The 70,856-nt window shown below is 39.4% G+C and overlaps 5 protein-coding genes across 6 annotated transcripts; all 5 read right to left on the reverse strand.

The window, feature by feature from the left end:
- Window positions 1-640: 640 nt before the first annotated feature.
- Window positions 641-4,759, reverse strand: LOC121957689 (26S proteasome non-ATPase regulatory subunit 4). Its single transcript, XM_042506426.1, has 10 exons — window positions 4,693-4,759; window positions 3,938-4,078; window positions 3,702-3,816; window positions 3,468-3,554; window positions 3,273-3,341; window positions 2,910-3,125; window positions 2,505-2,613; window positions 2,282-2,413; window positions 2,135-2,187; window positions 641-869 (listed from the first exon to the last, which is right to left on the reverse strand). The coding sequence occupies exons 1-10, from the start codon at window positions 4,716-4,718 to the stop codon at window positions 699-701; spliced, it is 1,119 nt and encodes a 372-aa protein (XP_042362360.1). The 5' UTR covers window positions 4,719-4,759; the 3' UTR covers window positions 641-698.
- Window positions 4,760-9,915: 5,156 nt separating this feature from the next.
- LOC121957587 (phosphatidylinositol 4-phosphate 5-kinase type-1 alpha-like) lies at window positions 9,916-20,510 on the reverse strand. Of its 2 annotated transcripts, XM_042506232.1 has the most exons (16): window positions 20,381-20,510; window positions 19,909-20,029; window positions 17,763-17,797; window positions 17,458-17,544; window positions 16,171-16,301; window positions 15,884-16,001; window positions 15,452-15,604; window positions 14,149-14,448; window positions 13,794-14,002; window positions 13,611-13,694; window positions 13,411-13,459; window positions 13,238-13,322; window positions 11,976-12,146; window positions 11,599-11,821; window positions 10,660-10,738; window positions 9,916-10,569 (listed from the first exon to the last, which is right to left on the reverse strand). In XM_042506232.1, the coding sequence occupies exons 2-16, from the start codon at window positions 19,955-19,957 to the stop codon at window positions 10,564-10,566; spliced, it is 1,779 nt and encodes a 592-aa protein (XP_042362166.1). In that variant the 5' UTR covers window positions 19,958-20,029; window positions 20,381-20,510; the 3' UTR covers window positions 9,916-10,563. The 2 variants fall into 2 exon arrangements, with proteins under 2 accessions (XP_042362166.1, XP_042362165.1); XM_042506231.1 differs by lacking the exon at window positions 9,916-10,569 and having other exon boundaries at window positions 10,651-10,738.
- Window positions 20,511-21,740: 1,230 nt separating this feature from the next.
- LOC121958313 (extracellular matrix protein 1-like) lies at window positions 21,741-25,062 on the reverse strand. Its single transcript, XM_042507213.1, has 3 exons — window positions 24,946-25,062; window positions 24,595-24,851; window positions 21,741-22,326 (listed from the first exon to the last, which is right to left on the reverse strand). Exons 1-3 carry the CDS (start codon window positions 25,016-25,018, stop codon window positions 22,123-22,125), a joined length of 534 nt encoding a protein of 177 aa, XP_042363147.1. The 5' UTR covers window positions 25,019-25,062; the 3' UTR covers window positions 21,741-22,122.
- Window positions 25,063-39,328: 14,266 nt separating this feature from the next.
- LOC121958004 (snake venom 5'-nucleotidase-like) lies at window positions 39,329-50,300 on the reverse strand. Its single transcript, XM_042506843.1, has 10 exons — window positions 50,133-50,300; window positions 49,429-50,005; window positions 47,381-47,603; window positions 46,015-46,203; window positions 44,374-44,571; window positions 43,996-44,150; window positions 41,541-41,649; window positions 40,628-40,777; window positions 40,193-40,393; window positions 39,329-40,109 (listed from the first exon to the last, which is right to left on the reverse strand). The coding sequence occupies exons 2-10, from the start codon at window positions 49,777-49,779 to the stop codon at window positions 39,850-39,852; spliced, it is 1,836 nt and encodes a 611-aa protein (XP_042362777.1). The 5' UTR covers window positions 49,780-50,005; window positions 50,133-50,300; the 3' UTR covers window positions 39,329-39,849.
- A 1,879-nt stretch (window positions 50,301-52,179) lies between these two features.
- LOC121957897 (snake venom 5'-nucleotidase-like) lies at window positions 52,180-60,468 on the reverse strand. The gene is made up of 9 exons (XM_042506697.1): window positions 59,932-60,468; window positions 59,612-59,834; window positions 58,894-59,082; window positions 57,781-57,978; window positions 57,401-57,555; window positions 56,340-56,448; window positions 54,991-55,140; window positions 53,560-53,760; window positions 52,180-53,474 (listed from the first exon to the last, which is right to left on the reverse strand). The coding sequence occupies exons 1-9, from the start codon at window positions 60,283-60,285 to the stop codon at window positions 53,245-53,247; spliced, it is 1,809 nt and encodes a 602-aa protein (XP_042362631.1). The 5' UTR covers window positions 60,286-60,468; the 3' UTR covers window positions 52,180-53,244.
- Window positions 60,469-70,856: the final 10,388 nt, after the last annotated feature.

Genomic DNA, 70,856 nt, shown 5'->3' on the forward strand with positions numbered 1-70,856 from the left:
ACATCATATCATTCATGATAATACTGGTTAAAATTTTAATATGATTTATATTATAAAGGCAATATTTAAATTGTTGACATAATGACGTCAAACTATTACGCACATTAACAAGAGGCATGGCTAAATGTGAAACTGCCTCTGCAAAGGTACATTTTAGGTATATTTTAACCTCTTAAAGATATTTTTTATTTTAGGTGCGACTTTTTTTAGGTGGCAGCACTCCTGCTGCCTCTACATACAGGGGGCATGTCGACTGACATCTACTGTAGGCAACACACTGACCATGGATAAGCCCCTCATAAAAATCTGAACTACCCCTTTAAGAGCCTGTCATGACAAAATCTCTCTTCTGATAGGTCAATTATCAGTAATTATACCATGTGGACAAAACGTGGGGTAAAGAGCATACAAGGCAATTTGAGATGGCCCAAATTGTGTTTAGGAATATATCAATTTATGTCACAGGGCAGTCCGATTATGCACGAGTCATTCAGTAATTTATCACTGTTATGTTGGTGCTTTTGAGTGTCTGACAGACAACAATGGTATTAAATGTCAGGTCTCATGCTGGGCTATCAGTCCGACGATGCATCACCAATATTTTTGTATAGTAACGTAATCCTGCATTAGTCTGCAACTGTTGATTTTTAATTTTTTTCTAGTCAACATCTGTAGACTGTGTCCATGTCTTTTGTTCCTCACTTCTTCTTCTCTTCATCCTTTTTGCCTTCTGGCTTGTTTCCTGTCTGGGAGGCCAGGGAGCCCATGGCGTTGCGGATGGCCTCGTTGTTGGGGTCGACACCAGGCAGGTTCTCTAGGACGCTCTGAAGGAACTCTTGGTCTTGCATCACATCATAGTCATCTTCCTCCTATTCAATAACAGTAGCGAATACAAATAATTAGGATTGCAGAAAATACAGAAAATTAGGTTTAGGTGCCAAAATGCTGAATCCCCCACTTGCCCAATGATGTCTCACTGGACCGAAAGCCCATTCCTCTGTCTGCCCTTTATCCCAAAAACAGATGCCCGTTGCTCCGAAGTCCCATTTCTCGGAAAATACACACCACCCGCATTTAGTTTCAGTTTCCCTACAGCATTTGAGACACTGAACTTGTCTTACCCCAGTCTGATCCAAGGCAGCCTTTTTGGGCCCAAGCCCAATTAAAAACAAGAATCTGAATGTAAAAAATAGTCCCACAATATATTACATATTTTATATTATAAAGTGATGCAGCACACAGATGCTGATCACCGCTCTCTAATGCATGTTATTTACATCTCTTACACAGCTGGGGAGGAAGAGGCAGAAACTGCCAAGAAATTTGCATTCCAGCCCCTCTTTCTCCCTCTCTTGTGTCCATCCCTCTCTCGCTTGCACTCTCTCTCTCTCTCCCCCGGTTCTCCACATTTTCCATCACTTTCTCTCTCTCTACCCTCTTTCTCACTTTCTGTCTTGATTCAATCCATTAAGACTTCAAAGTGCCATTTAAGCATGAGACAGTTCAGAACAGTTTCACAATTTTAATAAATAAACAAATGTTAATTTGGCGAGAACCTGACCCAATTCAAGCCCGAAGGAATAGTGAGAAATTACAGGCTGAACCTGGCAGGTCAGGTCGGGCCCAATCAGGTTCTGTCAGAGAACCAAAGCTTTAACATAAAGGGAGTGTTTAATTTTCAGAGAAGTGGGACCTCGTAGAAATGGGTGTTTATTTTTGGGTCAACGGTCTGTCCAGGAAATGGGCTTTCAGTCCAATGGGATAGAGACTCAGGGGACTTTGAAATTTTGGGCAGTGTCCTTCTACTACGCATAATCTTTAGCTCACACTTACCATTTGCAGCACACACAACATGATTCAACTTTCCATGATAAGATGCTCCTACTGACTCCACCTTGGGAGTCATACACAGTTCTATGCGCACAAGCCTGACTTCTGCTTTTAATAAAAGAAACAGATATCTTCTGATGAGATCGCACATTTGTAAATACTGATTCACATTTCCTTCAAGGACTGTGGATACCAGGAATAACCTCTCCACCTTTGCAACTCTATTGAAAATACACAAGGCCCAGGAGAGCCCTGCTAAACAACTACTTTACAGTTTCATTTAAAACATCATATAACGACTCACCTTGGCTGATTCTGCAGTGTCCATGGGGGCTTCTGTATCCATTTCTCCATACTCTGTTCACAGAACAAATAAAAAGACGTTATCACACACCAGCAACTGTAACTGACAGCAAGAGCCTACATTTGCATGATAATTGAATGGAACTACCTCCTCCAGCGAGAGACATCTGCATGGCGTAGGCTATCTGTTCCTCCTCTGTCATGCTGCTGAAGTCAGGAAGCACTGCCGTGCCGCTCTCAGGCTGAGATACTGACATCTTCAATAAAGCCTCCTCTGACTCTGTGAGAAAATCAATCAAAATTAAGTATCATTCTATCAAGTCAGCACTGTGTCATAAGTAAAAGTAACTGTCTGTCAATTCTCCAATTACCATCTGCGCTGGGTGTGGGCATGCCTGCCTCAGCTGCAGAAGCAACAGCGGCTCTGCGGGCCTCTTCCTCCTGCCTCTGTCGCTGCTCCTCCATGGACACACGCAGGGCCTAAATGAATGCACAGAGACAGCAAAGTGAGAAATAAAGATAAAGGGAACATCATCTCACTCTATTTTTTAAAAAAATATTCCAACAAAGCCTCTGAGCATGTAAGATCTTCAGTTTTTTTGCATTCTTGGCCCTCTATCAAGGATGCTAGTAGCCTGTCATTGTCTTCATTAAGCCCTCTCTACTGAAATGAGATTTTAGTTGAGAAAAGCCATGCATTTATTTAATTTTGCTAATTCTAATACTATGAAGTCAAGATTAGAAATAAACACCAACCACATCTATATATTGCTTACCAGGGCAAGCTCTGGATCAGCACTGGGATCTACACCAAACTCAAAGTCGCTGGCACCAAGACCCATCATAGAGCCTCCTTCACCGGCCAGGATGGGAGAGGAGAGCAGCGCATCAGCCAGACTGGGTCCTGGAGGGACTGTGACCAGGTGGGAGCCTGTCCCCTCCTTCCCATTCAAAGTGTTTATAAAAGCAGTCAGTTTCTCTGTGTTCAGCTCCTGAATTAACAGTTGGACACAGATGACAAGGCAAGTTAAACACTTATTTTTATGAATTATAAGAAATGTCTTGTATGGATCCAAGGAAATGTAATATTTATGTTGCCTTATAGTAGTACAATGGAAGATAAACCAAGAATTCCTCACCTCTTCTCCAAAGTTGATAATATCCACATTCACTTTCTCTTTTTTCAAGCGCTTTGCCAACTTGACCAGCTGCAGAATGAGCAGGTTGAGATTTAAATAGACATACAGTGAGAGAATGAGTTAAACCCATGGTGTATTTTTGATAGAAAAACATTACTCTGTGGGATTAGGCAAAAAATGTGACACAAGACTCACATCTTTTTCATTATCCTCCACGGGACTCCCAACAAAGGCAATGATCCTCATCTTGTGGTTTTTTCCTTGTCTGTGTTTTAGGGCCAGCTACACAGGAGACACAAAATGACAACATTGCTCACACAAAAACACCTATTAGCCCTTTGTTTGTTTATTTAAAATTATTACCATATATATGCATTCTTCTAAATTTGAAAAACAAAGATAAAAGTCAGAAACATCCAAGTTACACACATGAGCCACTCTTATGCCGGTGCAGAAGCAGATCTTTCCTTTGGGCTGGACAGCGTGGAGTTTGGACAGGATGCGTCCAGAGTCTGGTGTCAGTGTGGTCAGGACCTCACAGTTACTTGCAAAAAACAATTCAAACATCCACAATCAGCCAAAATGTATAGAACTTCTAATTGTGCAATTAATTGCTGTTCAAGTGATATAAGGATTTTTAGATCCTCTTTTAGAGAGGAGCTTACTTTGCCATAGTGATGAGGCCCACATTGTTTTCTGGATTGCTTCGTGTTTTGGAGTGGCAAACGATGTTGACAGCATCCTGTTGAGCCTGTAGCCTCGTTGGTAGAAAATCTCCATTTCTCATGTATTCACTGTTGTCCACACTGAGGGGAAAACAGCAGATTAACGTGGATCAGATGCATCAGCTAACGTTAACAGTTATAATAGCAGACGAGACCTAGCTAGTTAGCATAGGCCTGGCAGCTAGTTTATATTAGTAGGACAACTCAGTCACTTTAAACAATCATATTACTGTGGGAAAAGTGTGTTTTCTTTACCGGGGAAGAAACTAGTATGCGTTAAATAGAGTCAAAAAGCTACGATATAAAAACAGCATTAGCACGGTTGGCTAGCGACAGGACCACATAAGTCCCTGGTCAAAACAATCAAATTTTCGGGGATGTCAGTTGATCATTTCGACTGAAGGCACAGCACTGTATGAAATGACATTTCATTAACGTGGCTGAACATGTTACAACTAAACAAATACTTTATTAAGTCAGGAGACCTGAGCTAACGTTAGCTACAATGACTCAGCCGGTCGACCCTGCGTTAGCCCGGCTAACCGTCAACGGTCATTTATCAGCCCGGTAACCGGGACATTTTCTCCAAATTCAGGTCAAAGTACTCCAAAACAGAGTCAGTAATTATTATGTATTCGTATGAACCGCTAACAGATCGCAATTACGCACAAAATCGATATTTGTAGAGTTCTTACCAGACCATAGTACTTTCAAGCCCCATTTTGGAAACTTCTTGTTGCTTTCTGTCGTAAGCTTACAAGCTCAAAGACTATTGGACCAACGCTGAACAAAACGGAATGTGATTGGTCAGATTTTGTAGTCTGTAATTACTTGATGATGATAGAATAGAGTAGAACAGTTTGACAATAAAACTCAACTCCAGTCACCATCACTATCATTTTCTTTCCTTCAGGACTTTAAATTATATATTTTAAAGTGGTTGTTAACTGCTCAGCTGTCGAGGAAGTAGCTCATAATAAAAAGAATACAATAGAGATTTTTTTTTTTTTTTTTTAATTGAAAAGTTTTTTTTTGTAAGTGTTTTTTTGTGGGGTTTTTTTCCCATGGCATTAAAGTCAGCCTCCTGGTCTATTTTGTGTACCTTTTTCCTTTTGAATCTTATTTATAACCTTTAATGTAGGGTGCAATGAGGGCAAAAACACATTTCAGAAAAAAAACATTTTACTTAACACAACATTTTACAAAACATGGCATTTCAAATAACACATTTCAGAAAATACAATATTTAAGAAAATAAGCCACAAAAACATTTAAAAAACATTACAGACAAGACAACATTTAGCAAAACAAGATGTCGCAAAACACAACATGACATTTCACAAAACACGTTACAAAGCACATTTCAAGCAAACAACATTTCGCAAAATACGTCATTTAAAAAAAAACAAACACACAACTACCTTTCAGAAAACACAATATTGTAGAAAACGAGACATTTCAGAGAACATATTTAAAAAACAAAATTTCACAAAACATGAAATCCACAAAATTTTGTGAATATTCTGTGTGGTTTGTTTTTTTTTAATCTCTTCAGGGCCACTGTATTAATGTCTTATACTGAGCACTTTTAAATTAGCTTGTTGTTATAAGATGATCAGTTAATTGTCTAAACAAAGGATCTTTTAAGTCTAGATGCTTTCTCATAAATACTTTCTCATGAATGAGGTTAACGAAGTATCTTTCAAAATTACTTCAATATTACCCCGTCAGTTGCTACATGCAGAAATTTTAAAAAGACAAACACAAACTGCTGTTTCAGTAATAAATACTGAAAGGACAGTTTACATCAATTTTGGCACTGTGTTCTCACCTTCCTCAAGATCTTTTTCAAGAAAATTTTTTGCTAATCATGTATTGTAAGACTTAACATTATTTCTCGAAAATGTGGTGTTATGTTTCTTTAAAAATCCCATGACAAAAAAAGTATAAATTTCACATTTGATAACGGCGTTGCCATTTTGTCTTTCATAACTGTAAAAAGGTGTTGAACAATATTAAACAGGGCTGGCTGAGACATAAAAAGCTGATGTGTATAATGTGTATTAATCAAGCAAAATCAGTGTGTCTTTTTTTCTTTATTAACATCAGATACAAGTGTAAAAAACATGAAATCCCCAAATAGAGCAGGAGAGAGAACATACAAATACATTTTCTTTGAAAAGGCATGGCTGAGATTCTTGCAAACAGATGTGCACACATTTGTTGTATATAATTAAAAGGCAAGTGAGAACCAGTTCACAAAGTATACAGAAAAATTACAGGACAGTTTAACAGTTGTTATATTATAATCAAAATCATCACAAAGAACAAAGGATTTTCCTCTGTAACAGTAAAACAGCCTTACATAAAGGCTTGTTGTGCTAGAGAAAGGCACATATTTAATCCATACTCACCACTGACAAACATTTTGGACACCAGACCAATAAATACTATAATACATATTAACATGTACATGTTTGGTTCACAGGCTGCATGTGGAACTATTTTGGAGTTTTTACATTAAGACATAATTTCATTTGACATAGAGAGGCAGAGCATTGTCTGACAGTTTTAAAGAACAGACGTTAGAATAAAATAATGACCACAAACCATTTAAATGATGTATTGACATACCCAAATAATGTTTGTTCATCTTATTGAAAAACTGTCAAATCATTTCATGTGCTGCACTGCCTGTTCATTCACAAATATATATGCTGTAAACAACGAATTTTGTTGCATAGTTGAAGCATCTTTCAAATTAATTACCGATTTCTTTTATTCTGACAGATTGAAAATCAATTCTAATGCATATCTGCATTTTCAAAGATCAAACAGTTATATAAATTGAACCATGTCACACCCATACTGAGTCCAACAGCCAACTTGAATCAAACGACTAATGCTACGCCTAACCTTTAGTAGACACGTTTTTTTCTTTCGTAGTTTTTAAGCACCAGGCAGCCATCACCATGTTTTGCTAGTGAAAAAATTACAACTATACCATAGTTGGGGCCTGTCTCACCAAATCTCTCTTGAAGTTATCAGCCTCACTATACTTAAAGGTCTCGTGTATAGGATTTAGTACCATCTAGTGGTAAGGTTGCAGATTGCAACCAACTAAAACTTACACCATCTGCCAAGCGTCAAAGAGAACTACGGTGGCTGAGGCATATAGAGGCAAAAAGCAAAAGGTCCTATATACAGCCAATGTTTGATTTGCCTGAACTGGCCTACTGTAGAAGCAAGACTCCGTGGAAGAGGATCTGCTCCCTATAGACATAACTGACTCATTTTGAGGTAACAAAAACAAAGCAGTTCTCAGTTTTAGGTAAACAAATGAAAACATATTTTTTAATATTATATTCCATTTCTGCAAATATATTCCCCCAAATCCTACACTGTGGACCTCTAACACTGGAAATTAAGGATAACCTGAACTGGCTGTGTTCACACCGGATTTACTGGTCCGGCACATGTCGGCACGGTTTGTAATTACAAGCCAATCACAAGCAACTTCAACAAATCAACAGAAGTGAATTTAATAAGAGATGGGGTTAAAACAGACCTGTGGCGAAATTGCAGCAACAAAACCTATATTAACATAATCAGTTAATATAGTAATGTTTAGGAAATACTAAATGCCCCGATGGATATAGAAAGCTGAAAATGATCAAATACTAATGGCAATACATGATAAATCAGTGTGAAAATATATCAGCTTTAATATGTGGTTGACATAAGAATCTTCAAGAGTAAAGCAATAGATCACTAAAATCCGTGTTTTCTTGAATTTATATATTTTTTATTTTTTCCTAACATTTTAGCAGCAGCCTACTTCAAAGAGTGTAAAAACAAATAGAAATACTTTAAGACAATGCAATTACACCACGGTTTGTAGTTTGAAGTATTCAGCAAGGGTCAAAAAATTATTTCCCTTTCCCTACTGATTACAGCACGTATCTTTTTCTGAAATAAGGTCCAGTGGGAGACACCAGAAGGGGAGCGACTTTGCCTCTATTATGAAGTGACTGTACCACGTATGTGATAATATCATGCTTTTTAGTACATTACACTTTAAAGTGAGTGCAGTGTTTTTGTTCATCAGGCTCTTGTAAGAACGGTGACTCAATTTTTCCCCCATCACAAATGATCAGTGAGGTATTTTGTATAAAATGATCCAAAAGCCTTAAAACACACACTGCCCCTTGCAGTTTTGGTCTGGTCCATTGGTTGCTATGACAACAAAACGTATTTGGAGCTTGAGCAAACACTGAAACTGAAAAAAAGACCAAACTTACATAAACTTAGCTGACAAACTCACAAGTCTTGCTTCATGAGACAGGCCCCAGCTCACGGCTTTGTCCACAGCCATCTGAATATCAGTTCTTTGGTCACATTTGGACATAAGCCAGTCTACACACTAACACCTGAAACTGATATCAGATCCTACAGTGGTTAAGTATTTAAAAAAAAATCTCCTTTTAATAAAACCCTTTGACCTGAACATGCCAGGTGGCGTTATTGGATTCACAGTCTTTAAAGTAGCACAGGTTCATCAGAGAGAACAGCTGGTTAAATAGAAACCGCACGCTGAGGATCACCTCTTTTTCCAGCATGATTTGCATTCATGAAGACTTAAAAAACTGCAGCTTACCCAGTATGACTACAGTAATTTCTAAAAAAAACCAAAAAAAAAACCAAGTAAAACTGTGTTCCCAGTCCAAGTCACATGGTTTTGTATCAAAGGGACAGTTCACCAAAATCAGAAATACATATTTTCACTGTCCTGTAGAGCTTTCATCAATCTAAATTATTTAAGTTAGAGTTGGCAATAGATGGAGATATTAGCTGCAGAGACGTCTCCTTTTCTATCATATAAAATGGAACCAGATTGCACTTGTAATTTCATGTCAGAACTATTTTCTCTTTCCCAAACTACACCAACCAAGCTGCACAGAGACAAGCGAGCATCTATTGTTAGCTCACCCAGCACCACTAAACTCGCTAAAGGCCCAGACACACCAAACCAACATCAAAGAACAAGTGGCAATTAAGGCCGACTGCTGCGTTGCCTCACATTACCTGTATTTAGGCCAAAAAGTTGTACTTGAACACACAACAAGGACTACAGCCAAAGGTCAACTCACATGTATATTCTACACCTGTGAGAGGAAATAACTCTCTATACTTGCAGACAGTAGTAGTCTTATCGTCATTCAAACAGGGAAACTGGAAGACCGACAGGACGGACTCAAGACGGCAGTTAGCACATTAACAACTACACCCGATGTAGAAAAAAACAAATGGTATTTACTGTGCGTTAGTTAATAATACAAACAATTACATACAGTTTCTGCTTAAGAGCTCAATAGCTAAAAATATAATTCTACATAACATAACAAAGTCTGTTTTTATCTCTCTCTCTCAACTTCAGTCGTTTGTTTACTTCTTCACTTCTTTTTCTCTTCTTATGCACTGAACTGATCTGCCAATCAGAGTGATTTCATTCACCTACATCATTTCAATATGCCGATAACAGCTAAAGAGTGCCAAAGGTGCAGGACACACTGCAAAAATGGTGACCGTCAGGGCCCAAACATTACAACTCAGCCGAGGTGGACGCCATTAACGCTTACATCTCGTGCTGTCATGAGCACAAGCCTCTTGTGCTTCCATGAGTAGATACACACTTCCTTCTGCGCAGTGATTCAATTGGTGTAGTTTGGTCTAGAGAAACGAGTTCCAAATGAAAGTGCTTACAACAAAGTCTGGATTAAACACATTTTTAGACATTGCTGTTGAGTTCTTCAAATATTTTTTTGGCACTATAAGCGCTACAAGCCGAGTGCCATATAGTTCTAAGTATACTGGAGAGAAGGCCGATATCTCTACAGCCGATATCCAACACTCGGCAACTCTCACCAAAACAATCTAAACTGATAAATAGAGGTAAGAGGAAAAATAGGTCTTTCTGATTTTAGGGTGAACTTTGCCTTTAAAGCATTGAAGTCTACCATGTAGCTGAAACAATACGTTTGGCTCAGGCCTTTGGGTGATGAGACCGAAATTTATAGAGCCAAGTATGCATACATGCTACAACAACTTGGTAAAAAAAAGGACTTAATTACAAAAAAGGCAAATATTGAAAATAAAAACGCTTAAAAAAAAGATGTTCTCAAATAAGGCAAAGTCGCCATGTTGGACTCTACATTGAATGCTGGCTGAGTTGAGCACATCAGTGTCAAAAAACAACAATCTTTGGTTGTGCAGAGAAGCATTCCTATGAGATGAATAATAGTGTTCGATAAGCACAATGTTACTGTTCCCGCAATCACTAGTGTCAGAACACAACCACCCACTTACATGCTCATACCATGCTGAGAAATCAAAGTGCAAAAACAACAACAAAAAACACTGAATATCCCACTTGGTTGTGCTGAAACATCTTTTTCAATTGTGGTACCTCAAGTCACACCAAAGGGGGGTTGTAACATTTCATCCATGCCCATAAAATCCTCCAAGTTTGAGTTGAGTTTGGTTGAACTTATATCTCTTCCCCACATCTACACCTGAAAACCACAAAGCGATGAACTTCGTTAAAAACAACTAAGTTTATGTAAAAAGTGCCAAAATAAATGTGAGAAATTTTATTAACTTACAGAGCATTTGTTTGCATTAGGAACGATGTCACTGAGCGAGATCACATCCTCGGAACCGATACTTTCTTCATACTGAGCTCTGCAAGCAACAAAAGGAGCAGTGTTAGTAAATTTAACCTTTGTACAATATGAAACACTGTATTTGTGCATGTGTAAAAAAGGCCAATTCAATATACATAAAAATTTTTTTAGCTTTTAACCAAGTTTTTGTGCTTTTATTTTTTTAAAAAAGATCATTGTGATGTAGATGTTTGCCACACTGACGCAGAGCTGAAGGACCGTCTCCATGGCCACTATCCTCCCACGGAGTGGTCAAGTCATCACCTGCCCGGTTGGCGTGAGCTAACACAGCAGCTTAAACCATCTCAACAAACTCACACCAACAATAAGACGGTTTGACTCTGCTTTTAAACCCGTTCAGAAATGTTTATGTTGGTGGTCTCATGATATACAGAGAGAGGGCGATAGTAAATAATAATATAATAAAGGCTGCAAGTTCGCATATAGCAGAAAAAACTTCCCACTGGTTTAAAACAACAACGTATCTGGTCTTTGCAAACTGAAATGACCCGTGTTTAGAGTGGGAAGGTGAGATCAGAACAAAAGTGGTCACTCGAGACGCTTATGGAGCTCTATGTCTGTGTGAAGACACAGACATAGAGCTGTCCTCTTGAAATTAGATCACCTAAGACACATGATAATATCAAGTAAAAACAGGCTCTAACAATATTTTTCATTATCGACTAATCTGCTGGTAATTTTCTCAGTTGATAAACTAATAATTACATAAAATGTAAAAAAAAAAAAAAAAAAGGTCTTTCATTCACTTGTCTGTACTACATTATACATCTAATCCTTAACTATAGTCCATGAAGTACGGAACAGATTTTAATATGCACATACTGCTGAGAATCTCTCACGTGTATTTCTCCCTCTTACCTCTTGGGCGTGCTGTGCTCCTGTTCTTTGCTCATTGTGCTGTTCAACTCCACACCCACTGACTTGCTGGTGTCCTGAGACTGAGGCGGAGACTGACTTGTGGGAGCAAATCCAGGGTTTCCCAAGGAGGGGGAGGAGGAGATGGTGGTTTCAGTAGCGTTGCCAACAGCATCGCTGAGCGGTAAGGTCTTTGGGAGGAGGTCAGGACGACCTGACTGCATGGCTGAGTGAAACGGGAGGGAAAAATGTTAATACTCTGTTGTGAAAGAAGAGACTCTCATGCTGGTACAAGCTGGAGGACTTAATCTCTCCGGGTATGAGAAAACCTTGTTTTCCGCACTCCAGCTGAAACCTGAAATCTTAATTCCAGTTCCTACCAGTGTCTCCTTCGGTGTCTTCTTTGGTCTCAGTGCTGACTTGCTGTTGGAGTGAATAGTGCTGGCTGCTGGTGGTGCTGGTTTGGGTCGACAGAGGAGGCCCAGAGGCCGGTGTCTTTCTCAAAGGACCATGTGTCACTGCACGGCGCTTCTTAGACGGAGAGGTCTTTACTGAAAACAAGAGGGAAAAATCTTTATTTAGAGGCCACTAAGTGAGAATAACATTATGGGCTCAATTTTGGGGTCGGTGCACTCGCTGTGGGAAGAGAGGCGTGACAAAGGGTGTGGTGACGCAATCATGGTGCCAAGAATGAGTGCGTCTTGTTTGATCTTCCACCCATCCATGCTTAGAGCAGGTCGACAGCGAGGGGCACTAATATTCTGGCCATATAATGTGTTGAAGACTAAGCTAGTATATAGCCAACCCCTTTATTCATGTTCTGTCAACCTTCTTACCTTAACTCTCCTTTTTAATCAGCAGACATGTGATCACATATTCTATGTCCAAAATGGTTTTAATGCCAGCGACAGAATAAAGATTAACAAATTATTTCTACTACATTTATAATCCAACAGGTAGTTGCCTTAACTGACAGCTATTCCTTTACTCTGGAAACTCTCCTTATAGTCGTCTGAAGGGAGCGGATATCGGTTTCATCTGCAGTCTCTAACGAGAGTAATGTTGCACACCCAGCTGTTGCTAAATAGTTAAAGGTCTACTCCATTTGCATTCTTTTCTAGGCTTTTTGAATGAAAACAGCCACTCAGCCATTAGCACAATGCAGTGACTCAAGTTAGAGACTTTCTGTATGTTTACTTTCTGTTTATATGTAGCAATGTCATCGTGCAGAAACCTACGTCAGGTCATATGGAAAAACATTTTTAGGAGGGTTTGGGAAAAAAGCATTTTGATGCTAAAACATACGTACTTATAACCTAACCTAAAATTTAATGTTCAGATTTGAAGACACTGGGAACACTACCAAGAAGATACAGAATGATACATCCTCAAAAAAGTAAAACAAATGAAGTAAAACAATGGAACTGCCTTTTAATAAAATAATAACTGAGCTATCTTCTGTTCTTGGCAGCATATTTAAGCCTCTGTATTTATATTTTAAACTTTGCATGTCCAAGACAATTATACATTTCCTCTGAGGAAAGCTATTAACAGTTTATAAACTCTAAAAGAACCAGGAGAGGTCTGCGCCACAGGTTTCACATTATTTATACTCAAACTCATAAAAATACAATGTACTTACATGAGATCTTCTTAAAAACAACACTGCACATGAACTTCTGGAATCGCTCTGCGTAGAAACTCGGTCTGTGCACTGATACAGTATCCTACAGAAAAGGAAATATTACAGGGGTTATATAGTATACATCTTGTAATTTAAAACACAGTTAACTGAGGCCAGTGGTGATAACTTACTCCATCGTGAACCAGAGCTTTCCACGAGTGTTCAAGCTTCTTTACTAATCTGAAAAACAACACACAGAGCTTGTATTACACTCAGTACTGTGCCTGAATGCTAAAGCTGCTGATTTTGCTATGCAGGCTGTGTAGACATTATGTGAGTGTCACTGAATAAACGAGGGGTTTATAGATAGACAAATATGTGTGTCGTTTACCTGTAGGACTGCAGAATGTCAATGATACCAATATACACCAGCAGCCTCTCGCCTTTTGGGTTTCGTGCAGGGATTCCTCCAGTTCTGCAAAATAAAAATAAAAAAAGAAATATCATTCATGGCTCTATTGTTAATCTCAATAAACATGAGCTCTCTACTGGCCACTGAAACACTGTAACTTACTTGTCCTCTGTGTCATGGGATCCCATTCTCCCTGTCTCAGCTTGGATGGCCTCTATAGCAGTGCTGTACAGGGACTTTTGACCTTGTGGCCTCCTTTGGTCCGCAGCCCCGGCCACCGCCTCCTCACTGGCCTGCTCTCGACAAGCCTGATCTACATTGTGGATTCCCACCAGAAGGCTGTAGTCCATAATTTTAAAACTCTGCAAAAGCTGAATGGAAATCAAGATAGACAAGAACAGTGAGACCAGTTATAACAAGTACATTTAGAAGAATTTTTTTTTCATTCACAGAATTCTTTTCAAAACTATTTTGAAAATGTCACACTCATAGCCTCACTTTACTCTGCAGGCCTTACCAGACAGTCTCTCTGGATGGTCTTGCAAACAGCACTGTATTTGTCCCCCTCCAATAACAGCCCACCACTCATGTCCTGCATGAAATCCAGGTCCTTGTACGTGGGCACGGCCTTTTCCCTCTCCTTAGCTGATGCCCGTCGCTTGTAGGTGGAGCCCTTTAGGTCAAACTTGAGGTGCATTTGTACTGCGCTCGGGAGCAGATTGTTCATGGCTACAATACGGATGTTCTTACCCGCTGCCTGGACACAGTAGAGCCCATAAAACTTTGGTAATAAGGTCCTTTTGTTCTGGTTCAGGTTCTGAAGGAGAACAGGGTAGAAAAGGAAGAAAGTTTGACATTAAATTAAATTACAACAAGTATCAGTGCCGCAGCTGACCAGGAAGGGAAATGAGCGGTTAACTAATAAATGTTTAAAAAATGACTGGAACTATTAATTTGTTATCAAAATAGTTGCTGATTATTTCTTATATTATCTTTATATTATATTTTCCTTACATTTTGGCCTCTTAAACACACGTTAACAGAATTTTAGGTCACTAAATCAGAGATGTTTTGAAAATGCCTTCTCAGGTGTAGATTTTCAAAACTCTTGTTACTGTGTGTCCGTGTAGACGTGTATGACAGAGCACTTGAGAAACAATGATGTCGTCTCAATTCGTGCATGCCCATCATTGCTTTGTGTAATGAGCATGTGTCAGGGACAACAGCAAAAATGGGGGTCAACCAATTTGTTTACGTTTTGTTAGCACTGCTTGGTCTTAGGACCACTTTACACTCAAACTTATCATTGCTGCACCCCTTCACAGACAAACTGAATATTATGCTGCCCAACATTATTTGATCCACTAGCAAAGTCAACAGATTAAAGTCCACCAGAAACTGTAGTTTGTGATCAGGCTTGGTTATTCTTGCCAATGAGGAGTTGAAGGAAAACTTAAGCATGTCAAGAGCATCACATGTATCTCTGATTGAGCGCCTTTGTCCTTATATTGAATATTGAAGGGGAATCAAAAGTGAAGAAATCTCCAGTAGGTGGTACCTTTGTTTATGAGGAGAGACTGTGGAAGACAGTTCACGCCAACAAAGGTCTGATGTTGTTTTTGGATTCTAGTGTGGACGAAGATATTTAGGAGAAGGAAGGTTGTGTGGGCAGAATATAATTTTTAAATGGAGGGTTAAATATCTGTACTGTGTAGACAGGGCCGACGTATTCAGTTAATAGTTTTACTGTGTGGGACAGTCATTTGCACATTTACTCTGCAGATACCATCTGCTATTTGAAGCCACTCATCAGATCTTACCATGAAGTATCCTGGAAGCAGTTTCTGCAGAAACTCTGCCTCTTTATGCTGCACCGTCTTAATGATGTACTCATCATCACTGGAGAGGTAGAAGAGAGATCCACTGGCCCCGGAGTTCGACAGCTCGATCAGCGGCTCGTTACACAGAGAGTACTGTAACCAAACCGCAGCACAGTAGTTAGCATGTGATAGAAACAACACAGACTTACAGGTTAAAAACAGGTCAGCTGTGCCTTTCCACTGTCAGCAGCTCCACCCCCTGTGTGTCAACATCCCATTATTTCACACTTCTCTTGTTTCACTCTTTCTGCTTCCTCAATCACACCATTCTTCTCACAGTTGACAGCTTTTCCCCTTTCTTCAGATCTTAACTGTTCTCCGAAATCTTTGCACAACTGCTGAGCATGGCAGATGCTGAGTAAACAAGAATACCATGTAGTCATCAGGCCGGATGCCAAACATCTCCCTGAAGTAGCGGAAGGCCATTGGAGCGTACGTCTTGAACCTGAAGTCTCCATAGTGGTGAGCTGGTGTCAGGTTACTGCCCTCACTGCCAGGAAAAGACACAGGAGGCAGAGGATTAGATCACATACTAGGGAGGCGAGGTCAGAGGTAAACTTGACCAAATATTTTCCATCACTCACTTAATTTTTTCAACAATGATGGAAAAATCTGATGGTGCATTTCGAACACTTTGGTTCAAAATGTTAAAGACTCGCCTGGGAAAGAAGATGCTTTCCACCACTTCAAAGTCCTGCAGCAGCACGTCTCTCTCAGGCTTCTGGCTTAAGCTGCCCACCGTGTGCGTGATGCCTAACTGGATAGCACCTTTCAGGGCCGATGATGTTGTCTGGAACAGACAGAACAAACTGACATGTATCAGATGACAAATGCAGTTCTGTCTTTGTTAGACAACTAATGAAGTTCATATGCCACACTGGCAGGTAATTTTTGCAGATCATCAGGTGATAATTCTAAGCTCATTTTGAAATTTTCACATGCAAAGCTGACTTATACTTCTAAAGGTTGAAATAACGCTGTACCTACAGTATAGGCTCTGCATAGACGCATACCTTATGCCATAGCCTGATATGCACCGCCCAATTAATGCAACTACTTGTCGCAGCAGCGTAGACTTCCTGTTTATTTTAGTAAAGACTATTTCCCTCAGTGGACACAAAGCTATTAATTTTGTTTATTTCACAGGTAAAGGTGAAATGGTGGCATGGAATTAATTACCAGGTTTTTTAATTTCTGAAAGTAATACAATATGTTTTCACAAAAAGTTAAGATTGTATTTATTTACACAGGGAATATATATAATAGGGAATATATATATATATATATATATGATGTATACTTTTGTTGGTCTTGAAAATATGAAACAGATTTTCTTGGGATTGAATCGATACGTTTCCAGGCACTTTTTTCTCAACTACTGAAGAAATAAATCATATATGTAGAGCTACTGTATGTATTTCACAGACTTTGAGTTTGTGTTGATTGCTGTGTGTTGTATTGGTGTTGTAATGTGTTTAGTCGAACTGTGAGTGTGAACGTTATGTGTATTTATGCAAATCTAGTAAATGAAATATTGTTAATGAAAGCAATGGAGATTCCAGGAAGAGTAACAAAAACAAATGTAAGCGTGGTGTATGTGTGGGGAAAACATGTCTAGTGTAAGTCAATTGTTCTGTTGGTGAATCTTATGAGTTAAAATGGAGCTGATTTTGTACTTTTGTTTAATATTTTCGCTAGTAAGCCATGTTTTATGAGTGCTTAAGGTGTGTTTAATGAATCAAACTACTGCAGAGTGATGCAGACACACCAACACCAGGTATAAATTCGCACAATAGGGAAGACCACTGCTACTTCCTGACATTTTACAGACAAAGTGATTAGTTAAAAAAAATAATTGGCTGATGGAATAGATCATGACAATAATGGTAATTTGTAGCTCGAAGTGAATGTAAATGTGTGTCAGTCAGCGATTGATAATATCCCACCTTCTTGTACGTCGTCTCCCCAGTGGGATCAATTCCACGATGGCCGATAGTTTTTTTCATGGCTGGGGACATACTGGTGCTCGGACTCTGTCAGTGCAAACAAGTTCAAGGCAGAATAAGGAAAGGAAAATAACCCATTGCAAGACTGCAGTAACATGCAATATTCTCATGTATCAAAGAGGAAGGAGTAGAGGATGTGTCAGCTAAATATGCGTAAATTCTGTACAGATGAACACAATGTGTGTTTCCTAACTGACACAGAGCTGGATTACACATTTCCTCCAAACGAATCAGCGATATCTCACCTCGGGAGAAGCATTTTTTCGAATCCCGGTTGAATCTGGAATGCAAAGGGGAAAGATGCATACAAATTAGAAAATAATACACAAGGAGTAAAATAAATGAGTTAAACAAACAAATGCAACTCTCACACTGACTCTATGCATTCATAACAGACAGCACAGCTTGAAACGGCTTCTAACATTCCCTAATGTTGAAAACAAAGAGTGCAGGTCTGAAACACGCATGCAGACGCACCTCGTTCATTACCTCTGAGAGAAGACAGTCTCCTCCAGAACTGACTCTGCAGGTCTTTGAGTGCAGTGGGAGGAATTAGATAAGTATGCTATTACTATTAAAGTGAGTTCACACAGGGCTAATGAATAGATATGTATGTTTCTGATAGTCCAAAGTCAACATTAGACCTATTTACTTTACTTTTGCCTTTCAAGTAACACACTAGAGAAAGTGAAACGAAACAAGGTGTGACTCTGTCTACTTTTCAGTTGTCTTTTGTTAATTATTAACAGTACAAAGATTTTTACATCAAAAGACAAAATAATCCTGATGTTGTCATGGCAATGCCATAAAAAGACTAGAAGTTCAAAACAAATAGCATGTCTTACAAACTGGGAGTGCTGGGTTTTTACCAAGTAAGGAGGGTCTGATAAAAATATCTAATTGCTCATATTGTGGGAACCTTTAGAGCTTGACCTATATAAGTTACTGAAAGTCAGGATTTTTGGCTTCGGTTGCATTGAGTTTTATAATTCGTCTTTTTAATCTGTCTCTTGTGAATCCCATGACTTTATGGAAATATAATACAAAATTGCTGGAGTTCCCCCCCAAAGCCTGTTTGTTATTCAGGCCTGCTGCTAAATTCCACAAAGTTTCCAGTTTTCATCAGTTTTAGTACACCCGGCTCAAACCAATGCAGACTCTTAATATATGACTTAGTTTCCTAATTATTTTTTGTTTTTGCTTTTGGCACAATGTACAAATGGTAACTGTTGTGTCACTTCTTTGTAGTTCTTCTTTTTATGTTTATCATTATTATTTATCTGTATGGCAGGTCCACGTATGTGTGTGTGTTATGTCATATGTTTTTAAAAAAATCATATTTCTCTGTTTCTTCCTCCTGTTGCATCCTATGACATTTGCAAGAATTCACCGGCTGAGGGAAAATAACCAATCAGAGCTGAGAAATCTCTACGGCAGCTCTTAATCATGTCAATCACTGCTTGTGAATTGCGTCAAACTGTCAACTACGCAGCGCGGATCAAATATGAATCAAGATTCTTTAATGGACTTCCTGTTTCTCAACCTCAAATGTTTTCAGGAGGATATTTAAGTTTACCGTTTAGGTGTAAAATGAAAAAGTTTGTGACCCTGCAGCCATGCTGAAAACAGTCAAACCAAACCAAAGCACCATCCATCAGCTGAAGCAACTTTCTCATTTCACAGCTGAACAGTGCACTAAAATATATTTCTAAAAAACATTTTATCTGCCATTAGAAGCCCTACGAGGAGGGAGGGGAACCTGAGTATCAGATTATCTGTCTGATGGCTGTTTCAGCAAATATGACAAAAAGTAAGTCTCATAAAAGTTACCAACTACAGCTTTAGTGTAGAGCTGCACTGCATGTTTGGGTTTTTTTTTTGTACAATGTACAGGGACAATAACAACATTTTATTCTATTATTTTTCTCTGACATTTATTTATTTTAATGAGGAGACTTAATAGTAACACCTCTCATTATAACTCAACAACACTACGGATTACAGCCCTAAATATGACCTTAGGGTTTTAACAAAAACTTAAAACCAAAAAAGCTTCATAAAGGTTTTGGGCTGCTTCAGTTTCAGCTAGGTGTGCCTAATAGCTTGGCAACCAGGTATAAACAAAAAGCAAACACAATATCAAAGATCACTTATGCAATTACATTTACAAGTTTCACAGGTATTAAACTATGAAGATGGGTGTAATGTGATATTTAAGTTCATAAAAGATCTGTGTGACTGTCTGCAAAGCTGCTCGCATGCTAAGACATGTCCATCCACAAGATCCATATCCTGGGCCGAAATCTATGTATCACCTGAGGGAGCAACTCATGTCAAACACATCTGATTTACCCCTTTTAAGAAAATGTGGTGTATAATTTTAGTACTTACTACCAGAGAGGCCCTGCAGCCCTGGAGGCTCCTCAGCAGCTGTGGCCATTCAGACCAAAACCTGAAGTCAGACTTGTTGTGGTGAAACTCAGATCCTGAATCCCTCCTTTTCAGTGAGTAGCTGTGTAGACAAAAAGAAATTCATTAGGCGCAAACACCTCAGATGACTTCATGCCACAAATATTGACAGCAGCCACGTTGACTGGCTCTGCTGATTTGAAAATAAACACTACTAGAGTAGCTTTTTTTCACGGCAACTTTCTGCTAACTGTGTGTTGAATGAAAATGAATGGTAAGACCGCCGCATGTTGTAACAGGCTCGCACGACAGGAGGACAGTCTGGATTTCGACATTTAACGAAACAGAAAGGCGAGAAAGCTAGCTGCTAACTCTGGTTCAACTTTTACAACTTTAACCTACCTAGTCACGTTAATAACTAACTATCAACAACACAAACGGACAGCAAACTTACTCGGAGATCTTGCGGAGGAGTTCTCGATGTTTCCAGAGAGAGAAAACTAATCTTTTTCGCCCCAAAAGGTACTGTTTTCCCTAAAACTAATAAACAAGGAAGCAGTGCGGAAGCAGCAGTTTGCTGTTGGCTGCTCTCAGAGCCAGAGCGAGAACAGAACTTCCGGTGAAAATCTTATTTCAGAATAAAACACATTCCCCCAAGAAAATATTTCCTCCAAATTAACACCATCCAAAGTGGATTTATTGGGCATACCACGTCTAAATAACTACAAACGTATATCATGTATGAACTGTATTTATACAGTTTATAATGGTACATAATGATATAAGAACAAATAAAAAACATTAACATGCAAAGCCAGTTAATACTATATTAACTTTCTGTAGTTTAAAAATGCAGTCGATTTCAAGAGACTATGACTTAAAACCCCATTTTGCAAAGTAAAAACCAAAGTGACCAAAATGTTTAAATTTCAACTATCTACCACTGCAATTTCTGAACATTTGACAATAAATGGATTTGAGGAATGTGACTAAGTATTTATTATCCTAAAATTAGTAACTGTACATGTAACTGTAGCCTACATGTTGCATGAGTGCAATTATATAAAACTTAAAAAGTAGTAGTTTAAACTACCTCAAATTGTTCCAAGGAGAGAAATGTGCTTAAATGTGCTCCATCATTATGTAAATGCACCTTCTTGATATTCTGCATGTGTTTAGCTCATTTTTCATTTTTTCAGAGTAAAATGTTTATTCAGACTGCCAAAACAGAAACTATGCCAATGATATAAAACAATTAATGGTATTAATTTTTATTATTACGATCACATGTATTACTCTTTCCCACTCTTTAAGTGAGATTTTTGTATGGACCGAATTTCAACTAAGTTAGATTGTTACTCTTTTATTTTGAAGTCAGACAGGAAATACACCGTTTATTATTTAGTTGTTGTGGTCAACTAACTTACAGTAAATCAATATGTAACTTTCATTGTATGTGTATTATATGAATGATCTTAATGAAACTGTATTAATAGTTTATTTCTGACATTAATTCACATCGCTACTGAGGCTGATGCAGCACACCCCAACTTTTCTTTAATTAATTTCTGATCTCTAAATGTCACACACCCAAGTTTTAAAACCAATAGCGACACCTAGTTGACCTTTGTTTTATTACATGTGTCAATTTTCTGCAAGACTTGAAGAACTTGTTTCAAAAAGATTTTTTTTCCATACTGGAATACCTGTTTCTCCAGGTATGTGAAGTCCACATAATTATCTCGTTCCATAATAAAAAGCATGTGAAAACTTTTATGTCTTTATTTCTCTGACAAAGAAAACTACAATGCATGTCAAAAAAGGTGGATTTCACACAGGTCACAATTTTTCTGTGATTTAAACAGCAAACATTTGTTGCAAGTACAATAAAAAAACAAAACAAGTTTACTGTTGTGACAAAGCTTGGTTAAAATAAAGAGCTTTCAAAATAATGCATGACCTCAGCTTTTATCTGCCCTACTCAGCATAAACACAACTAGCATGCCCTGACTTATGTGACAAAGATCTGCAGGATGGATTCACGGCATTAATAGCTCAGCATCATCTTGCACATTTTTGTGATGCAGGTTTAAGCACATGGACAAAATCTCACTCCATAAAGCTACACAAAAACAATAATCTGTAGATATTTTAACCTGTTCTGTAAGTTTTACTCATATATTTCTTTTTCCATTTTTAGCAAGCCAATGGGTTAAAGGTGAATCCTGTTTCCTCGGGGACTTGGGGAGCAGTGTAGCCTGGTATCGGGCTGTAGTTTGGGTTTGGCAGCTCGCTGTCGAAGCACCTCCACCGTGCATCTCCTCTGTCCGCACAGCACTCATATGCACGAGTCATGGTGGAATATTCTTCCACACAGAACTCGGACAAGGCTTGTTTCCACTGTAAGAAAAGATAAAGTTGTGATTCATCTCCCTGTAAGAGTCAGTCCCTTGTTCTCTGAGTTTAATCTTCTCCTTTGTAAATGGGCACAGTAGACTAGATTACTAGAAATTATACAGAAATTCCATTAAAACATTTATTGTCATTTGTCTTTAAATCTGTCTGAGGCACTAAGGTGTTTTACTCACCACATTTGAATCCCTATACTACTACTGCTACTACCACAACAATTACAACAACAACTACTACTAATAATAATAATATAAACATGATTTATAAAGCGCCTTTCATACAAGAAATGCAACACAATAAGGGAATTATATGCACGGAGTGCTTCACATGAATGAACATAAAATGGACCAACAAGGCAATTAAAAAAAAAAAATGTAAAAAAAAGGAGAAGTTTAAAACAAAACCAGGCATCACAGTGCAATATTATTAAAACAATGCATCTTAAAACCATATAATTAAATCATGAAATCATGAAATTATAAACCAATATAAAATAAAAAAATGAAATAAAGTAAGATACAACTTTTTAAAATAAATGCCGCAGTGTGTAATGTATGGACTTTATTTATGTAGATAATCATATAAATAAAGGCAATACACTTCTTGAATTATGACATAAATTAATCTCCTAATTATTACGTTTATATGTGTGTGTGTGTGTGTGTGTGTGTGTGTTAAAATTTTAAACAACAGTTAGTTCCCGACCTAGCAATGTGATTGGACCGGAGGTATTCCATGAGTACTAAGCCTTTTCACTATGCGTGTATCACTCCGCTCTACAGGTGTTCTGACCCGGTAATTACGTTAACCGTTGTTTAGCTTACATTAACAACCGTCGTAACAAACTTTATACCCCAAAGATGAACATATTTCCACAAATAACATTTAAGTGAAACAATGAACGGTTGTCAGAAGAGGACGAAGGGAAGGAAGAAAGCCTGGATACTTACTGCAAATCTTCAGGTATGCTAATATGACATCGGAAGACGTCGAAACGTGTAGATTAAGCCCTTAAATCGTCGGCATCACATGTATATCACCAAAGTGATTGTCAGCAATAGACTATTATATACATTATCTAAACACATAAACACATATTGTCATGGTGCATGCAATACCGAGCTATTAAAAATGATTATTGGCAGATTCATGTATTTATACATCATGTTTGCCTCTGAGGTGAATATTATTTTAGAGTCTCTTGCTCGAAAGTTACAATAGGATGCATTGTATGCCACACATGAATGTCTCATACTAGAAATAAGTATGTTTCATTAGTACATAACTATTGACCGACTTGTTCACCAAGTAGGTGTTACACAGTGATTTAGCTCAAGTTAGCTAACATGATTGGAGTTAGCCTTTCATTAATTTTTAGTGCTGTAAATTATTGTTTTTTTTAAACGAATATGCCAATTTATCTTTTGCAATATGACAATACAACAATATGATGGATTCACGTGTTCTGTCAAAGATTAATTCATGCAGGTCTGAATTTATATGTCTTGTACATTGAAACTGTGAATGGCTCATTAAATCAGCTAATTAAAAAACCCAACAAAACACATACTTGTTGATCTTGGGATGCGCGACATAGGTATTTTTTCCAACCGATACCTCCATAGGCTGAACGCTGATTTGATAACTGATCATTTCAAATGTTTGTATTTTAAAAAGAAGTGTATAATGTGTAGTTCATGCACACCTGGGGGTTAGAAAGGCCAAGATGTGGTGAGCAAATGTGATTTAATATTTATGGCACTGACCAAATCTAACTGACATCACTATTACTAACACAACAAAAACAAAGAACACTTCGGACTATTCCACATCTGCCAACATTAGGCTGTTAAAAAGAGAGAGATTTTTTTGGGTATTGAAAATGTGCCTACCTGCCAGCCTCTTCTCCATGTAACCTTACACTAGAAAACTTAATTGAATAACAAAAAAATGAAATGGCAATTAAATGCCAAACGATAAATGTTCAGCTCCCTATTTGTTGGTCTGACAGGTGAAAACATACAAAATATGTCAATACTACCTGATTTTATGTGGTTGGAGTTGGAGTTTTTTGAAATTTTAATTGGACTATGCATTACACTGTACTTGGAAGATACTTGTTCAGCAGCATAATCTCTAAACCTGGTGTATCTAGCTAGAACAGTCTAGCTTTCTAACCTTAAACATTGACTTTATTAATAATAAATAACTTATATGATGCCTCCCTCACAGAGTCAAACAGAGGCGGAGACTCACAGCTTGTTGGGCGCAGCAGAGGATCTGGCTGCTCTGCTGTGCGACCTGTCCACTGCAGCACAGACTGTACCACGACTCCAGACGGTTGATGGCGTTTCCACGACGGCGAAAGTGACTGAACCTGGAGTTCGGGAAAAAGCTAGGTGGGTATCTGGGACGGCGCTGACCATTATGGCAGATGGCAGCCAGGTTCTGAGCAGTGGGACAGGCAGGTGGGAAAGGCACGTTGGGTTCATTGAGAGAGTTTCCTCTGGTCTCTGTGGAAAAAGATTAAAAAAAAAAAAAGTCAACAGCATTGTAATCTGTAAAGTCCATCTAGTATGAATGATCAAAGAATCTGGAGGACATTACCTCCCACATCTGCACCATGAAAAGTCAGCAGTACAATTATCCAAAATCCTGTGAGGCCTCCAATCCAGATCATGGCTGTGTGGTTGTTTGGTCGGAGCTTTAATGTAGAATTTTCTCTGCAACAAGTTGCTCAATGTTATTGTGGCTGGATTTGCAAGCTGCTTTTATGGGGCAAAGGGAATGAGTCTGTGGGCGTGAAATGCTTGGAAGTGTGGGTAGAAGCAGCAAGAAGAAGTGGTGGTGGTGTGGGGGGGTAGCATAGTGTTGGGAGCTGGCAAGATAAAAACACAATGAGTTTGAACTCTGGTGATATCTGCTGATGCATGCAACATGGAAAAACAATTTGGTTTCAAAAGTCTGCTGTCCTAGGAGGAGTAATTAACCCATGATCATACATGCTCCTATATAAAGTGTGTTACTAGTGTGTTTCCTCTGGGTTTGTATGATTTGTGGCAGCAGATGTTTTAATTGTGGTGGCCTGCCACAAATAAATGAATGTTTGGGAAACCCTGCATATGTCAGGCCATAGGCAGTTTTCACAGCTTCTTTAAAGGTGCTCTACACAGTATTTGAAGCACATCTTTGGCTATGTTGATAACATAAGATCAGATATGGTTTAATAAGACAAGATAAAATAAGATATGATAAGAATTTACACAAAATTCACATGGTGCAGCAGCTCAAGAGTCAGAGGAAAAGAGGAAAAAAGAGGAAAAAAAGCGATTTAGTGCTAAATAAGATAAAAAATTATTACAAAGATTAATACACATATGCCTGGTATTTACATGTGTCTTAATCACAAGTAGACATCAATAAAAATACAAGTGTAAGCGAACACTCAAACCACTTGGTGTTTGATGCATTTGACCAGTAATGTAAAAGCTAATATGTCCTGATGTATCCCCAGTAAGGACTGCGTCATCAGTGATTGAGGTTGTGGTTGTTTTGATGACAACATGCATAAAGAAACACGAATTAAGCATTGTCTAGCATTTATAAAGCATATACAATAAGTATATAATATAGACTATTATCCCAGTTTCTTTATTTCTTTGTTCCCCTCTTCAATTTTAAGCAATGAATACAGAAACAAAACATTTAGAAAAATACACGCAGTCAAAAGTATTTCGATTATTTGTGTGTCTCAACATGATTAGGTATATTCCACCTAAGAAATACAACATGTTTGTTTAATCAACAACACAAAAGATATTCAGGAGAACAGGCTGTGCTACAAGGGTAACAAAATGCAATTAAGTCACTTCAGTCTTTTATCCTAAGCTTATCTTATCTTGCATTTGGTAGGCAAGTCAGCTATGCTTTGCTGACTGGATGCAGTCGGAAAGAAGCATGATGGCACTGACTAGCACATTAATCAGAAACATTTCTTTCCCAAAACTCGACTGACTCATACGTTAAACTCCCTAAACCTCTTCTTTAAAAAACTGAGTGTGCTTTTTGTTATCAAAGGCTGATTTACAGTCACCAAAAAGTGCATCTTATTTCATGTTGTTATCTGACTTGCTACATGTGAGAGGAATGAAGGATTTCCTCCCTGAAAATAGTGAATGGCTTTAATATTTTTTTTCACTCCCTAAAATTCAAACAACTCACACACGATTATTCCTGCTGTCTGAATTGTGCTGTTAAAGAAGTGTTGATTAAGTGTTTTTCCAGCTAATGTTACAGGCAATTTTTTATCTTTGTCAATATGTAATAGCAATTTATTTTAACAACATGAATAAGTGTCCATCACTATTTGACTGGTCTGTATTGTGTTTCAGAGGTTTGTTGGGGCGTGACTTTAGATATGATCATTCAACACTTTTAACATGTGCACTGTTAACAACTGTTAACAATCGGCTACTGTCAGATAGTGACTCGCATACAATATAAGGGTTGCTCTCCTGTCACTTAAATTGTATCTTGTTATTTGTTATTTGGCCCTGGACATAGAGACTATTTTTGTCACTCACAGACAAGGGCATAGGTTTCATTACAACACTGGGGAGGACATTTGTAAAGGGGGATTTCGGGGTCCTCAGCCAGAAAATTTTGAGTGTCAAACTCTTTCCTGCATTCTGGTGAATTTTTATGTACCAATTTGTGCCTTTTCTGCATCAATTCATGGTATAATGTCTTTCACATTTAAAATCCTCTGCTATTTTTATGTATTTATGAGATGTACAAATTCACATTTTCTGAATAATGAGCAGATGTGCTCCCTGCATCCACCTTATACTTAAATGTTTTTATATATGGATAGAAAACTGTAGCCCAGCCTAATAACATTACATCACCTGGGGTTTATGTTTATCATCCACCTATGTTAAATACATGTGTTGTAACTCTTGTTAATTTCATTCAAGTTAAACTTTTGAACAGTCCATCAGAAAGATAAATACGCCTTTTCCCATATTTAATTCAGTATCATGAGGTCAGATGAGGAGTATATAATTGTTTTACATCCACTCTCCCTCCTCTTAGGCTTATAAAAAAATTAAAAAGATCCTAACAAGTTGACATTTGGGTTCCACCTGACTGGTGATAGACACGCACATGCACAGAGCAAATTTTGCCATGTGATTCAGTCGGTTGGTGACTTGGCATCCGTGCAGGGAGCGTGACACCTTCTCCCTGATTGGCTTTCTCTGCATCACCAAGACAAATAAAAGGCAATCAATCGAGATGCCACTTGTTCAGATTCCCTGGGCTTTCTGATTCAGGTAAGCTTGATTTGCAAATATTATAACTATAAAGTTTAATGAGAATTGCTATGTAGCCAGATTGATTGTGTTTTTTTACTGCTTCAATTCTGTAAATTTGTATTTATCTAAACTTTTTGTTATATCTGTTATTGATTATCCTGCTTTTGCTTTATCCATCAAAGCACTTTTTAAACCTTGTGCGTAAAGGTGCTACACAAATAGTAGTAGCTGTGGCTGTGGTAATATTATTTTTGTATTAGTATCTGTTAAAATCTTTAAATGGTAAATACTTCGGTAGCAGTTCACAGCAATTTTATTTTAGCAATTTTGAGGCATAATTGTTGATCGTGAACTTGCTAACTGAAATTGTTAAGTCCCTGGGATTGTTCTTAATTATTACGAGTTTGTTGATAGAAGCGGCCGTCATTTTATATTGGCTATGTTTTTTATTTAATATAAAAGATCACTTTTTGTGTGCCCTGGTGATTTTATTTTACTTGCAATATTTTAGGTTCAACAATGAAAGTGCTGGTCTACTGTCTGGTGGTTTTACTGCTGGGTGGTAAGTAAACAAATGAAGCCAACTTTTTCCCTGATTGCACCTCAAACTTTTGAAACTGAACAATATTGTGTTGCATTTAACAGTGATGGAAAGTCAATAAGTACTTGTAGTACTTATAGTACTTGTACTTGAGTATTTCCTTTTCTGTTACTTTATACTTCTACTCCACAACATTTGAGAGGCAAGAATTGTTCCTTTACTCCACTACATTTATTTGATAGCGTTAGCCATCAAAATGTACAAAATTTTTCCCTACACTACCAGCTGTAGCATTTAGGCGGTGCACTAATAAATGCACCAATAATTACAATCCAATAACATAATCTATTCTTACACTGTAGTTTTACTTTTACATAACCATAAGATCTGAGTACATCTTCTGTCAATGACATTTATTGATAAACAGATGATATACTTTTGCATTTTTCATTCCTCACTGTCTTTGTCTTCCAGGAGTCTGCTCTCCTTCACCAGCAGGAAGAGAGTTTGCCACATCTTTCATGCAAAACCTTGGGAGTAATGGTAGGGATACTCGTTTCTTGGTTGAGGTTGCAGCTTTGCCCTCTTCACAAGGCAGCACCAAGGTCAAGGTGTCTGCTATGGGCAAGGTCTATGAGAGGGAGATTAATCCTGGCAAGAGTGTATCATTTAAATTACCTGACAGTGTAGAGATGAAAGGCAGCAGAAAGTCCCGTCAGATTGTGCTGATCGAGGCTAGCCAAGATGTCACTGTCATGTCTCTCAATTTTAAGCAATACACTGCAGACACTTCTTTGATTTACCCAGTGAAGGACTGGGGGACTGAGTACTACATATTCACCCCATCCAGCACTCAGAAAGACTCCTTTAAAGAATTTTCCATCACCAACCACAAGGAGCAAAACTCCGTAGAGATTCTCCTGAAGGGCTCTATCCGATTCCAAGGGAAATTTTACAGGCGAGGAAGCATGATGACCCTAAAGCTAGATGCATTTGAGACTGTTCAAATTCAGAGTCTAGATGACCTGAAAGGCACCAGTGTAGTCTCACGCCTTCCTATTGCGGTCTCCTCTGGACATACTTGTGTTCAGAAATTTACCTCTTGCAACCATGTCTATGAACAACTTCTTCCTGTAAACAGCTGGGGAAAAGAATTCATCATTGCACCTCTGCCTTATCGTGACATCTTTTCCTTTTCGTATAATAGTGTTTTCATCCAAGCATCCCAGCGCACCAAAATAACTGTTCATTTTAATGGAAAGGCCCAGGAATACTCTATGTTTGCAGGTCAGTTTCTCGAGCTCGTCTCTGAGTGGCCACACGCTATCTATTTGACATCTGACAAGGGTATCCAGGTCCTATTTGAATTCAACGGGGGCCCGGATAGAGAAGTAGATTATATTGATCCCTTCCTTATGACAATATTGCCCACAAGTAATTTCAGCACTTCCTACTCCCTGAAGGGACAGGGTGAATTCTACAACAACATTATAGTTGTGGCTAAAAACAAAGACCTGAACGGCATCAAAATTGATCCCAAGCCCCAGTCTGTTAACTTTAACTGGCAAAACGTAGATGGGACTGATTTCTCCTGGACTGAGATGTACTATAGCACTGGGGCAAACTTTTACCAGATATCTCACCCTACTTCTCCATTTGGAGTCTACAGTTTTGGTGTTGCTTATGCTAACGGTTATGGATCGCCTGCAGCTGCTGACCCAGCAGGTAAGTTAAAAGAATCCCGTTATAATCACTCAACGTAATGTAATAAAGGATAATGGACAAATTACTACTGCGTAGTATAGCAGAAGATGCCCTTATACAATGGTCTGTATAATATCTAACGAATTAGCACCTAACAAATTAGTGCAACTGTCAGTTAGGCTAGGTTTCAGAAAAGAAACATGGGTGGGCGTCATCACATTATGTATTTAACATAAAGACATTTAGTTAGGTCTCAGAAAGTGTGTACTGATTGTTCTCCATCTCTGTGCGAGAGGAAATTGAAAACTCAATAAATGTATTGTTAAAAAGAAAGACAGCATTGTAGTTGTATTAAACTAGATCTTTTGGATATGTTGCAGTAAAGTATAAGGATAGTATAAAACAGTATAGTTTATACCATACAGCAGCATAGCCTGGCATATTGTAACATGGCTTAATGGTATAGTACAGTTAAATGGTTAATATGTCCTCTCTCTTTACCTTGTGTCAGAGAAACATGACTGCAGCACCATGAAATGTTCAGAGGATGAAGTGTGCCAAATGAAAGGAAACTCCCCAACATGTGTCGAAAAACCACCAGCCATCAAAGCAGGTACCTGCTGGGCCATGGGAGATCCGCACTACCGCACATTTGACGGAAACTACTACAACTTCATGGGCAGCTGCACCTATACGATGGTCAAGAACTGCCATGTTGATGAAGAACACCAAGCTTTTGAGGTTGATGTGCAGAATGACAAACGCGCTGGCTCAAAGGTCACATTTGTTGGCAAGGTGATCATTAAGGTGTATGGGTACACTGTGACCATTGTGCGATCAGAGTTTGGCCTTGTCAGGGTGAGTTAGGTCTTTTACCAAACTGGTATGCTCATGTTACCCAAATGTTATTTATTTAGTAAATGAAAACATATCTGTGACTATGTTTTAGATGAACCACACATTGTGGAATCTCCCCATAAACCTGGAAAGCGGCAGGGTGAAGCTATCCCAGAGTGGCTTGTCTGTCATTGCTGAGACGGATTTTGGCCTGACTGTGCAGTACGACTGGAAGGAGTATCTTGTCATCACAGTGTCGGGACGTTTTTCTGGCAAAGTTTGTGGCCTGTGTGGCAACTTCAATGGCAAAAAGGAAGATGACTTGGAGACTCCTACTGGGTCACAGACCAGTAGTGTAGCGTCCCTAGGAAGGAGCTGGAAGGTTCCTAATGTGGCAGATGATACTCAGTGTCAAGACCAATGCTCAGGCCAGTGTGAGGTGTGTCAAAATGATGGCTTTTTTCACAGCCTGACTACCAGAATGTTCTGCAGTTTTCTCACCAGTGTCATGGATGGACCACTTAGTGACTGTAATGCTGTAATTGACCCCAAAGTCTTCCATGGGATCTGTTTGTTTGATATGTGCATGGGTCAGGGGATGAAGAACTTCCTGTGTAACACCTTGCAAATGTATGCCGATGCCTGTCAGAGGGCCGGCATAAAAATTCATGACTGGAGGCACCTCGCTCGTTGCTGTGAGTAACTAAAGACTCTGAGACATTTCTCTGGGTCATGACACATGCCATGTCTTTTACCACCTGAAACTGCGAGGTTTGACTGGGTGCTACTGCATGCCAACTTTCAAAGGCACAATAGCAGCTTGCAGCTGATGTGGCTAATCAACCATAACCAGCACAGTATCATAGCCTATTTACCAAAAATCCCTGAGGCTGATCTTCTCTCAGGCGTTACTTTTTTCAAGTGTGTATTAGGTCTAAAATGTTGTCTTTGTGACAGATGTACACGTCTGTGTAGTCCTGCACAAAATAGGAACTTTGTGTATCTCAGAGTGCAGCTGTCTCACTTTGAAAAACAGGCACCTGGGAACACTTGTTGCTCTAGCTTTTGAGTGCACCTGTCATGCGTTTATACAGAAAATATTGGATTTTAGGGTGTGAAAAACATGGTGTGTGTGGACCCTTAATATGTTGAGTTTCATCCTCATTCTGTAAATGTAACAAATTGTGATTTTGTCTGAAATAGCGCTACCCTCATGCCCGGAAAACAGCCATTATGAGATCTGCGGGAATGCCTGCCCTGCCACCTGTGAAAACCCAGATGCTGCCACAAAGTGCAAGAAAAGCTGTGTGGAGACCTGTGCTTGTGATGAAGGCTTTGTGCTTAGTGGCACCGAGTGTGTCCATAAGGCCGAGTGTGGCTGCTTGTACAAAGACAAGAGCCTCTACATAGAGGCTGGAGCTTCTGTCTTTACTGATGACAACTGTACCGAGAAATGCACATGCAACAAAACTACCAAGAAAGTTGATTGCAAGAAACCAGGTTGTACACAGGGGTATGAGTGCAAGGTGGTTGATGACCTTATTGGATGTCACCCAATAGCCTATGCTGAGTGCAGCATGACTACAGGCCCTCACATAGAGACTTTTGATGGGCATGATTTCGACTTCCAGGGCACCTGTGTGTATCAACTCGCGGGGGTATGCTCGAAAGATCCCTCCCTGCAACAGTTTCAAGTTATTGTGCAAAATGATGCTCATGGCAAAAGAGTTGGCTCTGGTGCAAAGCTGGTGGAGGTCAACATTTATGGAACTTCAGTTGTTGTCACAAGACGGCACAAAGGCTCTGTCTTGGTGAGATACATTGTAGAGCATTTATTACAATATGATCGATGCTTTCATCCTGTTCAGTCTTGAATTTATCAACCTTGTTTTGCAGATTAATGGAGAACTTACCAACTTACCTGTCTCACTCAAACACAATTTCACAGTCTACCAGATTGGTGGTTTTGCAGAGATCAAGACTGAATTTGGCCTGCAAGTCTCCTATGACTGGCATTCAACAGTACACATAAAGGTTCCTGAGACATATGCAGATGCCATGTGTGGTTTGTGTGGCAATTATAATAATAACTCCAAAGATGACCTACAGCTGAAGAATGGCACACAGGCTTTGTCTACAGAACAACTCGGAAAAAGTTGGAGGGTTGCAGAGATCCCAGACTGTGTTGATGGCTGCAAGAACAACAGTGACTGTCCCAGCTGTGACATAACTCAGAAAGAGAAATATGAGACTGATAGGTACTGTGGTTTAATACGAAACTCCACAGGCCCCCTCAGTGAATGCCATGCCATCATTAATCCTGAGAGGTTTTTTAAGAGTTGTGTGTATGATGTGTGTCTTTACAATGGCAAGAAAGGCTCCTGGTGTAGCCACCTCCACAGTTACACTATAGAATGCCAAAGCAAAGGAGTCAATGTGTCCCAGTGGAGGACAGATGACTTCTGTCCTATTTCTAAGATGAAGTTACCTGACAACAGTCATTATAAACACTGTGGCAATGTTTGCCATGCAATCTGTGACACTGGGTCACCTCCCCCTGGCTGCAAGAAGCACTGTCAGGAGGGATGGGTGTGCAATGATGGCTTCCTACTTACTACAATAAAACATAAACCTGCGTGTGTGTCTGCTGAGCACTGTGGTTGCAAACACAAAGGCAGACATTATTGGAAGGGACAGAGTGTTCTGTCATCTGACTGTCAGCAAAATTGCACCTGCAATAGCAATGGCTCGGTAAGTTTTGTGTACAGAGGCATTGTGACTTTACTCTACCTGTTCTAAACATCTTTTTAAAAACTCTTTTCCTTTCACTCAAGATGCCTTGTGAGCAACACTCTTGTGGGCCACTTGAGATGTGCACACTGATCAAGGGTATCAGATCATGTCATCCAGTGGGAAATAAAACCTGCACAATCGCAGGTGATCCACATTACAATACCTTTGACAATCATACCTATGACTTTCAAGGCACCTGCACCTACACTGCAGCAAAGTCATGCCATCTGGAGGGCTCACGGCTAAAAACCTTCTCTGTGGTGGTGGAGAATGAGAAGTGGACACAGACAGACCAGCCAAATTTGGCTGTAGCCAAGCTTGTTGCTGTGGAGGTGTATGGCAACACCTTGGTGCTCCGGAATGATCAACTTAAAACAATCATGGTTAGTAACATTGTTTAAAGGTTGTTGATTGATTTTAACCCTAATTTTCTATCAAAAATAGAACATCTTTATTGTCAGAAGTTGCATAATTTTGCAAAATTGCGTGTGTGATTGCGTGTGTGAAAATTTGCAAAATTTCTCAATTTAATACTATAAAAATAAAATGATCTTTGTCTTTGTGTTCTCCAGGTGAATGGAAACTTGACACACATTCCTCTTAGCCTCAATAATGGACAAGTGGAAGTCTTCCAAGAGGGCTTTCACTATGCTATCATAACTGACTTTGGCTTGAAGGTGACTTATGACATGATCTACAGAGTCACGATCACTGTTCCTGGAAACTACAAAGACAAAACATGTGGCCTGTGTGGTAATTTTAATGACATTGAGATGGATGACTTTGAGCTACCTGATGGAAGCATTACCAAGGACATCCAATCCTTCGGAGCAGCCTGGAAAACGTCCATGCAGGGGGTGGTCTGTGAAGATGGCTGCAGTGGTGACAAGTGCCCCAAATGTAACAGCACACTAAAGGAAATCTTTAAAGAAGATTGTGAAAGAATCAAAAATTCTACTGGTGCCTTTGCGGCCTGCCATGGCCTGCTAAGTCCTGAGCCTTACTACAGAGATTGTGTTTATGATGTTTGCATGTCTCAGGGAGACCGCAACGTTCTATGCAACAGCATCTCAGCGTACTTGACTGACTGTCAGACTATTGGAGTAAAGATCGACAACTGGAGGACTCCTGATTTCTGCCGTAAGTTTTGTTTTCTGTGTGATGAATGATAGATCCTTTAGGGTCTGATTAGACGGAGTGTTTTCAGGTTGCGAAATGTGAGATGCACTGCACTGCCAGTTTAAGTCTGGCTATGTCTCAGATAAGACATAGCTATTTTTGCAGGTTGCTGAGTCTTTTTTCAAATTGTTACAAGGCAAGCACTGCATTACTTTTCCTTATCTTAACTGCTATTTTTCTGTGAAGTAAACTCACAGATTTTTACCTTAAACTCTGCATTAAAGGAAGAGGACACTGGTCCCAGGCACACAGATATCCATGTTGGTACATGAAATCCTCAAAAGAAATCAAAGCGAATACACACTAGCTTGTCCAGAATGATGGTTGGTTAAAGGTTTATTTATGGATAAGTCCGCGGCAGTCTGATAATCTTCTGTTATTCCTCAGGCCTAATTACTGTTGGTAAAATGTTAAAAAGTTATTGAGTTGACACTTTGTTCAGATATGTCTTTTAGCTTGCTCAGGGTGATGTTGAAAGTGAGATAATGGTAGCTTCACACAAACCACATATGCTAGGCCTGCTGCTTAATTCATGTAATTGGACTGAAAAACAGCATTTATAGAGTCCTGCAGGGATGACGTTTTTTTGTATGCCAGTACAAAAATTTCAGTGTTTTGGGACTAATTCTAGCAATCTATGATGACAGGCACTATTTCCGCCCTGGATTGAAGTTTTATTAACTTAAGGTGTTCAGGGTGCTCTTGCAAAAATGCAAGGCACATCGAGCAGAAAAATGTGAGGTGTTCAGCAACACAAACACAGTGAGCAAACCCCTTTACTTTCATAAAAACCATTACCGATGGGATGCTAATAAAATGCATTTTGTCTTATTGGGGCCTTACTGAACTTAACTTAGATGCTTGAATTTATGATCTTACTTTCCATTTCAAGCACTTTGCTATCTCACATGATTATTGTAGAAACCCAAAACAGTAAAAGGACTCTGTGGCATTCTTGACCACTAGAAGCAATATGGAGCCCTGTTGCTGGGGTGCCTGTTTTGTTTGTATGTGGTTAGTTTTACATTATTTTGATGATTCACAGTTGTTGGCAATAATGTGCCAAGGAACATTTCTACAACAAAATAAAGCAGGGAAGAAGAAGATTGCCAGATAATGAACACGGATGAAGATGATAGCCATTATGAAAAGTTGCTAATATTAAGTAAGAAGGGACATGCACGTAGAGGTCAAGAAACACAGCGTAAACATAACTTTCAATGTTTTCCAGACAACACCACCTTTAAGAACCTATAATATTTTTTCTGTAACTATCCCATTTTTTAACACAGATACAGATTGTCTAGTTGTATCTTTCCAGTCCATGCATTTATTTATGTTATTGTTGCATTAGTTCTTCTTAATACGTTTTATTTTGTAGCTGTTGAATGTCCTGAAAACAGTCGGTACCAGATCTGCGCTGAAACCTGTAGCTCTCCGTGTCCTGGTCTTACTGACATCATCCACTGCCCCACCACTTGTGCTGAGGGCTTCACCTGTAATGAAGGTTACTACTTCAATGGGACTGACTGTGTTGCCCTGGAGGAATGCAGCTGTTACTATGAAGGACATACCTATAAGGTAATGTAATCCTTAGTCCTTTGTAGAGATGAGTGATATTGCCAAAATTTTTTATCACGGCATATGTAACTTTATCTCAGGTTAACAATATCACAATAGATCGATTATTTGTTTAGTTTAGTAGAAGATCACAATGTCGGTGAAACGAATCCAATAAAAAGAATATTCTTATTAACTTGTATTACCAGCATTAATAAGTTGTACGATGCTCAGACTAATACCGTTAATTGCTTTGGACTCTTTTTTCAGATTGGTGAGTCTGTGCAGTCTGACAAGTGCCAACAGCGCTGCAACTGTACAACATCCGGTGAAGTCGAGTGTGAGGACTTTTCATGCGATGTCACAGAGAACTGCCAGGTCATCAACGGTATCCATGGCTGTCATCCTAAACAGTGTCGGATGGAGACTGGAGGCTCCATTACTCTCTTCAGTGGCACGACTGGCACCATTTCTGTCATGGGGGCTTATGAGATCATCAATCACTGTGATGAGACAGCTGCTGACTGGTTCAGAGTTGTGGCCAAGCTTCAGGAGTGCCCTCTGACTGGTGTAAAGACCACTGTGGCTGTTTACGTCTATTTTAATGACCTGAGTGTCACTATTACTGACAAACATGAGACCTGGGTGGGTATTTTTAAAGTAGGTCTGCAATTTGGAAAATGTGCTCTTTCACTTTCTTGTTGAGAGTTAGATAAGACATTTATTTACCACAGGGGGATGAAAGGTTATGTGTGCAACTATTTCTTGGTTGGGAGCAGGGACTTCCTGGAGTCTTATGCCCTGTTTACAAGTGATATTAACATGCATCTCTGGTGATTGGATCACATGGACAAGTCAAGAAAGAGGTGTGATCACACCAAATGCGCCCTCAATGTGTTGTGAGATCCAATAGCTTATCATTGCTATTTTCGCCCAGATAAACAAAGTTTGTGTTGCTGGTTGCTAGCAGTCACAGTGCTGAAGGAGCTGCTCTCGTGGTTGACCAGCAAACAGTCACGTCATCTGCCTGGTTAGCATGAGGTAACATTGCAGCAGCTGTTAAACAGTCAGATCAAACTCACACTGACACCAAAATAGCTCGACTTGTTAATAACAATAACTTGTTGATAGTGGCCTCCAGTGGTCAGGATTAGTACTGGTGATGGCGACATGCAGCAGCAGTAATGTGATTTTAGATGTATTGTTTTATTGTATGTATTGTATGCACTAATGCACAAGAATTTGCCCCTTGGGAGACAGTAAAGATTTCTTGAACTTGAACTGTTAGGTAATGTTAGCTGTGTGATGCAAACAGTCAGACCCTTCGCTGTGTGTGCATGTGGGCAGATTCACCGACAATCCCTGGTGTGGAGCTCACACTCCTTCAACGGTAATTGCTAAGTGCTAGGAAGGCAGTGTGACACGGGGTGCGCTTTTCTAATGATAGAAAAGAGAAAGAGCAGGGCAAGGAGGGGCTGAGCGACTCACTGTGTGCATGTAGTACGACAAACCTCCCGCTTGTAAAAATACATTTAGTCTTTGGAAATGGAAGTTATGTATATGGGTTTTTTATACATTTACATGTAGAGCAGGGAAGTGAAATCCAATTACAATTGGACGTTTCAGACATGTGGAGATGCATTATTATGTCGATCTTATTTAACTCTCTGCAAGTATGATTGCATTTCCAAAATGACAAATATGTATACTTCTGGAGCTTTCTTTGCTATCAAAACGTAACATCACATGAAACAGTAAAAAATCTTTATCTCTTGCTGTTCACAGGTCAATGGTAAAAAGGTGACTCTCCCCAGCCTACCTGGAAATAATATCTTTGTGAGACCCAGTGGGAAAAACATAATTATCGAGCAGACATCACACTTCCAGCTGTCTTACAGCAACACCCAGGAGCTCATTGTTACTGTGAGTGACAGCATGGTAGACAACTTGTGTGGAGCATGTGACAAATTCCTGCCCTTTCGAAACACCATGGCCTTCTCACAAGAAACAATGCAGGAGTACATGGCCTCATTTTCTGCCCAGGACTTCCCCAGCTGGTGAGTAGGTTACAGGCTGGTTTTAGGTTCCAAAAATAAGGTTCACACATGTGACACTGGACTCAGTGTCAGAACAATTTTTTCAGGTCCTTATGATGCAGTGAGCATCATTAGGCAATCCATCTAAGCTAAAAATGATATCAAACTGTTTCTAAAAAACTATTACATTATCAGGTTTGGACCATCCACACATTAAAGTACACATGTGAAAAAAATATTTGTTGTCTTTTGCAGTGAGTTGTGAAGGACAGATTATCTTCTCAACACCCAGAACTCAATACAACAGTATCATCCTCTGCAGAAAATTCAACATTTTTTCAACATCAGCTCTGAAAGATTTGTTCAAAACATTCTATTTGTATTAATTATTTTCCTTAAGCCTTTAATAAAATGGGTTTGGTAAGCTGTTGTGTAATAAACCTTATATTCAACAATGAATAAAAAAGGCCTCTTTATTTACTTCATGAAGGTTCAGAGTACAGATTTCAGAAAACAACTACAGTCTGTATATAAAGGTTCAAATAAACAGAAAAAACAAACATTTCTTCTGGTTGGTGAAATGAAAAGCAGATATAGAAAGCTGCATTAATTTGTAGTGTAACTATTAGAATTAATTGTAGTTCTTTCTAGAACTGAAACTATCAGCACTGCAAAATGGACTTCAATAAATCTGGACCAAACATAAGCAATGAGATAAACTGCATAATGTTTTGACTCGTAATATAATTCTTGATTGAGGCTTACAGTGATATCCTCTACTTTTTTTGACAGAAAGTTCATAGATCAGAGTCAGATACATAAACAATGGTGTCTCTCTCACAGGAGTTTGAACACAGGTATTCTGCATAAAGAGTACAGAAGAGGTTTTTTTTTCTCTTGGGCCAGTCAGATATTTAGTTTTATTTGAAGTAATGACCGCAAGAGGGCTCATATTAACATGTAAGATATTCATGCAAAATGAGCTAAAATGAAGGAAAAAAAGTCATTGAAGTGCAAAAGAAGCGATATATACATAACAAAATGGCTTATTTTTGCAAATATATTAGTGAGCTAAAGTATAAATCAATCAAGCTAATGGAGTCAAACCATATTTATTTTAAAGCCATAATAGCTTTGTCATGTATCAGTATTTTTCAAACTGCCAACAAAGAAACATAAGAAAGGAATTATATATGAACATTTCCCACTAAAATGGATTTAAAGTATAATCATACATATTATTATATATTTCTGGACCACATCTATTTAAATCACATTCATAAACTTTCAGAAAGCCTTTGACAGCCTCGTTCACCAAAAAACATCAGAGATGAAAATCCAAGACAGAACAGACACACCCCACACCCAAAATCAATGTAACTTGACTGTCTCTAACATTGAACCCATAAGAGAAGAGAAAACACAAGAAAGACCCAGAAACTGTTAAAAGAGGTCAACAGACATTGAGGCAAATGAAATAAAGTAAAGATGAAACTGGAGAATTGTGGATGACCTGTGCTTTTTGTGTTTCTGGGTAAAGTCAGCCTTACATGCTCCCACACAGAGACCACAGCAGCCCAAGTGAGACCAGTAAAGCCAGTGGAGTGGTTTGTCCTAAAGCTGAGTTGATGAGTGGAGTGGTTTTTCCAGAAGTTGAGTTGAGTGGAGTGGTTTGGACAAAAGTTGAGTTGAGTGCAGTGGTTTGTCCAGAGCTTGAGTTGAGGATTTGGATGCGTCCTTCTAGAGACGTATAAAGTTTCTGATTTTTTGTAATGTATTCGGACACGACTGACACGTCCAAATTCCCTGGAAGGGAATGAAATGGTAAAATGAAGTCAAGTTCAGATAAACAACATTGGTACAAATTCAATCAAAACCAAACATCTCACCAGTGTTGTGACTGAGCATCTCGTTTGGGATCATGGAGTATCCATCTCCACCCTGCACTATGAAGGACGGCATCAGCACTTTATAAATGGTCTCTGGATGAACAGGTTCGTAGCGAGGTACTCGACATTTTACGCAGAGGGTAGTGAGGCTTGTTACACGATTCCCCTCAGGTTTAGAGAGGTCAAACTCTACACGAAAACCTGTTTGAGGACATGGAAACTTGAGGATCAAACCTAAATACCTTTGGGGTACCAACGGAAATATATCAGTAGCAGAGTTTTCAAAGTCCAACAAAATCAGTCTACCAGCAGCTTTAAAGCTTTCTCAATAACATGACATCTCATTTGAAAGAAGGGTTTTGTATACATTAACTGTACAAAACCCAGCTTTTTGTAAATTTGTAGACTGAAACAATTAAAAAAAAAAGAATTTACCAGATACTTGGAGAAACTCTCCACTGCTCTGACCATATCGTTTCACAGAGTGTTCAAAGATTTTGAACAGCGTGGTGCCCTTAAGCTCCACCAGGTCAACAGTATTTCCAAAAGGTGTAACTGCGATCAGGTCTTCACTGGTGATTGAACCTGCAACCAACAACAAATTTACAGTTCTTTATTCCATTCTTCTGACAAAATGTTTATCACAGAAAACATCCAATCATCAGTGATTATCTATAGCATCACTTTGAGGAAAGGTGTTATAAAAAGTCTGATTTAAAAGGAGTAAAACAGGATCAAATATAGGCTTATAATTACTCAAAATAAAACAAAAGAGTTTAAACAGTAAAATAAAAATTACTGTGCAAGGTATGAATAAATAGTTCCAAATTTAATAGCATTAAGCTCTGATTTAAAGAAGAATAGGTCAGGGCAGAGCTGAAGTTTGTTGTTGTTTCAGATATCTTGAAATGTATTCTTCATTTGTAGTTTGGACCCTGGGGACGGAAACAAACCTGAAGCAGACCATCTCAGAGGTCTGGACGCTTCTTAACACTGTAGCAGACAACATTCACAGATTTATAAACCAACTCTTAATATAGTGTGTTCTTTGACACAGGAAGCTAGTGCAAAGATCGGAGAACTGGACAGAACTGGAGTGATCTTTCCTGGTCTTGGTTGAATCCTTAAGCTCACTGCTTACTTTAGATAAAAACATGGGCATTTTGCTTTAATCCTGTCAAGGCAGTTAAATTCTTAGTATATTATGAAGTAACTTTGGAGAGAAACCAGACTGAGTCCTTTTCTTTCTCCAGACAAAACCATCTCATATCTTTCTTGGCACTTTCTAGACCTGATCATAAAATATCTTTCTGTTTTTATTTTACTTAAATGAAAATGAGAGACACACCATTCCTTGCACGTTCGTCAATAGATGTGCGAATGCCTCCTCCGTTGGCAATACTGGCACCAATGTGGTTCCATTGAAGACCATTTGAGAACCTGATGTTGTTGTCAACCTGAATAATGGAAATAGAGGCAGACTCTCTCAGTCACACAGGGGTTTTACTTTTATTCTTGTATTATTGGAGAGGGGTTTGTGTGTTTGTCCCATCATTCTTACAGTCCCCTCCAACTATGTCCCCAAAAAGGTTCAGACAGCCAGCCTTTGTATAGTTTGTCTTTTCTATCAGGTGTTTTGTTTGTAATGTTAACTCAACACTTGGCATTTTTACCTTTTATTATTAAATTATGCCACTAGGCACAAGTTTGGAGGGACCATGTGTTTGGTCTAGTGTTTGCATGTGTGTATTCACCTGTTGGGACTAATCATCCTAGTATCTTTTGAGCATACTTGACTTTTGCTAGAGGACCTTTCATTGTTGTGATAAACCACAGTTGTTGAGATATCTGTTTTATTGACAGTTTCATACTCAAAACAAAGATCTTGTCGCAAAAGCATAGGGCAAATGGCTTTTCCAGAAATCCTCTTGGCTAAAAACAACAACCTTTACCTTCTGATACAGGCCATATTTTAGCATTTGTCATGGCTCAAAAAACTAACATCCAGAAATGCTTTGTCTTATTTTGAGTAAGACCACCTGCATATCCATATCTGATACATTATGAATTAATACAGTAAAGCATGATACAAGATGAAAAAAAAATCCCCACTGTTAAATTTGCTGCCAATTTTATGTAAGGGTGCTGGGAGGGACAATTACAACAGGTGCTGCTGTGTCATATGCATTGTCTAGAGTGGCTGCGATCAGCTCCGGTGGCTGTTCTGTAGATGGAACATGGGCGCCTGGCCAAGATCTGTACTCTGCTGAGTGCCCTTTTCTTGTTTTCCTTTGGCAGCCCTCAAAGCATCTAACCACCACTGTAAAAGTCTGTAGAACTTTTGACAAATCAACTATTTTACATACAACATAATTGATCTGACAAAAAATATAAGGAAAATCAGTTTAGGGGTAGTACCAGAGACTCCCACGCTTGGTTTCACCTTTAAATGAAAACTACTGTACCAAAAGCTGCATTGGGTCTAAGTGCAAGAGGACAGTGCAGTTACCAGAGTCAGCAGGTAGAGGGAGGTCATTAGTTACCCTCACCTTCAGCAGTCTTTCACAGTGGAAACAATCCAACAGTTTCTCAAATCTATTCGTCTTCAAGCAAGACAATGAGCTCATGAAGAGACTTATTTTCCATATATATATATATATACAGTATGTGTGTGTGTGTGTGTGTGTGTGTGTGTGTGTGTGTGTGTTTGTGCTTATTTATTGTAAGCAAGCCCTAAAGTTTTGTATGGAAAGTCTCCCCTTTTGCTTCTGTTTTACTCTTTTACTTATGTAATAACATATCCACCTTCACTTTATCTGTTGCACTATCATGGGAATGTTCTCTGAAAAATAATTGCTACAACAACATTAGTATACAAATATACAATATTAAACTTGCTGCACTGTAGTGTGAGAGTTGTGTCTTATGTATGCATTTTTTGGATATTAGCCATGTACCTTTAGTCACACCCCTTACAGATGCATCTCAATACTGCTTGGCTGTAGTCAAAACAGACATAAGACGACTGGAAGTCTTTCATGATATGCCATATTTTCTGGCCAAACAAAATCTCCAAAAATCAACTGTACAAGAAAACAGGTAACCAGAGTATACCAAGGAAATTACCTACAGACTTTTGAGATTTACTGACCTAGTTAAGAGGAGGAATTTAAGGGTTAGTTTGTTACGTTGCCAATAGTTGCACTACTTTCCCTGGAAAGTGCATACTCCACCCAAGTCACTGTTACTTTAGAGAAGCTTTGGATGGTTTAACCTCTATCTGTATTTTATGATGTTTTTTAAACAAATAAGCTATATAAAATACACATACATATTTAACATCTATTGTCAACAAGCCCTGAGTACATTCTCAGTGTGCTCTGGGACAGATGGAGCAGCAGAGTGCCAGGCACAGTGAAAATGAGACTTGACCGTTGATTGCACTGGTTCTTAAAGTTTGTGTCCACTTGCCTCTGTAGCATATGCTCCTCTCATCCATCGATCTGATCTTATAAGCTCTAATTGGATTTACTGATCAATTACCCACCCTGCTACTGAAACTCCCAAAACTGCTGCTGAGAGGAAAAAAAGATCACATGAAGAGTTTCACCTGTTCTGTTTTCTAGGAACCGGAAAAACCTCTGAATTTAGAGAGGGGACACAGAATGATTAGGGACACACACACACACACACACACACACACACACACACACACACACATACATACACACACATACATACACAAAGTAAAGCTTTTTGATTCTGATTATGTAGTGTTAAATAGGTCATCATTAAATACTTACCATGGCATCACAGATCAGGTTTCCCAGATTACATTCCCGAAATCGACACTCCTCACGGGTCCCATTTAGGAAGACCAGAGTGTTTCCCACCACCTGAGTTGAATAGTTGGCCAGACCCTTTTTCCATTCCTCCACATCTGCAAGAACTTCTGGATCTAGACAAGACATTTGGCCATACATTTAAGAGGCATATGAAGCCTGCAGTGCTATGCATTTAATATCTGAAAACGCCTTTAGAAAAGTATTTCTCCTTACAAAATTAAGAGAAGGGAAAACTGTCCAACAGAAACAAAGTAACGTCACAAAGCTAAGAAGGATAAGACTGAGACAGACACTAAATTAAGAACAAGAAAGCAGATTCTGTTCTTGTGTCTTTACCCTGTGGGACGCTGCTGTCCAGCAGTATGGGGTTTCCTGTGGCCCTCAACACATTTCCATCATTATCAAAGGTCACGTTCAGATAACCCAAATATTTTCCAAAGGCGTAGGCCTGCACAATAGGAACCTGCCGCCTGTCATCTGATTCCACCATGAGTGGATAAAGACCAGTAGGGACTTCTGTAGAGGGAGGGTCACCTGAGAAATAAAATGTGTGGACAAAAAAAAAGATGAATAACTGTAATGAAAACTACAATGTTTATTTTAAAAAAACGATTAACACTATAGATGTAACTATTAGTTCAACCTTTTGATTAACCCTAACCCTTGATCAGCATGAATTGTAAACTAAAAAAGTGCATTTTTTTTCAGATAATGTTACATTAGACATCACATTTATCCTTCACTCACCTGATTGGACAATTGCATGCGGTTTTCCATTTGCCCAATCACAGTGTATACTTGCCCCAGGCAAGCTTTAATGTCAAGCTCTGTATCATACAAGGAGACATTCCTTTGAACCTTTTAGTGTGAAATTCCCTGAAGTGATTCAATTTCAGATGAAAACACTACACTTGATTTTTCTAAGAGCATGTTTTCTTCTCTGTCTTAAAGGACTTAATTTATTTCATTAGTCAACAAATACTTATAGGGTAGATTCTAGATATTTTTGCATTTAAGGTCTTTTGTAAAGCTGTTCCAACCACACAGGGGAGGGACACAACAAAAAATAAATTCTGTATTTCCTTTGTCATTGTTTTTGGTAGATCAGAGGCATATCGTTTGCTGCCTGGTATCTCCTCTGGTGAAAAGAGAGAAAGATCTTTCATGCTGGTCCACCACAGCCTGACCGCAGCCCGTCAGTTCACTCTGCCAAGCTTGGAGGTGGAGACAGCCAGACCCTGTGACTCGAACTCTTCTGTTGTGAGTACCCAGCTTTCATTTGTCGTTGCACAGTTAGAGCAAAAAGCTTCCAATTGAGGATTTATTTTCGTTTATTCTTTTTCTGGTTGCTGGTGTGTAAGTGCGTGTGGAGCCACAAGGTTACAGAGTATGTTCTTTTCATTTTTGGCACAGTTTTTCACATTTAATCAAAAAGTGCGTGAAGAGGTGAAAAAAACATACAGCAGGTCCAGAGATTTCGTATATAAGGTAAATTGTGTGAATAGATTCGGGCTGCACCTACTTTTTTACTGCTAATTTATCAACTATTCTAAAGATAATTTATTTGCTACTCAATTAATATAGCTATTAATATAACCAAAAATAGATATTAAAAACTTTTATAATTACTATTTAAAATATTTTATTCAATTATCTTCTAATAAAAAAAATTATACGTATAATGGTGTGAAAAGCCTGTTAAGGTGCAGCCATGGTCTACAGCTCACTGTGTGGTGTTCTAAAGCTCGATCTCTGGTGGAAACCATTTGCAGACTGTGCTATGTCGTCCAGAGGGAAATAACGTGTGTGGTGACTTGTTTGCTGTTGGCTCAGGTTCCATATATGCCTTCTATCTGATTACTATATTGCAACGCTTTAACACACATTTTGCAAATCAATACATGTTGCACAGATTTTCCTTTTCTATGATCTGAATGCTTCCACCACTGACATTACCAGCTGTATTCATGTCCGCACCTGTATAGAGGAAAGTATCGCTATGTCCACCAATGACGATGTCGACTCCGCTGACCTTCTTTGCGATTTCCTTATCCACATCAATGCCTGAGTGACCCAAGGCGATGATCTTATTGACTCCCTGCTTCTTCAGTTCATCCACCTGTGGCTGCAGAGCAGTCACTTCGTCCATAAACTTCAGGTGTGGTCCTGTAGAAGCAGTATGAAGAGAGAGACGCTGTCAGTCCTGATCCCGTCTTTATTTACTCATGCAAATTCCTTTCGAGTCATATGGATTTTCTCTCATTTCAAACGTTTTGATACTTTCAAGTAGCAATCTGTGCATTTAATTTGTACTTTCCATGATTTGAACCATACCGTTTGACACTCCACCAGTCTACATAGTGACTTTATCTCTTGATTAACTCAATTTTCTGTTGATATTTTTTGTAGTAAGCCTGCATTCTGTATGTAGTTGGTGGATGCACTTCAAAACAAATGTGAAGCCACGTCTTATTATACTGGCATAAATAATATTAAAAAGATCTGGATTGTTATATTGTTCATGTTAGTCAGGTTTTTGGTCTGACAATTTGAGTGGTGGTTGTTAATGGAACTCAGTGTGTCATATAAAGAAAAAAGCGCTCTCATATGAACAATTTGTGCTCTTCACATGATTTATTTCATGTTTATGAATTATCTATGAACAAAAATGCCAGGCTCCGCAGTTTGTTAATGTTGCAAGGACACATTAAGCTTTTCACTGCAGCAGTGCTTCAAATCACACTTTCTAAATATGTGCACAACAATCTGCATCCAAGTTTAGCGGTTTTGCGGCCCTGCTAAAAAAAGCTTTTGTTTGGTCATTGAGCTTTAAAGTCCTCTTGTCCCCTTTTTCCTTTAATCTTTGAGATCTTTTTTTAAGATCAGTTATCAATTAAAACAGATAAGCATGGTTTCCTAAGTGACACATAACTTCTGGGAATTCTGTGCCTGAAATATTCAGCAGCTACTCCTCCCAGGAAGCCATTTTTTTTAAAACTTTGCAGTGTTTTTTAGACTATGTATCCACAAGAAAAAAGGATTTAACATGTGCACATTGAGATGAAGCATGAATGCTCTTTGGAGATGTGTGCTTCTACAGTCTTTTACAACCTCTTTTTTTCACCCCAATCGCACCCAATCTTTTTGAGGCATAAGAAAAATTTCCTGTAACTTTTTATGACAATTGGAGAGGAAATGGTGTATGCTATACTGATGTAGGCTATGAAAATAAGAGAGAGTGTATGTCATCATCTGGTTTACAGTTTTGAGGCCTTCTGATGAGCATGAGACATAGTTACAGGCTAACAGAGAAATCACAGGGAAAACATACACCTACACTTACCAGACTGGGACACTTGAGGAGTTTCTTGTGTTGTATATCCCACCACGCCCACCATCTCGCTGCCAACTGTAAGGACTTTGTAAGGTAGAAAAGAGCTGCCAAATGTCGATGCCAGAGTTTCGTCTGGTTTGATGGTGGCACTGAGAACTGGAAACTTGATCTGCTCCAAGAACGGTTTCATAAGTCCTTCCACTTTGTTATCAAACTCGTGATTTCCCAAAGCCTGAAAAACAAAATGGAAATTTAAATTGAGAACTGCATAAAGACATTCTTGCAGAGGCTGCTCTCACCAATATCCGATTACATACAGGTGTACACATATGAGTCCTTGATAAGTAAAACAACACACAGCCTAGTTCTTTTACATTTTGCTAATGAGGAGTTCAGAAAGAGGTAACTTTTAATATGAAAATCAACATGAAATACAGTGGTGTAAGAAGTACTTACATTAATAACTTAAGCAAAAGTAGAGATACCATGGTCTAAAAATATTTCATTTAAAATAAAAGGCCTGAATTTAAAATGTTACTCAAGTAAAAGTTATAGTAGCAAAATGCACGTCAAGTATTAGATGTACTTATTATGCAGATCTTTTTTCAAAGTGTTATTATTAATTAATATTGATTATTTATTTGATAATCTTCACCAGGCAGGAGGGGATCGTGCGTTTAGACGTGTTAGTGTGTGTCTGTGTTTGAGACACTGTGTGTATCCGTCTGATACACACAGTGTAGTGAGATAATCTTGCAAACTGCCAGACCACTCACCATATATTTTGTATGCACATGTATGACTGTATGCTCAAGGGCCTCTCATGGTTGTTGGGATTCATGTGATTCAGAATTGTTGAAAAATCCCTTTTTATTAACTGTTTTACACCGTCACTGACGGCTGTCTCATACTCAACGAGCCTTACCTTGTCTGTTGTAGGCATCATTTTGGTCTTTTTCATGGCTGAAAAACTTACATCCATAGGATGTGTGGTCTCAAGACTTTAAACTAGTGATTGAAACCATAAACTCATTAGGAAATTGTTTCCTGAGGAAATCAATCTTGTAAGAAGTAGGTTCATTTTCTCATAGACTTCTATACAATCACACTTCTTTTCATGCTTCAGCGCCGGTGATAGCACTCAGGTTGTCAATATGGACATACAGTACGTCTCACTGGTTATAAGTTCCCCCTTTTTTAAAAATATATTCCCTTCCATGAGCACCAGTGGTTTGAGGGACACCAGAAGAACTCCTGCTGCCTCTCTTTCTTTTAAACTCCACTTAAATATAATTTTTCCTTATACTTTCTGCGAGTGCCTATATGCAAATTCTGACTGTCATTGGTGAAATAAGGCCCCCTTATTTTGTCCCTTAAGGATTGAAAAACTTCTAGACAGTGTACCAATAATCTTTGCATTAAACACTGGATTTTTATACATTGCTTGGAACTACGCACTAAAATTTTCATCGTAACCAAAAAGTCACTTACAATGTCAAGCGTTAATGGCCGCAGCACTTAGACAAAAACTTTGGCTTTCTTCTGTACAACTTGCAGTGTTGTGCATTTCTTTGTCATTTATGTGTTTTCAAATGAGCGAACTTATTTCATAATTAGCTTGTGTTTTATATTTTCATGATGTAAGTTTATATATTAATTATATACGCTTTTTAAAAGATGTTTTTCTAATTTGCCTTTTCTGAAGTTGAAGTCGATCTCGCTTGGCCACGTACAGAAGTATTTATTTTACACATACAGAATTTTAAAAATCTCATTTTTTAAGGTGAAACTCCTCCACAGGAAAAAGTGCAGGATTTATTCAAGACTTAAAACAGTGCAAAGATTAAAGGGCACTGAGAGCAGACAGGTGATCCATTAAAACATAGATATAAAATAGTTCTGTATGTAAGTACAGAACTATTTTTAGTAATTTCTCGTAATTTTGTAATTTCTAGTAACTATTTCTAGACATCTTCTTTATAATTGTAGGATAAAGCTGACTAGCACTTTTATTACCTTCAGTAACTAAATAACTTACCAAGCTCTGTGTTTCTTACCATGGCATCATACCCGAGTTTGTTCATAAAATGTGCAGCCTCAGCTCCCTTGTAGTGGTTGAACCAGATAGTCCCTTGGAACTGGTCTCCGGCATCCAGGAGCAGGACGTTGCTCTCGTTGCTGCGGATCCTCTTGATCATCGTGGCTCTCCGGGCCACCCCAGCGAAGCATCCGCTGCTGCTAATACTGCATTTCCCGGCGTGTTTACTAGTCTCCTCTACCCGAGCGTGTACGTCGTTGGTGTGGAGTAAAACCAGGTTCCAGGCCCCTGAAGTGGACATGGAGAAGCCTAGCAGGAGGACAAGGCAAAGCCAAGATAGAGTGTTCCTTTCTGGGCGCATTGTTGCCATCTCTCTGCGGTCCACTGCACGAAAAAATAGGAGGAAGGGGGGACTTGGATGTTGGCTGTTTTTTCGTAAGTGATGAGCAGGAATCTTTCTTGATACTGCTCTCTACTCCCTCTGCTTCCTATAAAGACTCTTTACAAACTATACTATAAACTATACAGAGTTTCTTGTAAAACTAGATAAACTAGTTTGGTCTAAAGGGAGGAGATTGAAGAAACCTCAACACCAGCTGGAGAAAGGGACAGAAGAAGGAAGGAATATGTCAATTTTGGAAAGACTGCAGATGCTTTTGGCAATCAAACTCTTGTATTTTTTCTTGTTCTTTATTTTATTTTATTTATTTATTTATTTCTAACCTGTACTGTTCAGCAGCTTAGGCATGCAGTATGAGAGGTCTGGGTGCCTTGAGATGCCATAACAGATTTGCTCTGCAAAGGAGGAGTCTGATATCCTACAGTACAACGTTTGAGTGGATAGGGAGAGAGAAAAGAGAGAGGTTGGGGGATACAGAAGGGAGGGGAAGACACAAGAGACAACAAAAACAACAACAGTAGCAACAACAACAACGACAATGAAAACGATGACAACAATGCTAACTACAATAATGACAGCTGCAAATATTTACAACAGTATTAATGGTGGAAGCAGGAAGAAAATGAATAAGTAAAAAAGAGAGAAAAATAAATTAGTAAAACAAACAAACAAACAAACAAAAAAAAACAGATTGCATAATACTTACCCAAAATAACCTTGACATGGATAACATCAACATTTGTAACTGTTGTACGTGTGTGATTGTAAAACAGTTGTGTGCTGTGTGTGTGTGTGTGCGTGTGAGGGTTTGTCATTGGATGTGGTTTGTAGTTGACGGGGGGGGGGGGGGGAAAACACCCCCCCCACCCCCAGGGGCAAGCAGGCCAAGACCCAAGCCACCAGAGCACCCAACAGCCCCCCAGCAAGAACAAGACAGATCCAGCGCCATGTGCCCCAGAGACAACCACGCGCCCCACCCAAGGGAGAACAAGCAAGGGAACACAGAGGCAACACACACACTGACACACACACACACCCGGCCAGGGGAAGCCCACAGATGGACAAGGGACAGGAAGCCCCCGGCCCAGCCCAAGGCCACCAACCCCAGCACGATCTGAGCCCACAGCCACAGGGCCCCACCAACCAGAGACCTGCCCAAACCCCCGGAGGGGAGCCCGCCACGCACCAGAGAGGCCAGAGCCCCCCCCAACACCGGGCCCCAACGCGGTGGGCCACGGCCACCGCCCCCGGGCCAAACCATAACAAAACAAACAGAACAGGTAACACAAATACACAGATTAACAGTCTGGAAGAAAAACAGTACATTATGAGACGTGCACTGTGATTTTAGTTAATAAAGGCCCAAAAGGAAATTAGTGGAGAAACTGTTCTGTAATTCGGAGACTACCTTTAAGTGCGGGAGAAGACGTGCATTCAGTAGAGCCAAGGAGTGACTTCTGAATACAATACAGTTCTACATGCCATTTAATAATGGCACATAATGTTTGTACACTTACCCATGCATAAGTACCAGCCACAATGACTGTGACTGTGACTGTGGGGTATGAGGGTAGGAAGTGGGGAAGGGGCTGTTGGCCCTTTTTCTTCACACCACTTCCTCAAGAAACGATACAGGTGTGTGGTTAAGGCAGTGCAGTTCAGGTTGGAAGATGGGTGTGGTCCGAGCAAGGGCGCTGGAAATGAGGGTTAAGAAGTAGGGAAAGGGCCAGTGCACCACCCCCCCCCCCCCCCCCCCCCCCGACCCCTACCCGCACCAATCGCTGTATCGCAACTCTAGTAATCCCATCACAAGATGGTCTCTAGTTTATCATCTTTACAGCACAGCTCTATTGACATAAGAGAGGTGCGCCACCATTGTTCACATTAAAAAAAAATTGATAGCGAGAGCAGCTGCAGCTGCAGCTGCTGAAGCGTTAGTTTGAGCTTCATGTCACCAGCTTCCATTACAAATGACTTTTAGCTGTTGCTGTGTTGCTCGTACTGTGAACACAGCATAAGGAGCTCTGGTTAAAAAAAACTATCTGCTGAATGTGGCTTTTTTTAAGCTACACAATGTGAAGAAGATAAACTGCTTTATTCTTCCCCATATAATGTGTCTCTTTATTTAGGCTTACAATGAAATCCTCCCCTCTCTGGACAGACAGTCAGAGGTCAGTCATACATAAAGGCTGGACTTTATTTTACAGGAACTTTAACTCAGGTATTCTGAATGAAGAGTACTGAAGTTTTTTTCTCTCACCAGTCAAATGTTTCATTTTCAACATCATATCCAATACTTACAGTAAAAAACAAACAAACAAAAAAAACGTGGCTCTACATGCAAAAGAAGCCAGATACATACTTCATAAGTACATAATTCAATAGTTTATTTTTGTAAATTACATTAGTGAGCAAACCTACCAGCCAAACAAGCTAATAGGGCATAAACCATAATTATTTTAAATCCATAACACCTGTATGATGCAACAATATTTTTCAAACCGCCACCAAAGACACACAAGAACTAGTCAATTTAAAATCTAAGACCTTAATTTCTTGTTTAAAGGGTGATTTTATTTCATGATTCTGGACATATAAGAATTTCCCATTTACTTAAATTGAATGTATAATCATCATATTTTTGAGAATTGAGATTTTGAGTCCCAGTAGAATTACATCCATCAGTCCTGTTAGTTCTTCAAGTTAATGTGTGTTAAAAAACAAAACAAAAACTTTTTATGTACTTTCTCGTTTCTGGACGACATCACTTTACATCACAGTCATAGGATCTCAGAAAGTCCTTTGACAGCCTGGACCTAAACTCCCTTTGGACTGCCTCACAGAACCTCCGAACCCAGAACCACAGAACCCAGCCAACTGGAAGACGGAGAGCTAGAAGACGAGAACACCTTTCCCTAACTTTCCTAAAACAGCTGATGTTACAATATAACCCATCTCACCAAACTCCAGATATTCATTACCAATGTTAAACAGGTGCTGCTCTATGGTTCAGAAACATGGAAAATAACAAAATCCTCAACCAAAAAAGTCCAGACCTTTGTCAACAAGTGCCATCTTGAAGACACATTGGCCAGACACCATCAGAAATGACGATCTGTGGTAGAAAGCAGACCGAGAGTGACTAGACACCCAGATGAGGAAAAGGAAGTAGGGCTGGATCAGAAGCACCCTATGGAAGCCCAAAATCACTGTAACCAGACTGGCTCTAACATGGAACCCACAGGGGAAGAGAAAATGACAAAGACCCACAGACAGTTGAAGGAGGTCAACAGACATAAAAGCAAAGGAAATAAAGTAAAGATGAGATTGAAGAAAGTGCCCCAAATAAAGAGAGCACTGGAGAAGGATTGTGGACAATGTGCTCAGATAGAAGAGACAGAGTTTGAGTCATTTTGTTTCTGGGTAAAGTCAGCATTACATGCTCCCACACAGAGACCACAGCAGCCCAAGTGATACCAGTAAGACCAATGGAGCTGTTTGTCCAAAACCTGAGTTGCTGGGTGGTGTGGTTTGTCCAGAAGTAGAGTTGAGTAAAGTGGTTTGCCCAGAAGTTGAATTGAGGATCTTGATGCGTCCCTCAACAGGCGTATAAACTTTCTGCTTTTTCCTGATGTATTCGGACACAACTGACACATCCAAATTCCCTGGAAGGGAATGGAATAGTAAAATGAAGTCAAGTTCAGATAAATAATACTGGTAAAAATTCAAACAAAAATACAAACATCTCACCAGTGTTGTGATTGAGCCTCTCGTTTGGGATCATGGAGAATCCATCTCCACCCTGTGCTATGAAGGACGGCATCAGCACTTTATACACCGTCTCCGCCTGAACAGGTTCATAGCGAGGAACTCGACAACGTGTGCAGAGGGTAGTGAGGCTTGTCACACGATTTCCCTCAGGTTTAGAGGGGTCAAACTCTACACGAAATCCTGTTCGAGGACATGGAAACTTATCCATCAATATGTTAAACCTAAAAACCTTGGAGGTACCAACATAAATATGTCGGCAGAGTATCAAAGTCCCACAAAATCAACCTACCAGCAGCTCTAAATGTCTCTAACAAACATGTTATCTCACTTGTTTATCTATTTTTTGTAAAAAAAAAACAAACAAAAAAAACGTGGCTCTACCATGGACCATTTCTTTCACTGCTTTTCCACCAAAATTAGCATGTGAATGCAGGGTTTCAGACACGGGTAAACCCACTATATACTTTGCGGTTAAGGAGCAGAAATTACCGTGTTCACCAGGGTGTTGCATTCCCATCAATGTTGATCAGAGACGAAGGTGATAAAAACCTATGTCTACTGCAGAGTCATCAAAATCATTCAAATTTGGCTTTGTACTAAAAATAGCCCGTCGTTAATGTTAATGTCTAGGCACTGGTACTGTTTTAAAAGTATTGTTTTAGGACCATCATTTAAAGGGGAAAAAAATCAATACTCAGCCCTAATCAACATAGAAGATCATCTTGTTTCCTTGATCTTTTTTGTGACAAGCCAATCATTAAATAATCAGTAGGCATGACTGAGATAATTCACTGTAAAAGGCTGTAACACTTTAATCATCTCAATGGCCTAGTTAAACCCAACATTCCTGTTTAGGAGGGTGTGGCTGGTTGAGTTTTTGCAGAGATGTGATGATACTGTTATCGTACCCAACCATAGTCATTTCAGTGGCCTAGTTTACAGGAGGAATTTATGGGTGTGAATGCCAATCTCACGCATTCCCATTGCATTAAAAAGCCAGATGTTGGGTCAGCCTCTAGCTCGCCTGCTAGAGTGTGCGTCCCAAATGCTGAGGCCTTTGCAGCAGCCTGGGTTCGATTCAAACTTGTGGCCCTTTGCTGCGTGCCATTCCCCCTTTCTCTCCCATATGTGTCACGTTTGTCTGTCAATCTACAACTGTCCTATAAAATAAAGAGAATATCCCCAAAAATCATCTTAAAAAAAGGTCAGATGCTAACAGGTGGTAGCGAGTTTCTTGTGTTGTGGGAATGAAGCTTTAGCCACAAACACTTTCACTTTCACATCATCTTTTCATGGTGAAGACATGTAATCTCTATGGAAAGTGTGTCATCTCCCTAAGACTGAGGTCCTATTATCATAAAGACGCTATATATACAGTTGGAAACAATTAAAAAAAAAAATAAAAGTTACCAGATACTTGGAGAAACTGTGCACTGTTCTGGCCGTATCCTTTCACTGAGTGTTCGAAGATTTTGAACAGCGTGGAACCTTTCAGCTCCTCCAGGTCAACAGTATTTCCAAAAGGTGTGACAGTGATCACATCCTCACTGGTGATTGAACCTGCAGACAACACATAAACAGTGTTTTATTCTGTTCTCCTTTTTTTGTTTTTGTTTTTTTGGGTTTTTTTTTACCTGACCAAGATCCATATAGGATCGAAATGCTGTTTACAGTGCAAGACTGAAGCATACCTCAAGTCTGTTGTTGTTTCAGCATATGATGAATGAAAACTAAATTCTGCATTTCCATTTGGACACTGTGAAGAGGAAATCGACCTGATCCAGAGGGCTGTACCACAAAGCTAGATTAATGTATTATCGTGGTATTTTGAATCTAAAGCCATAGTTTTTCGATGAAGGAGGCTGTCTTTTAACCTGGCGAGAACATCATGCTACATCTAGCCTGGTTGAAACCAGTTTTTTTTCCGCATTTCAGTTTGAAATTGACTAAGAAGTGCTTTCTACAGCTCCTTAGAGTAGCATCACTCTTGTCAATTTAAACCATGAGCAATACAGATTCTTATCTTACTGGAAACATTAGAAATGCACTTAATCCAACTTCTTTAGCCATAACATTTTATTATAGCAAACATAACTCTGAATGGAAAATTCATTAGTCTACAGATACTATTAAAATATTATAATTAATTTCACTTTGATTTCACCAAAAACTAAAGGGATTTCCAAGGCTCCCACATTATCAAACAATGTTAGTATAAGTAAATGCAGTTCTTCAACAAGTCATTAAAATCTGCTGCAGATTTAGGAGCTGTAGGACAGTTTAGGAGCTGTAGGATGTGCAGCGGCCCCGTTAGAAACATAGTGGTAAAATAAATGTTAAGTTGGGAATTCTCACAATTAGTATTTTCTGCCAGCTTGCCTTAATTGAAACAACAGTGTTCCTTTTTACTATAATATTTTTTTGTAAGAAGAATATTATACTAAGAATTATAAGAAGAGCAGAGTTAACAGAGCAAACTGATAATCATCTTTGTGGTATCTGTTATATCTGAGGCTATAGGGTTTGTCCAGCCAGATCAGGCAAAGAGAGCCTGGTTCTGTCGAACTTGCTTTGTGGCACTGCCATCAGACCATCTCTGAGGTCTGGACGCTTGGTAAGAGTGCAGCAGATCAGAAATACACCATCTTCATTGTTTGCCATGCAGGAAGCCAGAGCAAAACCCGGTTTTCTTGGCACTTTCTGGCTCTGATTCTAAAATATCTTGTTTTTATTTTACTTCATGAAAATGAGTGACACACCGTTCTTGGAAAGTTCGTCAATGGAGTTGCGGATGCCTCCTGCGTTGAAAATGCTGGCACTGACATGGTTCCACTGAATACCATCTGAGAACCTGATGTTGTTGTCGACCTGAATAATGGAAATGAGAGGCAGACTGTGTCAGTCGCACAGGGGTTTTACATTTATTCTAATACAGTTACTGGAGAGCAGTTTGTGTGAATAAGATAAGGTGGTGGTGGTTGTGGGGGTGTCAATTCGGTATGACTCAGTTACTTCACTGTAAAAGGCTGTAACACTTGAGTCATCTCAATGGCCTTGTTTAACCCAACATTCCTGTCTCTAGGAGGGTGTGGCTGGCTGTGTTTTTAAGCCAGAGATGTGATGATACTGTTAAGGTTTGAAAGCCTACCCTACCCTACCCTAACCTACCATCGTCATTTCAGTGGCCTAGTTATAAGGAGGAATTTATGGTTAATTTGAAGGGTGGTTAATAGGTGCATTGTTTTCCTTGCGGAGTGTACGCTCTGCCCAGTCCACTTTAGCTTTAGAGTAGCTTTGGATGATTCAGCCTCTGTGTACGCTGTATTTTGCAATATAAGGAATATAATGGATTGGTGTCTATGGCTTCTAAGAAAGCCTTTGGAAGATTGTGAAATTCAGACGACATGGACTGTGAAACAATCTGACATTTTCTCAGATGTGTCTTTGATCAGAATTTGACCTTAAGAACAGATTTCATCAGACAAAGGGCCTCTCATTTCATAATGTAGACTGTTTAACCTCGACTCAGGACAAGTATGTATTTATACTGACATAGATGATCATCTTGATTGTCGTGACCTATTTCGTGCAACAAGCCAATGATGATAACATCAGTTGGCATTTTTTTTTTTTAATTGCCTCTAAACCTTTAAGTTTGAATAGGCATTTAAGTAAACACAAATGTGACTACAAAAAAATTGACAGACAGTGCTGAAACTGCTCTCATTAATATTCAGTTTCCCATTTGCAGTCCCTCTATTGTATGTTATTGTGTACCATGTTATCTGTACTGTTACATATTTAGTCATTAAATATTTACCATGGCATCACAGATCAGGTTTCCTAGGTTGCATTCCCCAAATCGACACTCCTCTTCGGTCCCATTCAGAAAGACCTGAGTGTTTCCCACCACCTGAGTTGTGAAGTTGGCCAGACACTTTTTCCATTCCTCCACGTCGGCAAGAATTCCTGGATCTGGACAATTGGACATTTGGCTATACATTTTAGAGACAGATGAAGCCAGCAATGTTATGTATTTAATATCTAAAAAGATCTTTAGAAAAGAATTTCTCCTGCAACATAAAGAGAAGGGAAAATACCCAACAGATACAAAGTAATGTTACAGAGGCAAGAAGGATAAGACTTAGACAAAAAATGAATGAAAAACCGGGAACAAAGATTCTGTTCTGGTGTCTTTACCCTGTGGGACACTGCTGTCCAGCAGAATGGGGTTTCCTGTGGAATTCAAAACATTGCCATCATCGTCAAAGGTCACCTTCAGAATACCCAGATATTTCCCAAAGGCATAGGCATGCACAACAGGAACCCTCCGCCCATCGTCTGATTCTACAATGAGCGGATAAACGTCAGCAGCTTTTTCGGTAGAAGGAGGGTCACCTAAGAAAGGAAGAAAGAAACAGTGACTATAATGAAAATCATGTTTATCAAAATGTTCAATTATATACTCAAACTTTATTACAGACACACAGAAGGGTCAATAGTATACTAGGGCTGCAACTAAGAATGTTCATTATTACATAACAGTGGTGGGCCACTCGAGCTGATCATGGCCACTCTTAGCAGTTCTTGTAAAACAGCAGATGCGCTGCGCCACCTTTCACAAGCGGCCAAGAGGCTAAGAATAATGTGGTCATCTATTTTTGATTTAACCATGTTGTGTTGCACAGAGTAGAGTATATTTTTAATGACTAAACCACACCTACAAATCCAATCTATGTAGTTCTTAACTGGACTTATGCCATTAGTTTTATCTGTAGGCTAGACACAACAAAGAAATAACATCAATAAAAACATATCAATAAAGTCTGCAACTCTACAAAATCAGGCAGGCAAAACTCTTTACCTCTGTATCACTCCTAATATGGTTCACTGTAATGCTGCGGACAGAGCAAAACCAGGCCAAAACAATGCAGCCTACAGCATCTGTTTCCAGCACAGTTAATCATCTGTTGAGTGTTTTATAGTTATTTATTTGTCCTTTAGAATGTAATTGTCCCAAAGCACAGCACTTGCTCTTGTTAATTTAGGTTATTTAAATGGTGTAACTAAAGCTAGCAATGGTGAAATAATCCTGGAATAATATGTGAACAGATTAGAAGTTTTATTGTGTGTAGGCATTTATAGTTTAAGTACATTTTACTGATTATACAGCAAAGTAGTGAGTAACATTTTGAATACAAGGTATTTTATTTGTAATGGAGTTTTTCTAGACTTTGGTATTCCTGCCATTACTGAAGAAAAGAATATGAGTACTTCCACCACTGGCATTAACAGCTATATTAACCTCTGTACCTGTATAGAGGAAAGTGTTGGTGTGTCCACCGATGACAACGTCGACTCCGCTGACCTTCTTCGCGATCTCCTTATCCACATCAATACCTGCGTGACCCAGAGCGATTATCTTATTGATTCCCTGTCTCTGCAGATCCTTCACCTGCGACTGCAGGGCAGTCACTTCGTCCATAAACCTCAGATGTGGTCCTGTGGAAACAACATGGACAGAAAGAGACACTGTCAGAACTGACCATTTCTTTTAAAAAAAATGCTAATTCCTCTCAAGTTATATTGTTTTTCTCTCATTTTGATACTTTCAGGCAGCAGTTGAACTATTAGAATATTAGAATCTACCACGTCTGAATTGTGGAGCCTTTAAATGAATAAACCATGGGTTTATTGTTTTTTTTATAAGTGGTTTTGTTTATAATTATTTTCTCTTCTGACATATAAAATTTGTATTTGTTCATACTTGAACAAATTAGTTAAATTTCCACCACCTCTCTCTCTAAACCTACATGATGTTCTATTTTGTTTTTGTTCGCCATTTAAAACAGTGACTTCATCCTCTGAGTGATTCACTCTTTACACTAAAAGAAGTGGAAACATTTGAAGGTGTTTTTACGACCATGTTATTATAGGATGTGTATCATCATTATGTTCACAGTGTAAAAGCCTTCAGTTGAGCATGAGACAGAGCCAAAAAATCACAGGAAAAACATCCACCTCCACTTACCAGGTTGGGACACTACAGGAGTTTCTTTTGTTGTGTATCCCACCACGCCTACCCTCTCACCGCCAACAGTAAAGATCTTAAAAGGCATATAAGCCCTGCCAAATGTCGAGGCCAGAGTTGCATCTGTTATGATGTTGGCGCTGAGAACTGGAAACGTGATCTGCTCCAAGAACGGTGACAAGAGTCCTTCCACTTTGTTATCAAACTCGTGATTTCCCAAAGCCTGAAAAATAAAACAAAAATTCAAATTGAGAACTGCATAATGATATTCAAAGCTGCTTTCATCGTCCTTCATTCATCATTCTGCTCTCATTTCTTACCATGGCATCATATTTTAGTTCATTCATGAAATGTGCAGCCGCGGTTCCCTTGTAGTGGTTGAACCAGATAGTCCCCTGGAACTGGTCTCCAGCGTCCAGCAGCAGGACGTTGCTCTCATTGCTGCGGATCCTCTTGATCATCGTGGCTCTCCGGGCCACCCCGGCAAAGCATCCGCTGCTGCTGCTGCTGCTGCATTTCCCTGATCGCTCATTGGTCTCCTCCACCCGGGCATGTATGTCGTTGGTGTGGAGTATAGTCAGGTCAAAGGCCTCTGAAGTGGACACGCGGAGGCCAAGCAGGAGGACAAAGCAGAGCCAAGGAAGAGCTCTCTGCTCTGGGTGCACTGTTGCCATCTCTTTGCTGTGCACAAAAAAAACAAAAATATTGATGGAGGAAAACCGTGATGGTGGTTATTTATTCCTCTTTATCTCCTTTCGTCCTTCTCTCTTCTCCTTCTGTTTCCCTACAAAGTCTCTTTATAAATTTAATGAGACCTGCTGGCAAAAGGTCAGGAGTAGGGCGTCTGGGAGGATCTAGGTTACGATGGTACTTGTTATGAAACACTTTTGAGATTCTTCACTTTCTGTTATACAAGTAGATAAACTAGTTTGTTCTGCAGGGTGGTGATTGAAGAAGCCTCAGCTAAGTAAACCTAAGTCACAACATGGTCTCTTGTTTACAGTCTTAACAGCTCAGTTTTAGAGGAGCTGCATGTATTTAACTGTCATGCCAATAAAGTTGAAAAGTCTAAAAACTAATTGAAAGAGAGGTACTACAGCTACTTATTTCCATTTTTTTTCACTGTAATGAGAAAGTCTAATCATATTCACTTGAAATCAAGTTGAATAAGAAAATCCACCACAGCTTATGTTATCATTATTTTATATATAATGTTTATTTAACTAGAAAATGTGTCATTGACATTAAAAATGTACTTTTTTCAAGAGTAACCTGGTCAAGAGAGGAGCATAAACCTTGTAACACTAATCACAAACAATGGGTAACACCTTGATTTACAGTGTAATTACCTGACACAAGGCATGTTGGGAGGGGAGCAGGGGGCTGTAGTCACTGATTAGATGGAGGGGAGTTTCCCACTATTAATATACACACACAATTCACATTGTTATGATGCAAATGTGATTGAAAATCACCAGTGTGTGAATGTGTGCGTGAATAGGTGAATGTGACATGTAGTGTAAAAGCACTTTAAGTGGTCGGAAGACTGGAAAAGTGCTGTACAAGTACAGTCCATTTACTTATGGTGTAATATTGTCATATGAACTAGTTTCTATAAAATACTTAATTGTTCCTGCTGTTACTTCAATTTAGGTGTGGCCTAACAAGGCATTACAGGTGCGCCTTTTAAAGGCAGGTTAACACCCTTATTCCAAAGAATTATTACACTTACATCCTCGTTTTCTTCATTCCTGATCTGTGATTAACTCCTAGCAGATATGTTCATCAAGGCAAGGCAAGGAAGCTTTATTTGTGTAGCACATTTCATACACAGGACAATTCAAAGTGCTTTACGGAGTAATAAAACATGCATAATGCATAATAACATAATAAAACATAATAAAACATAACATAATAAAAGATACAGATTTACAATGAAAGAGATAAAATATACAAGGTAAAATCAATTACTAAATGATAAAAAAAGGGCAGACAAGAGGTGCAAAGATAAAACAATTAGTTAAAATGATTTAAAATCAAGTTTTAAAAATAAATTGGTAGTCAAGCACTGCTAGAGCAGAAACAAACTTAACTGTCTTAACTGCACAGATATTAGAGGCTGGTATTGTGATTCAAGTACCAAAAAACATGATGAAGTAATAATAGAGTAATTCTGTTGATAGACGGTAACAACAGGTAGGTGCTGCTCTTCATACAACTACACTGTGAAATTTAAAATAGAGGCTTAGTTCTGATGTATGTTTCCTCTTCAACCAAAATCTATTTACTTTTACTGTGAACTGGAAAATGGTTTGTGGGCCACCCTGCATCCTACTGCGGACCAGATTTGGCCCACAAACCAAAAGCTGAATAAAGTCTGATATACTATGACATAGGGATAATTATTTGTAGGCCTGTCATATATAACATGATTGACAATGCTGACATTTCAGGACTTTATAACTTCTAAATGTAATATAATATTATACTTTAATACTTTTGTTAGGCATATTTATATCGTTGTTTAAAATAGCATTGACTTTTTTTATAAGAAAAATGGATGACTGGATGTTTACTTTAATGGACGTAGAGTAAAAATGGCAGTGCAACAGCAGCATAATGCAATGGTTGGATCAGATTATCACACAAACAGTAAGACATAAAAGACAGACACCACACAAATTGTTACTGAGTAGACAGCAAAATACACATTATTATTATTTTCAGTGTTTGATATGCTGGTGTTTATTCAAAAGCTGTTGTATTACATTTGTTTCAAATCAAAACACATTTTTCAGAATGTTGACAATGGAAACGTAGCAAGGAGTGGGACTTACATGCATATGGGATTCTCTATATGAATTAGAATAATTTCTTGAATCAATGATGCTGTCAGTCTGGTTAGTGCTGAAGGATGTTGATCAGTGCAGTTTATGTAAGAGCTGGCAGGACTAAAGTTTACGAACCACTGAAATAGAAACAGAAAAATAATTTGTCAGATTGTGAAGTTGACATTTCTGAGACTGAAACACAATGTAAACAAATAATAATCATATAATTTGCATATAATATAGTCCAGGAGGAAGAAAGAACTATAAAGACAGTGACAGACAAACAGACAGACAGACAAAGACAGATTGTGCTGTAGGGCCACTACTGAGTCCCTTATCTGCGCCACATTTGCATTTTTACACAAAACCCAAAAAAGTGGCATTGTGCCGCTCCAGTGTGCGATTTTAGACAGCATGCCAGCATTGTGGAACCAAAAACAATGTGTGATGTTAAACACAACAGCGTTTGCCTGTAGTGTGACATTTAACAATAACAATGGCGTTAACATGGCAATTACAATCATTTACCATTGTTGTGTCTTATCCTCTCCTCAGAATGTAAGGAACTACCAAATCTCACATTTTCTCACATTTGCGGCCACTGTTCCTCTTTGAGTTAACTGTTAACTGCAATCAGTTGCTTATAAATCTCCCACGGAGGTTAACACACATAACATGACACAACAAAAGTCACTTTTTCCTGCCAGCTGTCCTGTTTATACAAACTCTGTTTTGGCCCTGTTGCTACCTGGTTACTTGAAGGCAAGACAACTTGAACAGGCAGTGTTTAAAGGGCTCATGTGTTCACGTTGTCATGATCTTAGATGCAAATTTGAGCAAAGTTGCCTATTTCTGCTGTTTTCGTTTTCCATACAGAATTTATGTGACTTACCATTGGGGGAAATCAGGAGCCGTCCACTGTCCAATGTTCAGTGATGTAAAGGCAGTACTTGGCCCGTGAAGAGCGACGAGCAGTCTCTCTCTCAGATCTCGTAGCATGGTGTGAGTAGGCCTGATTGTCCCACATGGTCCACATACAACATCAGCTACCTTGTTACTGGCACTTATGGCGAGTTTATTAGTTGGACTTAAGGACACCTGGAGGCTAGAAGTGCTGTTTATTCTCACTGTATTGTCAGAAACCGACACTTCTACATTGCTCTGGGAGAAAGTGGTTTGAGTCATCTGTCTTCCATTTATCTGTAGACACAGATTGAACACTTAATGGTTATAAATTCATTTTTTAAGGTAGAATGAATGTTATGTCTTTTTCCAGACACTCACCCAGATGTAATGTTTGTTATCAACTGTGATCACCACTTCACTAAAGAACACATACACAGCCATGATTGTGTTGACACCAGGAGTGCACATCTCCAACTTAACCACCACCTTGAACCACTCTGCTGTCGGAGAGACATCGCAGCTCTGGATAATCTCATATGCTCCTGGTGCTGTTATGGCTCCACCTTGACTATTAAAGTCAGTAAGGGTCCCATTGGCGTCCAAGTAGCAGTGCTGAATGTGGCAGCCCATCTTGCCATTCTTGACCAGGCATCTCTCGTTGGGGTCACATGTCATGTTTTTTGACAGAACTACTGCAGCAGCCTGGCAGGTGTGAATCTTGTGACAGTCGTCAGTTATAACAGACTCTCCAACCTGCAACAAAATACAAAGTGAGGTTAATGATAAAAGGCACTACCTGTTATACATTACTCATATTTCATCTTCTCACCTTGTAGGTTCGGCCTTTGTTTGTAATAGCAGCTGCACTGATCAGAGGGGCACACAGCCAGTTCCATTGTAGTAGTAGTCTTTATCACAGGCACAGCCCTCAGCACAAGTAGTAGTGCATGTGAGGGTTTCACGGAGACCAGGACATGCAAATGTACAAGGCAGTGCACAGGTCTCATAGTGGCTGCCAACACTGCATTTAAAAGCTGTAAACATACAGTAGAATTTGTTTGTTTTTTGAGTAAAGAATTGAACAAATGTGGCATTATAGATGGATATTATAATGTATGGAGAAAAATAAAAATGCTCCGACTCACGGCAGAAAGAAGCACTTCTCCAGTTTTTGATAGTTGCGCCATGTTTTGGCAGTCTAACATATACGCCGCAATACTGTAACACAGCACGCTTTGAATGTTTTTTTTGGCCATGCAAAGCATCATAGACACAATTTCTGAAGTAGAAAAGCAGGATCAACTACATCATGGCAAGCAGCAAATGGACCTTTTGGATGGTGTGATAACTGCGCACTTTGCCTCTATTGCAGCTTTTTTAGAGTTGTCACATGTGGGGCACTTGTCACCACGGCAGCCATCATCACAGACAGCTCCAGTCATATGCACTTTCCACGCTGCTCCAAAGGTCCTGGGATCATTTGTCACGTTTCCATCTGGCAGCTGGAACTCATCTGCTTTGTTGTAGTTAAAATTGCCACACAGACCGCAGGTTCTGCCGTTGTAGTTTCCAGGGACAGTGATGGTCACGTGGTAGACCAGATCATACGTGACCCTCAGGCCAAAGTCAGTCATTATGACATTCATGTGCCCCTTCCTGATAAACTTTTACTGCACTGTTGTGGAGGGTTACTGGAAGGCGATTTAGGACCCCGTTTATCTGCAGAGAATAATTCATTTGTTTTTTTCCACATATTTGACATTTTGCTGTCAGTTATATTTAATAATTATAAATATTTGTGCTCATTTTGAGTGTTTATAATGCCTTTATTGCTTTTTTTGTCATGTTGCATAGTATATAATAGCCTTCCCTTAAATCTGTCATTAAAAACGCAGTTACTGATTTGTTTGTCCACTTGGGGGCAGCAAAAGCAAGTGTTGAACACAACACTGAAGTGTCATCACCTTTTAAATTGATATGACAATTTGTTTGCAAACGAATGTAGCTTGGTTTGTAGGTCTCTACGAATATATCAGGCTCTTTAGGTCCTTATAGTGCTCTGCTACATTTACCAGCTTGTTTTTAACTGTCTGCTGTTTGCCTGAGTGGGGTATCTTACTGTGGGTTCTTAGAACTTTTTTGTTAAAAAAGTTTTTTGCTGTGCCGGTAAACTGTGTACTCTCACAGAAATACATGAAATGGACCACAACCTGGGTGCAAGGCTGTTAAGATGAACATGTGACTAAATTGTGAAACGTTTGGTCCATGGTTTAGGCCCCAAAACATTGATCAGGAGTTTTAAATTAAAAAATTCTTGGTTAAGAAAATGATGGCTTTGCTTAAATATCAGTGGGGGCCCATACTCGTGTTATCACGTGTAAGATGTTCATGTACGTGGAACCCCTAAATTGTTACATATTACAGCCATGCACCCCTATCTGAAAACATTATCTTTAAGGACCTCCATACTTGAAAAGATTTTTGACTGTCTTTACTGATATGATTAAGACAGAATTCTATAGAGTTGTCACCTGGTGGTGGACCATGATCAGGACAGTCACTTATGATACTTACACTACCTCACATCTATACTGAATAAAATAGAGCCGTTTCTCCCCATGAGCTTTTTACTCAGAACCATGGGAAATTCCTCAGGCATGTTATGTTGGTTTCACATGAATCCCATAAAGCGGTCTCTTGGTTCAAAGTTATGTTTGTTTACTGCAGTCCATCCCGGTACTCTATGTAAAGTCCCTTTTTATACTTGGTGATGGGGTCGTAATAATATTAACCAGCCCCCAATGCATGACATTGTTGAACAAGGGACTTTGTGCGTCCACCAGCAAATTATCCTAATTGACTTTTGTTTTAGAGCTGCATAGCAGTTAATTATGACACATTACATGCCACCAAGTAATAAGAGGTTGTCCATGTTGCATTTCTAAGAGACCAGAGTAGTCATATGAACCAAGCAGTAAAGTTGTGCTCATCTGTTCTAAACAATGAGGACAGCATAAATGCTCCCAAAGAGAGGAGAATCAGGTGGATGTTCTCTGGAGGTCATCACGTCAATTGCATGTCCTCTACTCAACTCAAACCTCTAAACAATGCTGCTGAGGATGTGCACTATATAGTCTCATGGGTGTTTTCGATTACTGGGTGGTGCAGTGCCAGTACAAAAGTGGTGACATTAGTGACATACCCAAACCAACTGAGCTTCGTTCTTGCGAAGGAATCAAGATGAGTTCCATAAACTTTTACTACAACAAATTTGGTCACTGACACTTTGGGGTTGTCAGAAAAAGCATACCACTTCTCATTCTCCACCGCCACAGAGAAGTCGTGAGAGCTGTGTGCCATTCAGATGGCAGCTCTCAGCAGCGATGTAGGTGCAGGTGCCTTGGAAGTCATAGGTGGTGTTGTCAAAGGTTTGGTAATGTGGATCTCCAGAGATGGAGCAGACTCCTTTTCTCAAAGGTTGACATGATCGCACGTAATTCTTCATCTCACATGTCTCAAATGGACCCACAAGAGGACCTCTTACACTGCACCTGATAAGAGAGAAAGACTCTTGTCGAAAACTCACTCCCACTGCTCCATACAGACAATACGCACAGATAACATCTTCATCGTCATCCTTACTGTGCCGTTGCAGGTACATTCCTTCTGGCAAAGGGGGTCAGGGTAGAAAACCTCTCCATGCCTGTAGTATTTGCCCTCATTTGTGCAGCCACACTGGTTGGCAGGCACACATTTGCCTCCACTCAGCAGGTAACCCTCATCACAGACGCATCCTTCCATACACTGAGCTCCGTAGTTTGAGTCTTTCTGACACGTCCTAAAACAGCTGCTGCTGCAGAGCTGATAGTTGCTATTTGATGGACATTGGGCATCTAGAAGAAGAAGAAGGCAGGGTCGGATTATGTTGGTCGTATAATAGAAATTCACAAGACTGAGTTGGTAAGTTGGAGATGTCCTTACCACAGAACTGAGCTGATCTCCAGGGGTGCACTGTGGCACCTTTCAGCTGGCAGGCAGCTGTATAGGCGGTCAGAGTCTTGCACTGCAGGTTCCCTCTGCCCTGGTAGAGACAGACATCATATATGCAGTCACTGAGGAAACCTGAAGGGTCGACCTCAGCGTGGCAGTCACGGAACGGCCCTGCAGGATCGCTGATGAGGCCACAGTAGCTCTTGGTGTTGTAGGTTTCTCTCTGAGTGGCGTTACAGCCAGGGCAGGGGCCCTTGCATCCGTCTACGCAGCCGGGTAACATGGCGACCTTCCAGCTTTGACCAAGGTCCTCAGGAGCAGCGGCTTGTTTTCCATTTCTCATCTGCATGTCGTCTTTGGGGTTGAGGTTGTAATTGCCACAAAGACCTTGCATTGCACCCTTATACGTACTGGGAACTGTGACGAATGCTACACTGTTCCAGTCGTAGTAAACCTTCACTCCAAAGTCTGTCTCAATTACAGCAAACCAGCCGCTCTTGTAAAGATGGAGTTTACTGTTGTTCAGTGTCATCGGGAGGTTGGACAGCTCACCATTTACCTTAAAAAGATAATGAAATAGAAAATGGTTCATAAAGTAATTTGTACATTTAATGATAAATACATAAACATAAGTACATGTGTGTAGAGCTGTATAACAATTACTTATTCAATTAGTTTATTGACAGAAAATGGCCCTTAAACATATAGCTGAATAACTTTGGGTTTAGGTCTAACTGGCTGAAAAAAACAGACATTCAGTGGCATTATATCTTAAAGATATGTTGATGGGGGCAGCTGGTGGCTCAGTGGGTAGAGCGGGTGCCCCATGTACAGAGGCTGTGTCTTCTCTGCAGGTTCAATTCCAGCCTCAGCCCTTTACTGCATGTCACCACCTCTCTTTCTTCCCCTTTCACAGTTACGCTGTCATATGGAATAAAGGCATTAAAAAGCCCTAAAAATAATCTTTAGAGAATGTTGAGGGACATGTTTTGTTGTTTTTTGGGGGAGTTTTATAGACCAAACAATTAACCAATTAATGTAGAAAGTAATCTGCCCAGCAATTAATAAGGGCAAAAAAAAACCCCACAATGTTAGTTCACATCCCAACATGTTTAATGTTTTTAGAAAAAAATCTTTTTACCACAACAGCGCTGGGGTTCTCTTTGCTGATGATGATGGTGTTTTCGTACACTTTGACCTCTACCAGCTGGACAATGGATCCAATCTTCTTATCTTGACCGTTATTCTGCATCACAACACTAAAATGTTCCAGGTCGGTTTGATTGGAGGTGACAGCAGCCATCTGATACGCGCAAGTTCCCTGGAAGTTGTAGCGCTCCCCATCAAAGGTCACAAAATGTGGGTCACCAGATACCATACATGTGGCGTAGTTGATGGGATGGCAACCTCTGATCCCATCCACCACCTTGGCACTGCTGCCCGGTAGGACAGCTTGTGTGATTGGAAGTCAAACGTCCCCCAGCGGCACATGTGTAGCATGTGGTGCAGCTATCATCACCCCAGAAAGAGCCTCCGGCTTCCACATAGTGACCCTCCCATGTGCAGCCACACTGAGCCTTTGGGACACACTCAGTGCCGCTAAGCAGAAAGCCGTCATCGCAGACACACGTTTCCACACAGGTGGCGTTGCATTTTGTGGGCGTGTTTTGGTTTGCACACACAGCAGGACAGCTACTCCCGCAGAACTCATAGTGGCTGTTTTGGGGGCACTGGGGTATAGCTATGTGGACAAAGAGAAGACAGATCTCTTTTTTTTTTAATTATAATGTATGAGTATAAAGATCCTTTATTGAAGTAAAAGTACAAGTACCACAATGTAGAAATACTGTTGTATTTGTGTTTGTACTGTTGTATGTTTGATTCAGGTAGTTGCACACAGCTCTCAACATGGATGTGGCTGAGCAGACAGCTAGTAGCTAATGGTGCAACAACAACAACAACAGTGCTACAGTGTTAATTGTGGGAGTGTTAATGTGGGACGCTGTTCAGAGTGGCAGCAATTAGCTAACCGTTGGGATACATACACAGCGACATGCACGGATTGTCCACAACAAAGAACAGAGAAGCTCAGATGTCATCAGTCACAGAGGCAGTGTGACTTAATTTTCTGCTCAGGATGCCATTTTTCCACTATCTACATAGCAAATAGTTATTTTTACTGTACTAATGCTCTGCATGTTACATACCGCTCCTTTAAAAGTAGTACAGGTATCACCAGGAAAATGTACTTTAACTATTAAAAGTACCAAACCATGTTGAACTATTAGATGTTATAGTGTTAAGCTATTAGACTTGTTGTATTTTAAGTAAATAAACAATAATTGCTCCAGAAATGTAGTGAAGAAGAAGAACAGGGACATAGAAAGACTCAATTAGAGTGCACGTACAGTACTTGAATAAATGCAGATAGTTACATTCTCTCACTGCCTTTATTTTATTTGTATTTACAGCATTGAATTACTCACAACATTGGGTTGGAGTTCTCCAGTTGGCCCCAACTTTGGCCCCAGACCTCTGACAGATGTCGGCGTAGCCTTGAAGAGTGTTGCAAAGGTACGTGTTCACAGTTTCACCCCTGCAGAGGTCCAGCATGCAGTTTTTTTCAAAGATGCTGGAGTCAATGTCAGGTTGACAACCAACTAATTCTACAAAATTTAGTATAAGGGCCTTACAGAAGATTTCTTTCTCTAGTTTGTGAACTAAACTGAGAGTGCAGTTTTTGACATGGGCCACCACATCCATCTTGGCAATGTGCGCCGCAGCTGGAAACCCTCCAGCTGTTTCCCAGCACTGCCACACTGCTGGCCACTGAGCCACTGGGAGTCATTAGATCATCCTCCTTTTTGTTGTTGAAGTTGCCACACAGGCCACACACACTGCCGGCAAACCTGCCCGGCACTGTGACGGAGAGGTACTCATTCCAGTCGTATTGCACAGTCAGGCCAAAGTCTGTCTCCATGACAACATACAGACCTTTCTGGAAAAGCTTCACCTGGCCGTTGTTTAGGTTGATCGGGAGATTCCATTGTTGATAGTCCACCTGAAAATGAATTATAATTCAACTGTAACTGTACCTTTTGTTACATAGCAAGAACAAGGTCACATTAAATGTGAATCCTGTTTAATTTCTTTGTTTGCATAGAGCTTTATAGACTATGAAATATTATGGAAAGTTAGAGCAAGCAAGGAACAAGCGGGTAGTTGTTTATGCTGACAGGGCTTTTACCAGGATCTTAAATTTTGCCAGAAACTAAAAAGATTATTTATTATTGTTATATTTAGATTTTTTTTTCTTTTTGCTTTTTTTTCGGTTGTCTTTTAAATTATATTGTCCATTAAGTTTATTTTACTATCAAATGTGAAATGTGAGTTCCAAGGCTCTCCCCACACTACCTACCACAAACACAGTCCTGAAGTCTTTTACTTGTATTTTGTTGACAAAAATAGTTATATTGGGCCTAAAAAGAACAACATCTTTTTCCCTTCATAAGACATCC

This window comes from Plectropomus leopardus, chromosome 18 (genome assembly GCF_008729295.1).
Source record: "Plectropomus leopardus isolate mb chromosome 18, YSFRI_Pleo_2.0, whole genome shotgun sequence".
NCBI classification, from domain to species: Eukaryota; Metazoa; Chordata; class Actinopteri; order Perciformes; family Serranidae; genus Plectropomus; species Plectropomus leopardus.

Excerpts from the sequence above, each read along its gene's own strand:
- LOC121957689 (XM_042506426.1), bottom strand. The coding sequence starts at position 4,718 with ATGGGGCTTGAAAGTACTATGGTCTG. Across the intron at positions 3,555-3,701 it reads CCGGCATAAGAGTGGCTCAT|CTGGCCCTAAAACACAGACA; the intron begins GTGTGTAACTTG and ends TCTCCTGTGTAG. Across the intron at positions 2,414-2,504 it reads GCCCACACCCAGCGCAGATG|AGTCAGAGGAGGCTTTATTG; the intron begins GTAATTGGAGAA and ends ATTTTCTCACAG.
- LOC121957587 (XM_042506231.1), bottom strand. The coding sequence starts at position 19,957 with ATGGCCACAGCTGCTGAGGAGCCTCCAGGGCTGCAGGGCCTCTCTGGT. Across the intron at positions 16,002-16,170 it reads GAAAGCATCTTCTTTCCCAG|TGAGGGCAGTAACCTGACAC; the intron begins GCGAGTCTTTAA and ends TTTTCCTGGCAG. Across the intron at positions 11,822-11,975 it reads AGACACCGAAGGAGACACTG|CCATGCAGTCAGGTCGTCCT; the intron begins GTAGGAACTGGA and ends CGTTTCACTCAG.
- LOC121958313 (XM_042507213.1), bottom strand. The coding sequence starts at position 25,018 with ATGATCTGGATTGGAGGCCTCACAGGATTTTGGATAATTGTACTGCTG. Across the intron at positions 24,852-24,945 it reads TCATGGTGCAGATGTGGGAG|AGACCAGAGGAAACTCTCTC; the intron begins GTAATGTCCTCC and ends CTTTTTCCACAG. Across the intron at positions 22,327-24,594 it reads TCTGCTGCGCCCAACAAGCT|TGGAAACAAGCCTTGTCCGA; the intron begins GTGAGTCTCCGC and ends CTTTTCTTACAG.
- LOC121958004 (XM_042506843.1), bottom strand. The coding sequence starts at position 49,779 with ATGGCAACAATGCGCCCAGAAAGGAACACTCTATCTTGGCTTTGCCTT. Across the intron at positions 47,604-49,428 it reads AACTCGGGTATGATGCCATG|GCTTTGGGAAATCACGAGTT; the intron begins GTAAGAAACACA and ends TTTGTTTTTCAG. Across the intron at positions 41,650-43,995 it reads ACCTGATCTGTGATGCCATG|GTTGACAACAACATCAGGTT; the intron begins GTAAGTATTTAA and ends TCCATTATTCAG.
- LOC121957897 (XM_042506697.1), bottom strand. The coding sequence starts at position 60,285 with ATGGCAACAGTGCACCCAGAGCAGAGAGCTCTTCCTTGGCTCTGCTTT. Across the intron at positions 59,083-59,611 it reads TCCTGTAGTGTCCCAACCTG|GACCACATCTGAGGTTTATG; the intron begins GTAAGTGGAGGT and ends TTGTTTCCACAG. Across the intron at positions 57,556-57,780 it reads GGACAGCAGTGTCCCACAGG|ATCCAGGAATTCTTGCCGAC; the intron begins GTAAAGACACCA and ends CCAATTGTCCAG.